The sequence below is a fragment of the Sus scrofa genome, chromosome 9 (genome assembly GCF_000003025.6).
Source record: "Sus scrofa isolate TJ Tabasco breed Duroc chromosome 9, Sscrofa11.1, whole genome shotgun sequence".
In the NCBI taxonomy this organism is placed as follows: Eukaryota; Metazoa; Chordata; class Mammalia; order Artiodactyla; family Suidae; genus Sus; species Sus scrofa.
This window is the reverse complement of record NC_010451.4, coordinates 61351251-61423339: the sequence shown is the minus strand read 5'-3', so window position 1 is coordinate 61423339 and position 72089 is coordinate 61351251.

The window sequence follows — 72089 nt, the reverse complement described above, 5'->3', positions numbered from 1 at the left end:
CACAGCAATGCCATATTCTAGCCACATCTGCGACCTACACCACAACTCGTGGCAACGCCAGATCCTCAACCCACTGAGAGAGGCCAGGGATCGAACCGGCAACCTCATGGTTCCTAGTCAGATTCGTTAACCCTGAGCCACAACGGAAACTCCAGATGGTAATTTTTTTTCAATCTCATATTTAAACTGATTTTATTTACATCAAGTATTTTTTGAAAGCATGCAAATTTATGTACTCTCTAATTTCATGACTTCCTCCTGGTCCCCTGCCTCTTCCTGCTGTCTCCTCATTTTGTCCTTATCTCTTTCTTCACTCTCTCATCATTTCTGAGTTCTCAGTTTCTTATCCTCTTCCTCCTTCTCCCTCTTGTCCTTCCCTCTTGTACTTACTATCTAGTTGTTCCATTTTTTTCTCTATTGTTTTCTCATTTTTTTTCTCTCAAGAAAAGATACTTATGATGCTCAAAATTTCCAGACTGCACTTCTGAGCAAGAGAGTTGAAAAGGTATTACATTCTTCAAGGGTAAGAGAAAGTCAGAGAAAGAAAAGCCAAGATATTGAGTCTATCAAGAAGACCTTTTGGAATTTCCTAGATTGGCAGATTCATTACACTGTGAAATGATAACTCATTGTACCTGAAGGAGCAAAAGAGAAAGTGATTTAGATGATGCCTATTTCTTGTCAGAAAACAATTTCTCAGACAGCATTAGGGAAGAAACCAAAGTGGCTATTGTTTCCTAGTTTGCCATTTAACCCCTGACATTATAGCATGTCTTAATTTGGGGGAGCAGCAGGAATACAAAAGCTACCATTTACTTTTTCCCTCTATCATATTAAATCTCTTTGACCCTCCATATGTGCTTCCTCTGATCAAACTCATAGCCCCGCCTTGGAGAAACAGCACCTTCCTTAACAGAGAACCTTGTCTGCACCTCTTCAGTAAGGAAGCCTGGAGTCTTGTGCCTTGGGCCAGATCCCTCTGGATCTGGAGTCAGTACATGACACTCAGAGGTGAAAGTGATTATCATCAGCACTTCCACAGGCCGTTGATCCATACATATGATGTTTAGTCCCTGAATTCATTGGTACACCCCTTCTACAAAACTCAGTAATTAACAATATTTCTGATCATTTGCATATCAAAGAGGCATATTCACATTTAGACAGGTTTAGGTAGAGAAATGTATCTATGAATATATCATAAGGTTCCAATTTGAATCTGAGGAAGCTTTCAATCTGATTAAGATATGGGTGCTACAGATTAGGAGAGTCAGTAAATGGGCTGCTTTGAATATATCTTGTTTCCAAACTAAATGCTAAGGCACCATATTTCCTCTGACGCGTCAGTGCCGAGACACTAATAAAAGATTAAAGCCAAAGGAGAAGATGAGCACAGCAAGAATGCACCCAAGGGGTCCCTGCACAGAATAGGGGCCAGCAGAACTTGTCAGGAAGTAGGGATTTTTTCCTTTTTTATAACCCTCTCATTCAGAGTTATACATGTACACAGTACAAGCCTTCTATGTGTTCAGATGGACTCAGAGATACCCAGACATTTCAAAGTCTTTTGGTAAGATAGAGGCAGAGCCATGGCTGGAACCCAAATACTGTAACACTTGATCCAAGTTTCTTATCACACACCTTGCTGGTTGTTTTCCTGTATTGGATTCTTTATTTATAATGCATTCTAATACTCACTAAGTACCTATCATGAACCAGTAACTAGGGAGCTCCCTGATGGCTTAGTAGGTTAAGGATCCAGCATTGTCACTGCTATGGCTTAGGTTGCTTCTGTGGCTCAGGTTAAATCCCCAGCCAGAATGTCCACATGTTGGAAGGAAAAAAAAACAAAAAACAGTCACTAGATGAAGAACTGGGATGTTAGTGGGGAGGTGAGCAGAAACTTCCCTGCTCTGTGAAATAAGGTCAAGAAGAGGATGCACACTATTGAAAAGGTGAAGAACAACTTCACATCCACATCCCAAGAAGTGCCAGAAAGAGCAGAACTGTGATTCTGGAAGACAGCCTAGTGGAGGAGGCCTGAATAGATATTTTAGTTTTCTTGATTATAGTACCTTTGCTTCTTTGCATTTCCTGTCATTTTTTTGTTGTTTGCTGTTCTTTTTTTTTTTTTCCTGGAAAAGAGATTAACCTGGCAATATTTAATTATTTACCCAGAGAAGGTACCTCCTCCTCTCTGTCAAGCAATGGAGAGATGATCTTTTAGTCTCCACCCCTAGCTGAGCTATCATGAGGTGGTTGTATCAAAATGAGTTTACTTCTGTAGTTCCTGTTATGGCTCAGTGGGTTAAGAACTTAATGTTGTCTCTCTGAGGATGCATCTGAGGATGCAGGCTCAATTCCTAGCCTGGCTCAGTGGGTTAAGGTCCAGTGTTGCTGTGGCTGTGGTGTAAGCTGGCAGCTGCAGATCTCTTTTGAACCCTGGCCCAGGAATTTCCCTTTGCTGCAGGTGCAGCCCTAAAAAAAAAAAAAAAAAAAAAAAAAGTGGTTTATTTCTGGCTTCAGATCCTATTAGGTAGGTCTTGCTTTTGCCCATTAGCACAACCCCAAATTTTATGCTTCTCATGTCTTCAATGCCGATTTTTAAAAAATCAATATCTGAGTGAGATGGAGTTAGATTTCGGTTTGTATTTAACTTCAGGAAGGACTTCCAACTGGGAGAGGTGGAGATACCCCTTGCTGGAGTTTACTCAGCAGGCTTCCTAGAGATAGAAGTGTCAGATTATAAGATTTATGCATTTGTTCAAACTTTTCCTGATTCTAATTTTTTATATCAATGCCTACAGCCCTTGAGAGTCTGGTCATTATCTCTCCACCCCAGCAGTCTTCCTGCCTGGGAGACTTGCTCTTCTTCCGCTTATGTAACACTCAGACTTGGTCTTTGACTCTATCTATGAAAACAGCCAATGCTCTGCACTCATTGAAATTTTGTTTTATTTAGATTTTTATTTTTATTTATTTATTTAATAATTTTTTTATTTTCCCACTGTACAGCAAGGGGGTCAGGTTATCCTTACATATATACATTACAATTACATTTTTCCCCCACCCTTTCTTCTGTTGCAACATGAGTATCTAGACATAGTTCTCAATGCTATTCAGCAGGATCTCCTTGTAAATCTATTCTAAGTTGTGTCTGATAAACCCAAGCTCCCGATCCCTCCCACTCCCTCCCCCTCCCATCAGGCAGCCACAAGTCTCTTCTCCAAGTCCATGATTTTCTTTTCTGAGGAGATATTCATTTGTGCTGGTTATTAGATTCCAGTTATAAGTGATATCATATGGTATTTGTCTTTGTCTTTCTGGCTCATTTCACTCAGGATGAGATTCTCTAGTTCCATCCATGTTGCTGCAAATGGCATTATGTCATTCTTTTTTATGGCTGAGTAGTATTCCATTGTGTATATATACCACATCTTCCGAATCCAATCCTCTGTCGATGGACATTTGGGTTGTTTCCATGTCCTGGCTATTGTGAAGAGTGCTGCAATGAACATGCGGGTGCACGTGAAATGTCAACTGGCCTTAGGTGGTTTTGAATACAAACATGGTCAATATATCTCGTATTTTATAATAATAGTAATTATTATTATTATTAGAACAAAAGAGAAGACCACCAGCAACCTTCTCCAATCAAACTGGAAACCAAATATAGGTTTTCAAAAATCACCTCATTTGATGCAGGTAATGGATTAGATTATAGATGAGAAAGAGCAGAATTGGAAAGCAGTTAGGAGGCCGTAGGAATATCTATGGTAGAAGTGGTTCTGGGTTGGATTAGGGTGATGAAAGTGAAAATAGAGAGATACTAAGAAACTTAGGACGTATTTTGAAGATCGGATTGACAGGATTTGAGGATGGAATCAAGGTGAAGGATAAAAAGAAAAGGAAGGTGCGAAAAATGAGTCAGCAGCCAGAGTTCCCTTTGTGGCTCAGAAGAAACGAATCTGGCTAGCCTCCATGAGGATGAAGGTTCAATGCCTGGCCTTGCTCAGTTGATTAAGGATCCGGCGTTTGTGGTGGAACTCTAAAGAAACAAGCTACTTTCAGAGTTCCTGTTGTGGCTCAGTGGGTTTAAGAACCTGTCTACTATCCATACGAATGCAGGTTCGATCCCTCGCCCTGCTCAGTGGGTTAAAGGACTCCTGTTGCTGTGAGCTGCAGTATAGTTCACAGACAAGGCTTGGATCTCGTGTTGCTGTAGCTGTGGTATAGGCTGGCAGCTGCAAGTTTGACTCAGGAACTTCCATATGCCACAGGTGTGGCCCTAGAAAGAAGAAAAAAAAAGGAAACAACCTACTTTCATTATTTGCATAAATAAAGCCTGAAGCTTCAAAGATGAAAAAAGACACAATATTTATTATTTCTTTAAAAAATTTTTTTATTAACATATAATTGATTTTCAATGTTGTGCCAATTTCTCCTGTACAGCAAAGTGACCCAGGCAATTGTCATTATTTCTAACTGAACAGACTCTTTCATTTTCTTTCTTAATTTGAGGAAGGGAGAGAGTTGCTATTTGTACTTCAACTAGACCCACTCTGACTCTCAAGAGGTTTCCCACACTGGGGAGACAGGGTTTCAGGGGGCTTTACTTACAATTCCTGAAATCAGGCAGGATTACTTCCTCTCTGTCTTCAAATTGGTCTTCTTTTACCCAGTAGGAGACATGCTGTGGAAGTTCCCAGGCTAGGGGTCAAATCAGAGTTGTAGCCACCTGCATATCAGAGCAACACTTGGGATCTGAGCCAGGTCTGCTACCTATACCACAGCTTATGGCAACACTGGATCCTTAACCCACTGAGTACAGCCAGGGATCGAACCCGAGTCCTCATAGATACTAGTTGGGTTCATTACTGCTGAGCCATGATGGGAACTCCCTGGGAGACCTGGTTCGATTTGGGGAAGGCACGCTAGGTTCGCAGGCAGCAGCCTTGGTCCTCACCAGATGGGGAGCCTCTGTTGTTGGGGTGGGCTCCCCTAAGCCTGTGGCTCTGAGGACAAAAAAGACACATCTGCACACAAGTAGCCTCCTGGGCCAGACAGCACCCAGGTGGCTCCTTGAACAGCTGCAGACACTGCAGAGAAGGCTTCTCTGCCTGGAGTGACACCTTCCCAGGGAAATTGTGGAGAATGTGGTCTCTGATGCATGCATAGCACTTATACAGATGGGTGGGCCAGCAGAAAGGGCTCAAACCAAACCCTGAGGTGGGTTTCCTGGGATGGGGCAGGATCTAGGCAAGGACTATGGAAGTCAATAAGCACCACTTTACTTTTGTTTTTTAGGACCACACCCACGGCATATGGAGGTTCCCAGGCTAGGGGTTGAATCGGAACTACAGCTGCTGGCCTACACCACAGCCACAGCAACGCAGGATCCTAGGTGCATCTGCGACCTCCACCGCAGCTCATGGAAATTCCAGATCCTTAACCCAGTGAGTGAGGCCTGGGATCGAACCTGCAACCTCATGGTTGCTAGTTGGATTCGTTTCTGCTGTGCTACGGTGGGAACCCCAAGCACCATGTTAATTAGCAGCTAAAGACAATTTGCTATTTGGCTAAAAGATGTTAGAATATAGATAATTTAGGGTTACTGAGAATGATTATTATTTCTGGGTGATGGCATTATGAATGATTTCTTGTTTCTTTTGTTTTCTCTCTAATTTAATATATTTTCAATAACGAATATATGCCATGTTTGTAATGAAAAAAAAAATACTTTAACATGCAAATCCCTCCTGTCTCAGATCAGGCCTGACCTTGGGAAAGGTGGAAAGACTTGAGCCTAGAGGATTGAGCCTGGGGGCAGGAGTCGGTCCTCCCTGGGGAAGAAGAAAGATGTGGCGGCTGGGCCCAGCTGGTGTTGGGGTGCAGTCACAGTAGGGGCTGCCTTCTCTTTCTACCTCTCTCTCTCTGTCTCTCTCTGTTTCTGTGTTTCCGTCTCTTTCTCTGTCTCTCTGTCTCTATCTGCCTCTGTCTCTATGTTTCTATGTCTCTATCTCTGTCTCTCTGTTTCTCTCTCTCCCTCCATCTCTCTATCTCTCTCCTATAGGTCTCTGAGTCTCTGCTTCTTCTTGCCCAGGTTTTAGCAATAAGGACATGGGGAGGAGGCAGGTGGTACTTCCTATGAAGTTAGCATTGGATGGCAAGTGGCTGTGATGAGGTTACAGGCAGAAACAGTGCTGCGGAAGGGCCATCAGCAAAGGTAGACAGCAGATATTTATTTCCCTGTGTGGCAAATGGAGGCACTGGGCCTTAGGTTGAAGGTGAGGACATATCTTTGTCAGAGAGAAGGGATCATGGGAGAGCCCTTCAAAGTCAGGGGCCCTCATCTCAAGCCCGGCAGGAAGGCAGCGCTGACCACCGCCCCCCACCCCCAGGATCCAGAGGCTCCCCTCAGGTTTCTTGTCCCCCACTGACCAGGGAGTCACTGCTAAAGAATAGAGGGAGGGGTTAAGACTAACCACTTTTGTTTTTAACTGTTAGCATTTGAACTCCTAGGTAGTTCTGTTCCCAAATGAAGGCTTCATTGTTGACTGACATCCTCTCTCCAAACTCCCCAGCCTCCCCAACTCCTCTGCTGAAATGGGGCTCCTAGCTCCTGCTGGCTGGCTTGGCTCTGCCTCCAGTTCTCTTTCTAGGCCTCTCCTCTGCATTCTGTCCCAACCCTTCCATCAGAGACACAGTGGCTTCCTGCTTAGGGGATGTTAGGGTGTCACACAGGATCGGACATGGGCCCCAGGAGAGGAGGGTGGGTGAGAGAATCACTGGGCTGTTCAGGTTTCCACAGCCTCCCTCCATCCTGTATGAAATGGTCAGACCAGCTTCTGCACCATTGTAGTTCCTCCTCTTTCCAGGGAGTTTATGTGTGTTTCTATGGGGTTCCCTGAAGTATTAGGGGGCTGTTCGGCTAGCAGATCTATACGTCATTAGGGCTTTTGGTAATTACTTGCATGAGGCTCTAACAGGCAGGATGGAGAAAGACAGGTGAGGATGTTCTCACAGGAGGTGTGTCCCTTGTTGCTTGAAGGGTGCAAATTAACAGACTCAAGTCCAATCTGGAGGGGATGGCAGCTCCTGGATGTCCTGTCCTGCACTCTGCTGGACTTACTCACACCATGACACAAAGGGAGGTTAGATGTCATCTGTTTAGTGCCAGCCCCCTGCAGTGCTGCCCATGCACCTAGCTCTGACCACACTATGACAACATGTGCACACACATGCTCACACATGGACACACACACACATACACATTAACACATGCATGTATGCACACATACATACACACATATATACAATACAGAGACACATACACACATGTAGATAATGCATGCATATATACACATAGAGACACATATACACACATGCATACACACATATGGACATGCATATACACACATATATCACATACACACATATGTACACACACGTATATATACATACACATATACACATGCACACAAATATATATACATACACAGAGTTCCCGTTGTGGCTCAGTGAATAACGAGCCCAACTAGCATCCATGAGGACGTGGGTTCGATCCCTGGCCTCACTCAGTGGGTTAAGGATCTGGCATTGCCATGAGCTGTGGTGTAGACTGCAGACACAGCTCAGATCCTGAGTTGCTGTGGCTCTGGCATAGGCCAGCCGCTACAGCTCTGATTAGACGCCTAGCCTGGGAACCTCCATATGCTGCCGGTGTGACCCTAAAAGACAAAAAGACAAAAAACAAACCCAAACCAATTTTAAAAAGTATTGTGTTTTTGTATTTCTTTTCTAATATTTCATTGTTAGTATACAGAAATCAAAAACTGATTTCTGAATGTTAATCTGATATCCTGCTACTTTGCTGAATTTGTTGAACAGTTCAAGCAGTTGTTGGGTTCAGTCCTTGGGTTTTCTATGTACAGTATCATGTCATTTGCATACAGTGACAGTTTTATGTCTTCTCTTCCTATTTGGATGCCTTATATTTCTTTTGATTGTCTGATTGCTGTGGCCAGAACTTCCAGTGCTATGTTGAATAACAGTGGTGAGAGTGGGCATCCTTGTCTTGTTCCAGATTTTAGTGGGAAGGCTTTCAGCTTTTCTCCATTGAGTATTATATTCGCTGTGTGTTTGTTGTAAATGGCTTTAATTATGTTAAGGTATGTTCCCTCTATACCCACTTTAGTAAGAGTTTTGATCATAAGTGGATGTTGAACTTTGTCAAATGCTTTTTCTGCTTCTATTGAGATGATGATGTGGATTTTGACTTTTCCTTTGTTAATATGGTGTATGACATTGATTGATTTGCGTATGTTGAACCATCCTTGTGTACCTGGGATGAATCCCACCTGGTCGTGGTGTATGATCTTTTTAATATGTTGCTGGATTCATTTGGCTAAAATTTTGTTGAGAATTTTTACGTCTATATTCATCAAAAATATTGGCCTATAGTTTTCTTTTTTGGTGGTATCTTTGTCTGGTTTTGGAATTAGAGTGATGGTGGCACCATAGAATGTCTTTGGGAGTGTTCCTTCTTCTTCAACATTTTGGAAAAGTTTAAGGAGGATGGGTATAAGTTCCTCTTTGTATGTTTGGTAGAATTCACCTGTGAAGCCATCTGGTCCTGGACTTTTATTTGTAGGGAGTGTTTTTATTCCACATTCAGTTTCATTTCTAGTGATCAGTCCGTTCAGTGGATCTATTTCTTCTTGATTCAGTTTTGGCAGGCTGTAATACTCTAGAAAGTTGTCCATTCCTTCTAGATTGTCAAATTTGTTGGCATACAATTGTTCATAGTATTTTCTCATGGTTTTTTTGTATTTCTGTAGTATCAGTTTTGACTTTTCCTTTTTCATTTCTGATTTTGTTTATTTGGGTTTTTTCCACTCCTCTTCTTGGTAAGTCTAGCCAGAGGTTTGTCAATTTTGTTTACCTTTTCAAGAACCAGCTCTTGGTTTGATTGATTTCTTCTATTGTTTTTTTAATCTCTCCTTTATTGATTTCCTCTTTGATCTTTATGATTTCCTTCCTCCTGCTGATTTTATGTTTTGTTTGTTCTTTTTTTCCTAATTCATATAGGTGGTGGGTTAAGTTTTCAATTTGAGATTTTTCTTCTTTTTTGAGGAAGGATGATATTGCTATGAATATCCCTCTGAGCACTGCTCTTGTGGCATCCCATAGATTCTGAGTGGCTGTATCTTCATTGTCATTCGTCTCAAGGTATTTTTTAATTTCCTTCTTGATTTCCTCATTGACCCATTGGTTTTTTAGTAGCATGTTGTTTAGTCTCCACATAGTTAGTTTTTTCTCATTTCTTTTCCTGTGGTTGATTTCTAGTTTCATGCCATTGTGGTCAGAGAAGATACTTGAAATAATGTCTACACTCTCAAATTTGTCAAGGTTATCTTTGTGCCCCGGTATGTGATCAATCCTTGAGAATGTTCCATGTGCACTTCAGAAGAATGTATACTCTAATTTTTTTTAATGTAATGTCCTGAAAATGTCGATTAAGTCTAACTTTTCTATCATGTCCTTTAGGATCTCTGTCGCCTTGTTGATTTTCTGTCTAGAGGATCTGTCCATTGATGTGAGTGGGGTGTTAATGTCTCCTACTATGATTGTATTCCCATCAATTTCTCCTTTTATGTCTGTTAGTATTTGTTGTAGGTATCTGGGTGCTCCTATATTAGGGACACATATATTGACGATTGTAATAGCCTCTTCTTGAATGGATCCTTTAACCATTAAATAGTGTCCTTCTTTGTCTTTCTGTATGGCCTTCGTTTTAAAGTCTATTTTGTCTAACATGAGTACTGCAACTCCTGCTTTCCTGTCTTGTCCATTGGCATGAAATATCTTTTCCCATCACCTCACTTTCAATCTATATGTGCCCTTAGCTCTAAGGTGAGTTTCTTGTAGACAGCAGATTGAAGGTTTTTGCTTTTTTATCCAATCTGCCACTTTGTGTCTTTTGATTGGAGCATTCAGTCCATTGATATTTAAGGTGATTATTGATAGATATGTATTTATTGCCATTTTAAACCTTGTTTTCCAGTTGATTGTATGTTTCTCTTTTCTTCCTTTCTTTTTTGGGTTGGATGGTTTCCATTTATTTTATGTTTCAGTACTTTTCTTTTCAGTTTTTGTGAATGTAATGTTCAGTTTTGATTTGTGGTTACCCTGTTTTTTAAGGACATTAAACCCTTCCTACATCTGCTTGCTTTAGCCTGATAGTCATATAGGCTGAAACACATCATTAAAAAAAAAAAGAATCTATATTTTCTTATTTTCCTTCCCCACATTATATGATTTTGATGTCTTTTTTTTTTTTAAGCATCTTCATATTTAGATCTGTATGCTGGCCTATTTAAATGACTGCTTTCCAATTGTGGTTTGCTCCATCCTAATTCTTCTTTTTCTCTTTTTTTTTCTCTCTCTATTTTTAATTTAGAGAAGCCCTTTCAGTATTTCTTTTAGAATGGGTTTAGTATTGCTATACTCTTTTAGCTTTTGTTTATTGGAGAAATTCTTTATTTCCCCTTCTATTTTAAATGATATTCTTGCTGGATAGAGTATTCTAGGTTGCAGATATTTTCCTTTCAGCACTTTAAATATATTTTGCATCTCCCTTCTGGCCTGTAGTGTTTCTGTAGAGAAATCAATTGACAGCCTTATGGGGTTTCCTTTATGATTAATGCCTTGCTTTTCTCTTGCTACCTTTAGAGTCCTCTCTTTATCTTTAACTTTTGCCATTTTTATTATAATATGTCTTGGTGTGGGCCTTTTTGGGTTCAACTTGTTTGGAGACCTCTGTTCTTCCTGTATCGTGATATGAGTATCCTTTAGATTTAGAATGTTTTCACATGTAATCTCTTCAAATATATTTTCAATCCCCTTTTCTTTTTCTTCTCTTTCTGGGGTTCCTATTATGTGTAGATTGGCCCACTTTATATTATCCCATAGGTCTTTTATATTGCTTCCATGTTTTATCCTTTGGTTTTCTGTCTGCTGTCCTGATTGGGTGATTTCCATTAAAAATCAAATACCTGGGAATATACCTGACCAAGGAGGTAAAGGACTTATATGGTGAGAACTATAAAACATTAATCAAGTTACTTAAAGAAGATGTAAAAAAGATGGAAAGATATTCCATGCTCCTGGGTTGGAAAAATTAATATTGTGAAAATGGCCGTACTACCCAAAGCAATCTACAGATTCAATGCAATCCCTATCAAATTACCCAGGACATTTTTTCACAGAACTAGAACAAACAATCCAGAAATTTATATGGAACCACAAAAGACCCAGAATTGCCAGAGCAAACAAAAATCAAGCAGGAAGCATAACTCTTCCAGACCTCAAGCAATCTTACAAAGCCACAGTGATCAAGACAGTGTGGTACTGGTACCATACAAACATACAGACCAATGGAACAGAATAGAGACCCCGGAAATAAACCCTGACACCTGTGGTCAATTAATCTTTCACAAAGGAGGCAAGAACATAAAAAAGGAAAAAGAAAGTCTATTCAGCAAGAATTGCTGGGAAGCCTGGATAGCTGCATGCAAATCAATGAAACTAGAACACACCCTCACATCATGCACAAAAATAAACTCAAAATGGCTGAAAGACTTAAATATAAGACAAGACACCATGAAACTCCTGGACGAGAACATAGGCAAAACATTCTCTGACATCAACCTCATGAATATTTTTTGTCTCACAAAGCAACAGAAATAAAAACAAAAATAAACCATTGGCACTTAATCAAACTGACAAGCTTTTGCACAGCAAAGGAAACCAAAAAGAAAACAGAAAGACAACTTTCAGAATGGGAGGAAATAGTTTCAAACAATGCAACGGGCAAGGGCTTAATCTCTAGAATATACAAACAACTTATACAACTCAACAGCAAAAAAGCCAACCACCCAATGGAAAAATGGGCAAAAGACCTGAATAGACTGTTCTCCAAGGAAGATATACAGATGGCCAACAAGCACATGAAAAAATGCTCAACATCGCTGATTATAAGAGAGACACAAATCAAAACTACCATGGGATACCACCTCACACCAGTCAGAATGGCCATCATTAATAAGTCCACAAATAACAAATGCTGGAGGGGGTGTGGAGAAAAGGGAACCCTCCTGCACTGTTGGTGGGAATGTAAGCTGGTACAGCCACTATGGAGAACAGTATGGAGGTACCTTAGAAATCGATACATTGAACTACCATATTACCCCATAATCCCACTCTTGGGCATATATCCAGACAAAACTTTCCTTAAAAAATACACATTCACCTGCATGTTCATTGAAGCACTATTCACAATAGCCAGGACATGGAAACAACCCAAATGTCCATCGACTGATGATTGGATTCGGAAGCTGTGGTATATATACACAATGGAATACTAGTCAGCCATAAAAAAGAATGACATAATGCCATTTGCAGCAACTTGAATGAAACTAGAGACCTCTCATACTGAGGAAGTAAGTCAGAAAGATAAAGACAAATACCATATGATATCACTTATATCTGGAATCTAATATATGGCACAAATGAACATCTCCTTAGAAAAGAAATTCATGGACTTGGAGAATAGACTTGTGGTTGCAAAGGGGGAGGGGAAGGGAGTGGGGTGGATTGGAAGCTTGGGGTTAATAGATGCAAACTATTGCCTTCGGAATAGATTAGCAATAAGATCCTACTGTGTAGCACTGGGAACTATGTCTGGTAACTTATGATGGAGCATGATAATATGAGAAAGTAGAATGTGTACATGTATGTGTAACTGGGTCACCATGCTGTATAGCAGGAAAAAAAAATTGTATTGGGGAAATAATAAAAAAATAATAAAAAGACAAATAATCTAACCTAAAATGGGTAAAAAAAAATTAACTGTTTTGCCAAAGAAAATATACAAATGGCTAATAAACATGTGAAAATATGCACGCACACAAAAAAAACCCAAGCCAAATATATACATACACACAAATATACTCAGGACCTTCTCCTTTGGAGCAGGAAGACAAGAAAAGGAGATGATTTTCTAGGCAGGATTCATGCATTTGCAGAAAAGTTTTGAGAGCATGCAGTTTCTATGTAGCCTTTACCCAGTTTCCTTGGTGTTAACATGTTAAACTACTGTGCTGTATTTGTCAAAACTAAGACATTGAGATTATTGCTTTCTGCTGGTGTTTCTACTCCTGTTGTCTTTAGCTGCTGTTTTTTTAGCATTTCCTTACTTAAAATGTTTTTAGCATTCCATGATGCTCTAGAGTCATTCTGTGTTTTCTATGTCCCATTCGTAGAATTAGCTATTTCTCTATAGGTTCTTGAAAATGGTACTTAGAAACCTAGCTCTGGGAGTGCTCACTATTACTGGGGTGTCCTTTCCCCTAGACCCCCTTGGTGGACAGAGATACAAAGTACATATATGTACTCTAACACTTGCATACTTACATATTAATGTCATGCTAAGACATTCCTGTCACCTAAAACCCCCTGTGTGATGTTGTCAGCCACTCCCCTCTTCCTCAATCCCTGGCAACCACTGATCTGCTTTCTATTCAAAAATTTCCACCTTTTTTGGAATGTCATATAAATAAATCATACAACATGTATGCTTTGGGGTTTGAGGCATTTCACAGCTGAGTGTCCCAAGTCTTTGCTTACGTCAGCTGCTTGCTCCTTACTGCTGACTGGTACCTGCACTGCGGGTAGACCAGGATCACTTATCTCATCACCCTTGAAGGTCATCACTTTCAGTTGGGCATTTGTAAATAACATTGCTGTAGATCCCAAACACATCTTTTTGTGTGGATGCAGCTTACAAAGCACTTGGACAAATAGCCAGTCATGAGATTTCTGGGAAGTTTAATATTACAAGAAACTGTAAAGTAGCTATAATATTTTGAAAAATATTACAAAAAGTGGCTGTACTATTTCAAAGTCCCACCAGTGACAATTGAGGCAGTGCCAGTTTATTCTAATAGGTGCCAATGTTAAGACATTTCATTTATCTTGTAATAAGTGGTGTTGAACATCCTTTTTTATGTCTGTTTCTGACCAGCACATCTTCTTTGGTAAGTTTTTTATTTAGTTCTTTTGCTCATTTAAAAAAGTGGGCTGGAGTTCCCTTCGTGGTGCAGTGGTTAACGAATCCGACTAGGAATCATGAGGTTGCGGGTTTGATCCCTGCCCTTGCTCAGTGGGTTAAGGATCTGGCATTGCTGTGAGCTGTGGTGTAGGTCACAGACGCAGCTCAGATCTGGCGTTGCTGTGGCTCTGGTGTAGGCCAGTGGCTACAGCTCCGATTAGACCCCTAGCCTGGGAACCTCCGTATGCCACTGGAGTGGCTCAAGAAAAGGCAAAAAGACAAAAAAATAAAATAAATAAATTAAAAAAATTAAAAAATGGGCTTTTGAGATGGGATTAAGATGGCAGACTAGAAGGACTGGAGCTCAACTTCTCTCCTAAAAACAGCAAAATTCACAACTAAATGCTGAGCAATCTCCACCCAAATGGACCTGAAACCTTAAAAAAGATACCCTACTCCAGAAGAAAAAGAGGAGGAAACATCAAGAGGTAGGAGGGGTGATTTCACGGTATAAACAACCCCATACCTCCTGGGTGGGAAGCCCCACAGACTGGAAACTAACTGGTTCACAGAGACTCACCTACAGGAGTGAGAGTTCTGAGCCCCACATCAAACCTTCATGTGCAGGGATCTGGCACTGGGAGAAAGAGGCCCTGGAACATCTGGTATTGAAGGCCAGTGGGGCTTGTTCATAGGAGCTCCAAGGGACTAGGGGAAATGGAGACCTCATTCTTAAAAGGCACACACAGACTTTCATGTGCACTGGGTCCCAGGGCAAAGCAAAGTCTCCATAGGAATCTGGGTCAAGCCTGACTGCAGTTCTTGGAGGACATCTTGGGAAAATGGGTGAATGTGGCTTGTTGTGAGGGAGACATTGAAGGCAAAGCTCTAGGGAATATTCAGCAGCATGCCTTTCTCTGGAGTGGCCATTTTGGGAAAATCTGGCCCCACCCATCAGTCAAATGCTAAGAAGCCCCAGGGCAAACAACAATCCAGGTGGGTTCACAGCCCTTCCCCTCTGTAAACAGGCTGCCTAAAGACCCCTCAGGCACACAGCTGCCTCTAATCTCATCCAGAGACTAAGCCACACCCACCAGAGGGATTAGAATCAGCTCCACCTACCAGTGGGCCGACACCAGCCCCTCCCATCAGAGAGCCTATAGCAAGCCCCCATACTGACTTCAGCCACAAGGGAGGCAGACACCAGAAGTAAGAGAGGCTACAACTCTAGTATCTGTAAAAAGGCCACCACACCAAAAACCTATAAAAATGAAAAGGCAGAGAACTATAACTCAGATGAGGGAGAAAGGAAAAACCCCAGAAAATCAGCTAAGTGATCAGGAGATTCTCAGCCTCCAGGAAAAAGACTGTAGACTGTGGATGCTGAAGATGATGCAAGACATTGGAAATAAACTGGAGGCAAAGATGGATAACTTACAGGAAACACTGACCAAAGAGATACAAGAAATAAAACTTAAAAAGAAGAGATGCAAAATACAATAACTGAAATAAAAAATTCACTAGAGGCAACCAAAAGCAGAATACAGGAGGCAGAAGAACGAATAGGTGAGGTGGAGGACAGATTAGTGGAAATTATGGATGCAGAATAGAAAAGAGAAAAAAGAATGAAAACAAATGAAGAGAGTCTTAGAGAACTCTGGAACAATGTTAAACGCACCAACATCCATATTATAGGCATGCCAGAAGAGAAGAGAGAGAGAAGGGAACAGAAAAAATATTCCAAGAGATAATAGCTGAAAAATTCCCTAATGTGGGAAAGGAACCACTCACTTGAATCCAGGAAGCACATCAAGTACCATATAAAATAAACCCAAGGAGGAGTACACTGAGACACATATTAATCAAACTAACCAAAATTAAAGGCAAAGAGAAAATCTTGAAAGCAGCTAGGGAAAAGAAACAAGTAACATACAAGGGAACCCCAATAAGGTTATCAGCAGATTTTTCAACAGAAACTCTTGCAGGCCAGAAGGGAGTGGCATGATATACTTAATGTGATGACAGGAAAAAACCTCCAACCAAGATTACTTTACCCAGCAAGGCTCTCATTCACGTTTGAAGAAGAAAGTAAAACCTTCACAGATAAGCAAAAGTTGAGAGAATTCAGCAACACTAAACCAGCCTTACAACAAATCCTTGAGGAAGTTCTCTAAGCAGAAAAGAAAAGACAGCAACAGGAAACAAACATTCCACAAATGACAAGGCTCACCAGGAAAGGTATATATACAGTAAAGATACGAAATCATCCATGTACAATTATACCACCAAAATCAGAAATCATGAGAAGAGGTGGGTACAAATGCAGGACACTGGAGATGAACTTGCAATTTAGAGAACAACAACTTAAAACAATCTCATACACGTATAGACTCTTATATCAAAACTTCAGAATAACTGCAAACCAAAAATCTACAATTGATACACAAACAAGGAATCTCTGGAGAAGAAATATATCTCATAGTAAATAAGCTCATAATCCACCATGAAGGGGGTCATTTGACATCATTCTTGGAATGCTGGTCTTCTTACATCTCATTCTGACTTCCTCTCAAAGAATTTATGGTAATTATAATTAAATAATGCAACTGTACAATTAAATAATACAGTTCTACAATTGCATTATTAATAACCATTTCTCTCCATGGTACAATGTAAGGTCCATAATGTCTTGTTTATCACATTCCCAGAATGGTGTAATGCCTATATTGAAGAATCAATAAGATGTAACAAATTGTGAGGACATATGTATATAGTTACACTGTTTTTTAACCAACTTATGCATTTTATATTTTACTTATTTTCAGAGGGTGTATTATTTTTGTTATTCTTACCAGTTAAGTTATTCTTTTTATTATGCTATATAAAATATTTAATGGTATATAAGGCTTTCTTCTTTATAAATTTTAGTTGCATAGTATACACAATTTTAATTAATGTTAATTTTTATAGAAAAATTGAAATGTAATAGATGATACTAAATAGTAAAGATGAAAGCCATACAAAATGGGATAAAGTATAGAATAAATTTCCTATTTGTCTCAGCATATTTTCCATTCCACTTCTTCAGAGGGAGTCACTTAATCTGTTTCTTAAGATCAATGATATAATAATCTGTGTGAATGTAATTGTGTTTAAATATATGTATTTTATTCTGTATATGTAAAATAAATAAAAATGTTAAAAAAAGAAAAAAATGGGCTTTTAAAATCATTGAACCATTAAGTATTATTTATATATTCTAAATGAAAGTACTTTACCAAATAGATGATTTGTAAAGGTCCAACCTGCCCCTGCCTCCCTGCCTCCAGTGGGTTACTTTTTATTCTCTTAACAGTATCTTTCACAGAGAAAGAATTTTTAATTTTGAAAAAAAATCTAATATTTATTTATTTTGTGGACAGTGCTTTTGGCGTCATTGCATTTGTTTTTTGTTTGTTTGTTTTTGTCTTTATGCCTTTTTTAGGGCCATACCCATGACACATGGAGGTTCCCAGGCTAGAGGTCTAATCAGAGCTGTAGTGCTGGCCTACGCCAGAACCACAGCAACACCAGATCAGAGCCGCATCTGCGACCTACACCACAGCTCACTGCAACACCACATCCTTAACCCACTGAGCGAGGCCAGGGATTGAACCCCCAACCTCATGGTTCCTAGCTGGATTTGTTCCTGCTGTGCCACGATGGGAACTCTGCATTTGTTTTTAAACAATGAAAATCACATTATTAGCCTTCATCATTTTATAAATTGTTACTTGAGCACCAAGAATAAGCCCAGCAAGCGTTTGCTGCATCAGACATTTGATGAATAAACAAGTGAATAAAGAAATAAATGGTTAATGCTTGGTGATGATACATTTTCAGACAAAAAGCCCACCTCTGAGTCTCCTCCCAGGCATACTGCCCTCCAGGTGCAGCTTTAGTCCATTATGCCTGACCTGCCACCTTGTCTTAGGGAAGAAAGTCCTCAGAATGGGAAAGAAGATGCCTGGCTGTTAGTCAGCCTCAAGCAAGGAGTTGGAACAGAAAGAGCCTATTTCATAGTAACCTGCAAATCCTGGCCCAAAAGAACCATGGGGGCTTTTTCCTTGAAGAAAAGTAATTTGAGTTCAGTAATAACAGTGATGGTGGGATCTACCAAGGCATTGAATAAAGTTGAAGTTCCTATGTGTGCTGGACTATAAATCAGTGCCAGACAATGGATCATAGAACATCTATCACTGTTCCTGGAGTGAAAGGAAAAATGGCAATCCACCTCAAAGCTTCCCTTCATCACTCAGCCATGCAGAAAACATTTCAACTATTGCTACTGTGATTAGTTCACATTGAAACACAGAGTAATTTTTATCGGGTGCTGTTAAAATGTATAAATAAACTTTCTCATTTGTTAGTGTTCTTTCAGAAGGTAGAGCAATTCATTCAGGCCACACTTGAATAAAATCATAAACAGAAACATGATAAATTGGTCAGAAAATGCAGACTTTCCTCCAGTTGCTCAGCTCTGTTCTCTTTCAAAATAGCAACCATCCTTCTTCCTTGGAGGAATCTGGACCAGTCAGCCACATCCTTCATCTTACTGTCCTTGTTGTCACTATTAGTTAATGCTTGCTGTTTCTCAGACACGGTTCTGTCTTAGGTGCATGAAAGGCCAGGTGACAGACCATGGCAAGTTTACAATGTCCATAGACAAAGCAGGAGCAGCAAGAACAGCTGAGCATTCACCCTACCTGCACAAGCAGCATCAGACTCAGCATAGACACAAACCACTTTCAACGGGCTTAGAACTTTAGTGTTTTTCTATTTATTTATGTATTTTGCTTTTGGGGGCCACACCTGCAGCATATGGAGATTCCTAGACTAGGTGTCAAATGAGAGCTACAGCTGCTGACCTACACCACAGCCACAGCAACTTGGGATCCGAGTGGCATCTTCGACCTGCACCACAGCTCATGGCAACACTGGATCCCTGACCCAATGACCAAGGCCAGGGATCAAACCCTCAACTTCATGGTTACTAGTCGGATTCGTTTTTTCTGAACCACAATGGGAACTCCAAATTCAGTGTTTTTCTACATGTGGGGAGGAGTTGGGGAGTCTGTCTATGAGACTTGAAGAATTAGGGAGCTTGTGAAGGGGTTGGGGAGGGCAGAAGTGATGCTGGCGAGCACAGAGCAGGTGGAAAAGAAGTTCTCCATATTTCTGCAGGCCTTTACTCTCCTCCCCCCTGTTCCTCCTCTTTCTTGCTTCTGGGTGAGAAAGTGGTTAATGCGGACAAGTTTAGTTTTTGTTTTCTGTCTCCCAAGAACATTTTACATGGAGATAAGAGTAGCCTTTCTTCAGGGATCACACCTCCCATTGGAGATTGCTAAAACAAAAACAAAAACAGAAAGAAAGAAAGAAAGAAAGAAAGAAAGAAAGAAAGAAAGAAAGAAAGAAAGAAAGAAAGAAAGAAAGAAGGAAGGAAGGAAGGAAGGAAGGAAGGAAGGAAGGAAGGAAGGAAGGAAGGAAGGAAAGGAAGGAAGGAAGGAAGGAAGGAAGGAAGGAAGGAAGGAAGAAAGAAAGAAAGGAAGAAAGAAAGGAAGAAAGAAAGAGAAAGGAGGGAGGGAGGGAAGGAAGGGAGGGAGGGAGGGAAAGAAAGAAAGAAAGAAAGAAAGAAAGAAAGAAAGAAAGAAAGAAAGAAAGAAAGAAAGAAAGAAAGAAAGAAAGAAAGAAAGAAAGAAACTACCAGATGATCCAGAACTCTACTTATGGGTATTTACCCAAAGGAACCAGCATTACTATCTTGAGAGATATCTGTGTTGTCCTATTTATTGCAGTGTAATTTACAACAGCCAAGATGTGTTGGCAAACTGTGTCTGTCAGTGGATGAATGGATAAAGAAAATGTGGTATGTAGAAAATGGAATATCATTCAGCTATAAAAAAAAAGGAAATATTGCCATTTGTGACAACATGTATGGACCTTGAGGTCAGAATGCTAAGTGAGGTTAAGTCAGGCAGAAAAAGACAAATGCCATGTAATCTCATTTTTTACATGGAATCTTAAAAAAAAGAGAAGAACTCATGGACACAGAACAGATTGGTGGTTATCAGAGGCAGGGGACCTCATTTGGTATCCCGGGATTTTGCAGGAGCTGTGAGGGCCCCCAGGGTCTTTGTGGGGAGGGGGGCAGGATGGGGCTGCTCTTAGTTGTGATTTCCTGAAGACAACATTAGCACGGAAGCAGCTGACAGGCTTGGAGAGTCCTGCTGAGGAAACGTCTGAGCTCTGTAGTTGTCTGTGCCTGTTCTCAGTTTCTTCAGCCAACAAACCCCCTCTAGCCTATTAGGCTAAATTGTGATTTGCCACTTAAAGGAGTCCTGCCATTCGTCTCCTTCATTACTGTGTCATCCAAATTCACCACCTCCCTGTCTTTGCATCACAGTCCAGTGCACACTTTCTGGGTGTACTGTGGCCATGGTAGAGATAATGGCAGATGACAGGTGATATGAATCTTTCACTTATTTTTTCCCATTTTTATTGATATAAGGGACATAGAACATAGTATTAGTTTCAGGTATATAACATGATTTAATGTTCATGTATACTGTGAAAGGACCACAATATATCCATTAGTTCACATAGTTACAAATTATCTTTCTTATGATAAGAATTTAAAAAATTTCCTCTCTTAACAACTTTCAAATACACAGTCCAGTACCATTAACTAGAGTCACCTTACTGTACATCACATCCTCAGGACTTATTAATCTTATAACTGGAAATCTGTACCTTTTAATCCCTTTCGCCCATTTCACTCATACCCCACCACTTCACCTCTGGCAGCGACCAATCTGTTCTCTGTGTCTGTAAGTTTTTATTTTATTTTATTTGTTAATTCTAATTCTGATCTTCCCTCAATTTAAAAAAAAATGAAAAAATCTTTCATTAAGGTTGACTTACAATGTTCTGTCAGTTTCTGCTATACAGCAAAGTGACCCAGTTATACATTCCTCTTTTTCACATTATCCTCCATCAGGTGATTAGACATAGTTCCCTGTGCTATATAGAAGAATCTCATTGCTTATCCATACCAAATGCAATAGTTTGCATCTACTAACCCTAAACTCCCAGTCCATCCCCCTCCTTCCCTGTCCCCCTTAGCAACAACAAGTCTGTTCTCCATGCCCATGAGTTTGTTTCTTTTCTGTGGAAAGGTTTATTTGTGCTATATATTAGATTCCAGATATAAGTGAAATCATATGGTATTTGTCCTCTTCTGACTTACGTCACTTAGTATGAGAATCTCTAGTTCCATTCGTGTTGCTGCAAATGGCATTATTTTGTTCTTTTTTAAGGCTTGGTAGTATTCCATTGTATATATGTACTACATTATCTTAATCCCTTCATCTGTGGATAGACATTTAGGTTGCTTCTGTGTTTTGGCTATGTGAATAGTGCTGTAATGAACATAAGGGTGCATGTATCTTTTTCAATGAAAGCTTTGTCTGGATATATGCACAGGAGTGGGTTTCTGGACCATACGGTAGTTCTAAATTTAGTTTTCTGAGGTACCTCCATACCGTTTTCCATAGTGATTGTACCAATTTACATTCCCGCCAAAAGTGTAGGAGGGTACCCTTTTCTCCATACTTTCTCCAGCATTTGTTATTTGTAGACTTACTAATGATGGCCATTCTGACTAGTGTGAGGTGGTACCTCACTGTAGTTTTGATTTTGCATTTCTCTAATAAATAGTGATGTTGAGCATTTTTTCATGTGCTTGTTGGCCATTCATATGTCTTCTTTGGAGAAACGTTTATTTAGGTCTTCTGCCCATTTTTCAATGGGTTGTTGGTTTTCTTGCCATTAAGTTGTATGAATTGTTTTTATATTTTGGAGATTAAGCTCTTGTCAGTTGCATTGTTTGAAACTATTTCTCCTATTCAGTAGGTTGTCTTTTTATTTTTTTTTTAAATGGCTTCCTTTGCTGTCCAAAAGATTTTAAGTTTGATTGGGTCCCATTGGTTTATTTTTGTTTTTATTTCTGTTGCTTTGAGAGACTCACCTAAGAAAACATTTGTATGGTTGATGTTAGAGAGTGTTTTGCCTGTGTTCTCTTCTAGAAATTTTATGGTGTCTTATGTTTACATCTAAAACCGTCCCTTAAGTTTATTTTTGTGCCGGTGTGAGGGTGTGTTCTAGTTTCACTGATTTACAGGCAGCTGTCCAGTTTTCCCAGCACCACTTGCTGAAGAGATTGTCTTTTTCCCATGTTATAGTCCAGTCTCTTTTAAGATTAATTGACCATGTGTGTCTGGGTTTATTTCTGGGTTCTCTATTCTGTTCCATTGGTATGTATGTATGTTTTTGTACCAGTACCACACTATCTTGGTTACTGTAGCTTTGTAATATTGTCTGAAGTCTGGGAGAGTTTTTATTTTTAAGAGTCCACAAAAAAGTGAGATTATAGTGTATTTGTCTTTGTCAGATTCATTTCATTAAAGCATAATGACTTCAAGGTCCATCCATGTTGTCATGTGATTTTATCCTCTTTTATGGCTGAATAATATTCACACACACACACACACACACACACACACACACACACACACACATTCTTTATCCATTCATCCATTGATGGACACTTAGGTTTTTTCCATATCTTGGCTACTGTACACAATGTTGCAATGAATATAGAGGTACATGTATCTTTTTAATTAGTCTTTTCATTTTCTGTGGATAAATACCCAGATGTGGAAGTACTTGATAATCTGGTAGATCTATTTCTAATTTTTTGAGGAACCTCTATGCTGTTTTCCACAGTGGCTGCATCAATTTACATTTCCAGCATTAGTGCACAAGAGTTCCCTTTATCCATATCCTTGCCAACACTTATTTCTTGTCTTTTTGATGATATGGCCATTCTAACAGGTGTGAGGTGGTATTTCATTATGGTTTTGATTTTAACTTCCCTGATGCTTTTATTAGTGATATTGAGTACATTTTCATGTATCTGTTGTCCATCTGCATGTGTTCTTTGGAAAAAAATCTATTCAAATCCACTTTTTAATCAAACTGTTCATGGTTATTTTTTGCTAGTGAGTTGTATAAATTCTTTTGAATCTTTTATTTTTAATGGCACAGTATTCTACATTTCATTTTTCTATTACTTGTTAAGAATACTGTCATTGCTTTCTTTCCTTGTCAGTATATGCAGATCAGGTGCTGCTGCAAATCTTCCTGCAGGAAAGCCTTCCCTCTGGTCATCTCACAAAACTCACCCTGAAGCTCAAGTTGACGTTTTGGTGAATCCAAGGAATCCAAGATCTTTTAATTTTAAATTTTTTTTGGGGGGGGGATTTTTGCTATTTCTTTGGGCTGCTCCCACGGCATATGGAGTTTCCCAGGCTAGGGGTCGAATCGGAACTGTAGCCACCGGCCTACGCCAGAGCCACAGCAACACAGGATCTGAGCCGTGTCTGCAACCTACACCACAGCTCATGGCAACACTGGATCCTTAACCCACTGAGCAAGGGCAGGGACCGAACCCGCAACCTCATGGTTCCTAGTCGGATTCGTTAACCACTGCACCACGACAGGAACTCCCAAGATCTTTTAAAAGGCACACTTATGTCCTGCTGCTCTGGAAGAGATTTGAGCTAGGGAGATTCTCTGGTAATTAGAAGTTTGTTTCCAGACTGTCAAGTTTCCATAAAGCATAAAGCCAAAATTATCTGAAAATTAATGGCAAATATATAGGAAAAAACCAATGACGAATGTTTGAAATAGTGCTTTCTTAGCTTTGTATGAATATTAAGACAAAGATGATTTTAATGGGAAAATTATGTTTGTAAACCAGGCAGCAAATGGAATATGTTTGCATTTTATGAAAAAACTACTAGGACAGGTGGAGCCCTGGTATTCTTCCTGGGCCAGGAACTGACCAGGGTGATGGGATATAAGGTGAATGTGGAGAAAGCTGTCCTCATATTCTGTTTGTTTGGACCCCAGTCCCAGTCAGGCACCAGCAAGTCATTTGGGAGAGTCATTTAGCATCTTTTTTTGTCTGAGGTTTCATGTTCCTAAAACATAGTCACAGAGATACTAGAACCTAAATCTCAGTTGTGCCAACGATTAGTGACAATGTAGGAAGTACCTGTTCCAGGGTTTCACACACATCAGTCTCCAGTAGCTGCTATGAGAAATCAGCTGTGGGCTAACACCATCAAAACAATAGAAATGTAGGACTCAGTCTGGAAGCCAGGGTGCCAAACCATTTCCCTGGGCTGGATCCAGTGTGCAAGGGCCGCACCACTCAGGGCTCTAAGAACAAGGCCTTCCTGTCTCAGGCTTCTGGGGACACTGTTCCACCCAGCCTCCACCAGGACCTCATGCCGTCTTCCCTCCTTCCTCTGCTTCCCTCCTGTAAGGACCCTTACAGTTGGTTGCATTTAGGGCCCAGATAACCTAGATAACTGCTCCACCTTAATTCCTTAATTTAATCTCATCTGCAAAGGACCTTTTTCTCCATAAAGTAACAATTATAGACTCTGGGGCTTAGGATCCCACATCTTTGGGGGTTACAGTGGCCAGTGCACACTTGAACCTGGTCCAGAGAGTGCTGTTGGGAAGTTGAATGGGAAGGACCTGGGGATGAGTTTGCTCAGGCGCTTTATTGTCAAACACACTTTCCTGCCAGAGGCAGTGCTGACTCCCTTCAGCTGTTGAGTCTGCTCCACTAGGGAGCTGCTGCACCAAACCCCCACAGCCTCCCATCCCCTCCCTCTGGCCTTCCCCCAACCCCAGCCTCTCCCTCTTCCCAGCAACCCCCCCCCCACCTCCTGACCTCTGGCCCCTCCCTCACTCTGTGAGGTTTCTCCCTCCCTCCCTGAGCACTTGGGCTTCTACTGGCTTCCCCTCCTCCCCTGCATCTCTCTATGTAATTCTCTCCTCTCTCCTTCTCTCCTCTAACACCTCTGACGGGACTCAAGTCAACAAATTTTCAGCGTGAACTGAGAGCCAGCAGAGTGCCAGTTGAACTGGTCCTCCTTCCCCACCTCTTCACCAGAACTGGGCTCTCCTCTTCATCCCTCCTCTATTGCCTCGGCCCTCCATTGCCCTCTGTCCTGCTTTCTTATCCTCTCCACCTCTGTCATCTTCCAGGTCTCTCTCTGCTCTTTTTTTTTTCCTGAATGGCATCAGAATTCTATAATAGAAACCCATGTCTCATATTGCATGGATGATTCTCTGCTAATCTCATTATATTTGTTCTAGATTAATGTAAGTGATTTTTGAAATGTTATTTAATTAAATACATTATGAAAAGTACACAGCAGAGCCTAGGATTGCTGTAATCATTCATAACCACTATTGAATTTCTGGGCAACACAGAACATTACCTATGAAACTACATGGATGTTTCCAGGCTTTGTGCATTTAAACAAAGTACCTTTCAAATTAAAGAATTTTTTTTTGTCTTTTTAAGGCTGCACCCCAAGGCATATGGAGGTTCCCAGGCTAGGGGTTGCATTGGAACTACAGCTGCTGGCCTACGTCACAGCCACAGCAACACGGGATCCAAGCCTCGTCTTCGACCTATACCACAGCTCATGGCAATGCCGGATCCTTAACCCACTGAGCCAGGCCTGTGTCCTCACAGATACTAGTCAGGTTCTTTAACCACTGAGCCACAACAGGAATTCCTCAAATTAAGGAATTTTGAATCACCCATGCACTTGGCCACCCTGATCCTTACTGGTCCTGCCCATACCTCCCCCCACAACCCCACCCCATTCTCACCTTATTCTTTTGCTCCTGTTTTTCCTGATAGTCTATCAGGTGTTGGAGGAAGGGACCCAGGCCTGTTAATGACCCCTTGGCACCGAGTCCTGACCTTTATAGCCAAGGGAGCAAAGGGGTGAAGGTAGATGAGGGGTGGATTCTGGGCCCAGAGCACAGCTCCAGGCCTCGCAGAGGGCTCTCCCTACTTCCACAGTGTTGCTGGAGGTGGGAGATTACCCAGTCCCAATGGCTCCTCCCCTGGGAGTGCCCCCACTGCCCACTTTGCTGTGGACAGGGTCCTGCCCCCAACTCCCTTGGCACCTGCAGACAATAATGGTGCGTCTCTGGAAGGATGCTGTGTCTCCATGAGCACAGGCACAGCCCTCTGTTACCAGATGGAGCTGGAGGAATGGCATGACCCAGTGGCCCTCTCACTGCCAGAGCTGGGTTCCTGCTCCAGGGAGGAGGACAGAGCCTAGAGAGAAGCTTCAGGAAGGACGACTGTGCAGTATTTACATGTGCCAGACATAGCTGAGCAGCTGAGATCCTTTAATCCTCACAACAATCTAGCGAAGTGGGTGTTTGTTTGTTTGTTTGTTTTCTTTTTAGGGCTACCCTTGCGGCACATGGAGGTTCCCAGGCTAGGGGTCTAATCGGATCTACAGCTGACAGCCTATACCACAGCCACAGCAACACAGGGTCTGAGCCATGTCTGCGATCCACACCACAGCTCATGGCAGCACTGGATACTTAACCCACTGAGCAAGGCCAGGGATCAAACTGGCAACCTCATGGTTACTAGTCGGATTCATTTCCACTGCGCCACAATGGGAACTCTGATTTTTAATCCCATTATACAGGTGAGTTCACTGAATTTTGCAGAAGCAATGTATCTTATTTAAAGTTCTGTTTCTAGAAAGTGGTGGCTGCCTAAGATTTGTATTTCAGGCCAAATTGCACAGAGGCTGCTAATCTCTGCTTTGTGCTGCCACAGAGGAGACGAGTACCAGGAACACCTGGGTTCCCTGGTTCCTCTAACTCCAGGGTGGTAGAGGGGGCACCAGCTGTGGAGCTACTCTATTCTGTGGCAGGAAACCTGTGGTTGATGAAAGCTGACAGATGCTGTCAAGAATATATCTAATTGACATGAAAATCCCTTTACCTGCAATGCAGCTGGAGCAGGTGCTGAGCAATGTGCTCATATTTATCCTCTAACTCTTGTCCAGATATTGGAGTCATGAAAAATTCCAGATCCAACCTTCTGAGCGCCCAGCCTCCTGTCTGTCAGAGCCCTAGGTGCAGCCAGACCCATGTAGTTACTGTATTTTCTGGGACACATCCCCGACTTGCCAGGTCAAATTTTCTGCCACATCCATGGGGAGCTTTTAATGAACTGTTTAGAATATGTACCAATTACAGAGTCCGGCAGGCTTAGTGCTGGCAGCCTCCAGCCTGTTGATTACCCAGGGTGAGCTATTAAATGAAGGATGACGGCTGCTGAAATGCAGGCTCAGGGCACTCACAGTGGCTGGCAATCCTTGTCCTGCTGGGCCATCTGTGCACCAAAGGGCCAGAGGACAGGGACAAGCCACCCAGAAAGAGGCTAGTCCAGAGGAGAAGGAATTTGACGGGTTTCTAAGACTGAGCTGCAAATTCAGGGAATTATTTCCCTTGGTACCCAACTATATTAATCAGGATATTTTACTATAATTTTATACTACTAAATGCAGACTATCCATTTTACAGTGTACTCTTCTTGGGGGCAGGTTCATAGCCTTCAGGAAAAGTAATTGGAATCTGTTCTGGGCTCGCCATATGCCAAGCACATACAATAGATTAAAAAAAAAAAATAGGAGTTCCCATCGTGGCGCAGTGGTTAACGAATCCCACTAGGAACCATGAGGTTGCGGGTTCGGTCCCTGCCCTTGCTCAGTGGGTTAAGGATCCGGCGTTGCCGTGAGCTGTGGTGTAGGTTGCAGACACGGCTCGGATCCCGTGTTGCTGTGGCTCTGGCATAGGCCAGTGGCTGCAGCTCTGATTAGACCCCTAGCCTGGGAAACTCCATATGCCGTGGGAGCAGCCCAAAGAAATAGCAAAAAGACAAAATAAATAAATAAATAAAATAAATATATTTACCTCCTCCAAACCCCAAAACTAATCATACCCACACTTTATTGTTTTTAACAATGACTCACAAGTAATATTCCAATTTCTCCACACCCTCAACACCACTTGTCTTTAAAATATATATGTGTATATATATATATGGGGTGTGTGTGTGTGGACATACGTGCATAAATGTGTGTGTGGATATATGTGTGTATGTATATATAAGCATACATATATATGTGTGTGTATATATATATACATAGTGTGTGTGTATATATATGTATAAAACAGCCATCCTAAGAGATATCAAGTGACGTTTCAAAGTGGTTTTGATTTGCGCATCTCTAATGACTAATGCTTTTGACCTGTTCATATCTTTTTTGGCCATTTATATACCCTTTTTTTTTTTTTTTTTGAGAAATGTCTATTCCTACTTTTTTTTTTATTTTTAGGGCTGCACCTGTTGCATATAGAAGTTCCCAGGCTAGGGGTGGACTTGGAGCTGCAGCTGCCAGCCTATGCCACAGCCACAGCAATACCAGATCCTTAACCCACTAAGGGGCCAGTGTGATCTTTTCAGTCTCTAAAGCTCTCCAAGTCTCAGTTTTCTGGGATGTGAAATGTGAATAATAATGCTAAATCAAAGTGGTTGTTGTAAAAATAAATGAGATATTCTTTGTTAGAAAACGCTGGAAAGATACATGGAAAAGAATGAAATTAGAATACTCTTTAACACTATACACAAAAATAAACTCAAAATGGATTAAAGACCTAAATAGGGAGTTCCTGTCATGGCTCAGTGGTTAATGAATCCGACTAAGAATCATGAGGTTGTGGCTTCGATCCCTGACCTTGCTCAGTGGGTTAAGGATCCGGCATTGCCATGAGCTATGGTGTAGGTTGCAGATGCGGCTCATATCCTGTGTTGCTGTGGCTCTGGTGTAGGCCGGTGGCTACAGCTCCAATTCAACCCCTAGCCTGGGAACCTCCATATGTCGTGGGAGCAGCCCAAGAAATCACAAAAAGAAAAAAAAAGAGAGAGAAAAAAAGACCTAAATAGAAAGAAAGCCATATACTAAAAAACTTCTAGAGGAAAGCATATGCAGAAGCCTCTTTGACATAATCATAGCGACATCTTTTTTGATTCACCTCCTAGAATAAGGTCAATAAAAACAAAAGCAAACTAATGGGACCTAAATAAACTCAAAAGCTTTTTCACAGCAAAGAAAATCATTAAAAAAAAAAAATGAAAAGACAACCCACACACAGAATGGGAGAAAATCTTTGCAAGCAATGCAACAGGCAAAGGCCTAATCTCCAAAATATATAAACAACTCATACAATGCAACCCCCAAAAAACAAACAATCCAATTTAAAAATGGGCAGAGGCCTAAATAGACATTTCTCCAAAGAAGACATATGGATGGCCAACAGACACAAGAAAAAATGCTCAACATCACTAATTATTAGAGAAATTCAAATCAAAACTATAATGCGGTACCACATCTCATTGGTCAGAATAGCCATTGGCAACAATACCAAATGCTGGAGAGGGTATGGAGAAAAGCATACCCTCCTATACTTTTGGTGGGAATGTAACTTGGTACAACCACTTTGGAAAACAGTATGGAGGTACCTCAGAAAACTAAATATAGAACTATCATATTATCCAGCAATCCCACTCCTGAGCATATATCTGGACAAAACATTCATTGAAAAAGATACATGCACCCCTATGTTCATTGCAGCACTATTCACAAGAGCCAAGACATGGAAACAACTTAAATGTCCACCAACAGATGAATGGATTAAGATGAATGGATTAAGATATACAATGGAATACCACTCAGCCATTAAAAAGGAAAAAACAATGTCTTTGCAGCAACATGGATGGGACTAGAGATTCTCACACTAAGTGAAGTAAGTCAGAAAGAGAAAGACAAACACCATAAAATATCTCTTAAATGTAGAATCTAAAATATGGCGCAGATGATCCCATCTACAAAACAGAAATAGATCATGGATGTAGAGAGCAGACTTGTGGTTGCTGGAGGTGGGGGAGAGTGGTATGGACAGGGAGTTTGGGGTTGATGGATGCAAACTGTAACATTTGGAATGGATGGGCCGTGGGCTCCTACTGCACAGCAGAGGGAACTGGGTGTGATTATGTCACTTTGCTGTACAACAGAAATTGAGGAAACATTGTTTTAATAACAAAAAGAGGAAATAAAAGAAAATAAAACCAATTTTTACTATTAAAAGAAAACTGAAAAATTTTAAAGATTTATTTTACTTGAGGAGTTCCTGTCGTGGCGCAGTGGTTAACGAATCCGACTAGGAACCATGAGGTTTCGGGTTCGGTCCCTGCCCTTGCTCAGTGGGTTAAGGATCCGGCGTTGCCGTGAGCTGTGGTGTAGGTTGCAGACGCGGCTCGGATCCAGTGTTGCTGTGGCTCTGGCATAGGCCGGTGGCTGCAGTTCCGATTGGACCCCTAGCTTGGGAACCTCCATATTCTGCGGGAGCGGCCCAAAAAATAGCAAAAAAGACCAAAAAAAAAAAAAAAAGATTTATTTTACTTGATTTTCTGCCTTGAGTATCTCTGAGTGCTCCCACCTAGCCTCCTATCCAATGGAACTCTAGTTCTATCTTCTCTTGGACAATCCTGTCACATTTTCTCCCCTGCCCTTCATAACAAACCCCTCCCGTTGGGGGAGCTTTGTATCAACCTGATGATGGCTCTTTATGGGTTGCTCACCCTCACAGAGTGAAGAAATAAGCAACTTCTAAGCACCAGGCACACTCTGCTGTGGCAAATGCACTGAAGGGAGTTAGTGAGTTTCTGGGAGTCAGGCCACGGCAATGGCAATGGAGTTCTGCACCACTGAGCGAAGCCCAGCCTTGATTCCATGAGTGGTATTCCAGCTGCCAGGCACAGGCAGTTTGCAGGCTCCACTATTGTGATGAGAAGACTTGACCTCCACCTTCCTGGGCTGGAGGCAGAATGCAAGGTTTGCACTAGCTCTGTGCCAGGGCTCAGCCCGAAGAGTGGGTTGCCTTGGCTGTGGCCAGTCCTCACCCAGTACCCAGGACCCACGACCATGAATCTTACGTTGTTGCTGAACCCACCCTAGGTCCCCTGATCCTCATGATTACATTTCTACCCTTGTCTATGCTTAGTGTACCTCCTGATATCCCAGATACTCCTGGGCCCGAGGACTGGCCCAGGTCCTGCTGCTTTCCTCCCACCCATTGGAGCTGTTTTCCAGGAAGGCAGTTAGGATCTTGCTCCACTGAGCCCTGTGGTTAGGCTTCTGGTAGGTCTTCTCAGGACTTTTGAACCTCACCTGTGTGTGAGGACACTCTTTTCCCCTCTTCCCCTGGCGCCCCACATGGCCTATTTACCTTTCCTACATCGCATACCCACCTGAGTCAGTCTTGCCCAGCCAGCTGGAATCCTCTGTCCACATTAACAGTTGGGTCACTTTCCCTCAGTCCTGTCCCACCTACTTGGGAGTGTCTAGGTGAAATATGTGACCTCAACATAACCTCTACTTGACCAGTTCTCATGGCTGCTCACTAAGAACTATCCAGTTAAGGAAACTGCTGTGTCTGCCTGCCTTATTTAGTGTAGAACAACTTGAAATTTCATCACCACACATGGCTTTGCCTTTCAAGAACACCTGCCCTTTTCTACAGAGGGTGGCTGAAACAGAGCCATGCCTGGAGAGTGGTGGTGGCCTCAGCATGTTCTGACCTGGCATTTTCCCTCTGCTCCAGTTTTGAAAGCCACACAGTTAATCTCAGTGATACTTATTCCCATAGAAAAGGGTTCTTGCTCATTCTCATAGGAAAGCAGCCCTGAAAACATATAAAGGTCAATGGTCTCAATCTTGTGTCAGAAATAGTGTTTGACACACTGTGATGACACCTCTGGTAACAGGCAAGCCCATCTTCTCTGCAAACACTACAATTACCCAGCAAGAGAATAGCCTTGGCAGAATAAATCAACTCCAGGAAAACAATTTCACACTAGAATAAACAGAGAGATAAAAGAATAAATTCATTGTATTGTCCAGCTTTTAACCCAGAACTTGATACAATAAAAGGTAACAAATTAATTTCAGAAATGACTGAAACACATCCTATTTAGCAAAATCAGAAAAAGGTCTAAGAATGAAAGACATTCTAAGATGATAAATATCTAGCATCAAGCTTTCCCTCAGCTATAGGCTTCTGACAGCTACCAGCTTCTGATATTGCAAACTCCCATTACATCTGAGTGAGCAGTGGCAAAAGGAACATTAGAAGAAGGAAATAAATAGCTATGGTAGGTGGTTAAAAAACAAAGAAGCAAACACACGAGTATACCGATATTTCTCCTCAATATCTGTGGAGCATCTGGTATGACATCTTGAAAAAGGCGTCTGATTTTCAGCAAGGAACCAAATAAAAAGACAGGAAATCACTTTTATTTGACAGGACAAAGCTGGGTTGTTTTTCTCATGATCTGCTGGAGAGGGAGGTGAATTTACTGAACAACACAGATGCTAATGGACTCGCTGGTAATCTGCAGGGAAAATTCTCCAGCCTTAGGGAAACTGGGGTTATACTTTTACACTCATGTCAAGGGGGAAAACAAAGCTCTTTGACTTTAGAATTGAGACCAAATCTGTATTTGCTGGATCTGTCTGTGGGCCCTGGAAGCTGTGACAACAGAGAAAGTGATATGGGAAGTGCCAAACCATGCAAAGTGGAGGCTTCATCATAAAGAAGGTGGCTTTCCTCTCTATTGGAGATAGTAGATAAAAGGTTGACTGGTGTAGACATAATACCTGATTTAGGCTTTCCACATTTTTACTTTTGATGTATTTTTAATTTTTTGGTTTTTTAGGGCCTCACACACAGTATATGGAAGTTCCCAGGCTATGGAAGTTCTAATTGGAGCAGTAGCTGCCAGCTTATGCCACAGCAACAGCAACGCCAGGTGCAAGCTGTGTCTGCAATCTACATCATAGCTCATGGCAACGCCGGATCCTTTAACACACTGAGCAAGGCCAGGGATTGACCCCACGTCCTCATGGATACTAGTTGAGTTCATTTACTGCTGAACCACAATGGGAACTCCTAGGCTTTCCCTGTTTTTTTGTTTTGTTTTGTTTTGGTTTTATTTTTGTTTTTTTTAGGGCCATATCCGTGGCACATGGAAATTATCAAGCTAGGGGTCTCATCGGAGCTGTAGCTGCTGGCCTACGCCAGAGCCACAGCAACGCAGGATCCGAGCCATGTCTGCAACCTACACCACAGCTCATGGCAACGCTGGATCATTAACACACTGGGCAAGGCCAGGGATCGAACCCGCAACCTCGTGGTTCCTAGTCAGATTTGTTTCCGCTGTGCCTCAGTGGGAACTCCCAGGTTTCCTTATTTTTAAATGCACTCAACTCTCTACGTTTCTGTGGAGAAAGTGGAGAACCACATTCCAGTTACCTCTGGCATCAGACGTCTTACTGCTCATATTTTTCCTCAGGATCTGGGGTGACAGGTGGAAGGGTTGGAACAGCTGGCAAAGGAGGGGGCAAACTGAACTGACACCATCTTTCTGGGCTTTGATCCCAGCTGTTGGCAGGGCTCCGTGTTTCTTCTGGATGGCAAGTCCATGGGGGCTGGAATGTCCCAGTGGGCTCCCCATCATGCATCCCAGCCTCGCTGCTCACTGGCATCCACTGTACAGACATATCACAACCAGCCCATCGGTTCTTCTCTGACAGACACTGAGCTTGTCTCTACTTTGGGGTTCTAATGCCTAGAATGGCTGGGAACTTTTCACAAGTCCCTTTGCAGACATATGTTTTTATTTATCTTAAATAAATGAGAAAAACCTAAAATGGATTTGCTGAGTCATTGGGTGGCTATAATTTTGTCCCTAAACTGATTTCAACCAACAGTTTATGAAAGTTCCAACTGGTTTCCTTCCTTGCCAATATTTGGCAAGTCTTTTAAAAACTGTAGCCATGCAAATAGGTATATAGCCTTTTACAATAATTTGAATTTATATTTCTTCGATGACAAATTACATTGATCCTTTTTTAATATGCTAATAGGCCATTTACATATCTTCTTTGGTCTGTTTAAATATCATGCCCAGTTTATAATTAGGCTTTTTGTAATTTTTTTATTGAATTTATAGGAGTTCTTTATGTTTGGCTACCAGATATATGAATTGAAATTTTTTTCTCATTCTGTGGTTTGCCTATTCAGTTTCTTAAGACAACATTTTTTTAAAAAATTTTTATTGAACTGTAGTTGATTTACAATATTGTGTTAGTTTCGGGTAACACAAAAATTGTTCAGTTTTATATATATGTATATATATATATACACATATGTATTTATGTAAGTATATATATTCTTTTTTAGATTCTTTTCCTTTATAAGTTACTACTAGATATTAAAAAGCCAACATTTTAAATTTTGATGAAATCTAATTTATGGGTATTTCCTTTTTTGATTATGATTTTTTTCAGTGTCCTAAGAAAAATATTTTTCTTTTTTTTTTAATTTTTTTTTAATTTTCCCACTGTACAGCAAGGGGGTCAGGTTATCCTTACATGTATACATTACAATTACATTTTTTCCCCCACCCTTTCTTCTGTTGCAACATGAGTATCTAGACATAGTTCTCAATGCTATTCAGCAGGATTTCCTTGTAAATCTATTCTAAGTTGTGTCTGATAAGCCCAAGCTCCCGATCCCTCCCACTCCCTCCCCCTCCCATCAGGCAGCCACAAGTCTCTTCTCCAAGTCCATGATTTTCTTTTCTAAGGAGATGTTCATTTGTGCCATATATTAGATTCCAGTTATAAGTGATATCATATGGTATTTGTATTTCTGGCTCATTTCACTCAGGATGAGATTCTCTAGTTCCATCCATGTTGCTGCAAATGGCAATATGTCATTCTTTTTTATGGCTGAGTAGTATTCCATTGTGTATATAGACCACATCTTCCGAATCCAATCATCTGTCGATGGACATTTAGGTTGTTTCCATGTCCTGGCTATTGGGAATAGTGCTGCAATGAACATGTGGGTGCATGTGTCTCTTTTAAGTAGAGTTTTGTCCAGATAGATGCCCGAAAAATATTTTTCTACCTCAGTCCACAAAGATAGGTTTCTATGCTTATTTCTGAATGATATATATGGGAATTCCCCTAGTGGCTCAGTGGTTAATGGACCCGTCTAGCAACCATGAGGTTGCGGGTTCAATCCTCACTCAGTGGGTTAAGGATCTGGCGTTGCTGTGGCTGTGGCGTAGTAGGCTGGCAGCTATAGCTCCAATTGGACCCCTAGCCTGGGAACCTTCATATGCCGTGGGTGTGGCCCTAAAAAGGACAAAAAAGACAAAAATAAATAAATGATATATAGTTTTAGTCTTTATGTCTATGCTCATAATCTATTTTAAATTATATTTTCTATATGTTTTAATAGAGGGCTTGAAGTTACTTTTGTCTGTGTGGGTATCCAATAGCACCATTTGTTGAAAAGGCTTCTTTTCCACATTAGATTGTCTTTAAATCCTTGGCAAAATCACACAGCTTTATTAGTCTGCATCCATTTCCAGGCTTTCTATTCTATTCCCTTTATCTGAGTTGATCCTTATACCAATAACACACTTTCATGATTGCGATAGCTTTATGCTTGGTCTAAAAAGCAGGTAGTATGTGTCTTCTGACTTTGTTCTTTTTTTCAAGATTGTTTTGGATATTCTAGATTCTTTGAATTTCCATTTAAAATTAACTTGTTAATTGCTACAAATAAGACTGTTGGGGTTTTGACTGAAATTGTATTTATACATTTCTTTGGAAAAGAATAATTGACATTGTAAGAATACTGGGTCTTCCATCCACGAATTTGGTTCATCTTTTCATTTACTTAGTTCAGTTTTATTTTCTTGTTCAATTTCTCTCTGGGCTATTTTGTAGTTTTTGTCACATCACCATGGGGTGTTACTTATCCTTTCCAGGAAGCGAAGCTGTGGGTGTTTGCTGGGTGCTAAGGTTCACCATCTTCCATTCTTAAGGAAATCCATCCCAATTTCTTTTTTTAAAATTTAATCTTATTGGAGTAAAATTGATTTACAATGCTCTATTAGTTTCAGGTGTACAGCAAAGTGAATCAGTCATACATATAAATATATTCATTTTTCCCCATATAAGTTATTACAAACTATTGAGTAGATTTTCTTTTTTCTTTCTTTTTTCTTTTCTTTTTTTTTTTTTTTTTTTGCTTTTTAAGTCTGCACCCACAGTATATGGAAGTTCCCAGGCTAGGGGTCAAAAAGGAGCTGCACACAGCCACAGCAACAAGGGATCCAAGCCATATCTTTGACCTACACTGAAGCTCACAGTAACGCCGGATCCTTAACCACTGAGCTAGGCCAGGGATCAAACCTAAGTCCTCATGGATACTAGTTGGATTTATTTCCACTGCACAACAAGGGGAACTCACAACAAGGGGAACTCCTGAGTATATTTTCTTATCTAAACAATATCCTCTGGTGCCTCCTAAACTCATGAATTTAAAACACAGCTCCCCTCAGCCCTCAGGGTCCAGTGGACTCAGGAAGGTATGTGAGGGAGGCCTCAGATGCTCCAGAGCTCCAGCACTAGAACTATAGATGGGCCAGCCTCAGCTGAGTCAGACTCTGCACAGTTTGTGTGTGTGTGGGTGGGGGTGGGGGTTATGTGGGTGTGGGTGTGGGTGTGAGAGAGAGAGAGAGAATATGACACTTCTCTCCTTTGTTCTGACCAGGGATGAAGGAAGGTGCAGTTCTCACTAAATCCAGCAGCCCCACTGAAAACCTGATGCTTGTGTTGCCTGCATCCCCTACAGTCCCTACCTGTCGTCTTCCTCTGGGATTTTCTTGTCAGCTTTTGAGTGTATTTTAACTTTTTTTAAATGAGATTATAAAATGTTAAGGCTGCTCTTTCTCTCTTCATCTCTGCACAACCAACATATTGTCTCATCCTCCTTCTGCTTCCCATGTGCATTTGCGACATTTCCTTCTGCCCATTTTTACCCTTTGACCCTTCAGGTGGTATGGGCACAGCTCAGCATCTCCATGTGGAAACGGCATGACATGAGTACAGAGTCAGGGTTAGGAGGTACAGGGTCTGTGCCCAGCACAGCCCTCCTTCTTGACAATAAGCCAAGGCCTCAAGTGTCACTTGTCTTGCCCAAGACTTCACATCTCAGTGGATGTGGTATAATAAGAAATATGCATTTGGTCTTTGTTCCTATTCCTGGCACTGACTACCCCAAACCCTTGGAATCTCCTAAGTGATAATAATGTGGGTTTTATGCTAATGATATGAATCCTGGCCGGGGGGGTGTGGGTGGGTACGGGGATGAGGGGGTGAAAGGGAGGAGCAGGCAGCTTTAGGATGGGGTCTGGTTGCCAGAGGGGAGAAGGCACGGGGATTGAGTCAGCCATCAAGTGGCCCATGATTTAATCAACCCCCTAAACACCAGGGTTTGTAGAGCTTCTGGGCTGGTGAACACATGGAGGTGCTGGGGGTAGTGTGCCTAGATGTTTCCTGCCCTCCCACCCCATACCTTGTCTTACGCATTTCTTCCATTTGACTGTTCCTGAGTCGTGTCCTTTGTAACAAACTGACAAATGTAAGTAAAATGTTTCCCTGAACTCTCTGAAACATTCTAGAAAATATCAAACCTGAGAGGGGTGGTAGGAAGCCCCAAATTGTTAGCCAAGCTGAACAAAAGTTTGGGTGGCCTGCCGCCCCTTAGTGGTTGTCATCTGAAGTGGGGGCAGTCTTGTGGGACTGAGCCCTAGACCCATGGGGTCTGTGCCAGCGTGGGTGGTCATTGTTAGGATGAACTGCAGCACACCCAGATGGTTTCAGAGCTTGACAGTTGGTGTGAAAAAAACTGCACATTTGGTGTCAGAATGGAGTCATAACAAAGACATTGCAATGGGACAGAGGTAGTACTGGAATCAGGTCCCTGGGGGCCTCTCTCCACCCACCCCCTGCAGAGGTTCTCCCTCTCAGGGACCTTCAGCTGGTGGCATCCTAGGAAAGAGAAGGAAGAACAACTGTCTGCTGGTCCAGGACAGGAGTACAGGATAGACAGAGGTGAACGGGCATCCCCTTGACTAAGCTGCTCAAAGGAGAGAAAAGGAGCTCACAGGGACTCACAGGGCTGTGCTCCTTGCTTGCACCTCCTCCCACACACAGATCTTTATGGCTCTGAGTGATGAAATAAAGTCATCTGCTCTGACTGTATCTTGGAAATAACAGAAAGATCATTAATCAATAAATAGTCAGCAGATTAGTGATTTTTGAATCACTTGGAGCACTCAGATTTGAAATGCTAAGAATTTTATCTTACCTGAGGGAAGCTTTTAATAAATCCTCCTGAGCGATCTTACATTGAGTGAGCTGAGAGGTCAATAGCTAAGCTCCCCAAACCCTAGAGGTCAAGAACACACATTTCACAGATCCTCTGAATTCAGGGCTCCTGGTCCAACTTCCCAGAACTTTCCTTACTCTTCCCAAACGCAGAGCCCTTGCCTGACCTTTCTTTACCCAGCTCCACCATCTGGGTTGCACCAGACATGGTATACCATCAATGCTCCCCACCTAGATGACTCATGGGTCTGACCACACCCTTGCTCTCAAGGGATACAACTTTCTCCACTCAAAGTGATGGTGACAGCCACAGTGTCCCCCTCACGACTTCATAAATTATCTAAAAGGCATCAGAATGCAATCAGAAATTTTATAAAGAGTCCTGTTAACTTTTTTTTTTTTTTTTTTTTTTTTTTTTTGTCTTTTTAGCTATTTCTTGGGCTGCTCCCGCGGCATATGGAGGTTCCCAGGCTAGGGGTCGAATCGGAGCTGTAGCCACCGGCCCACGCCAGAGCCACAACAACACGGGATCCGAGCCGCGTCTGCAACCTACACCACAGCTCACGGCAGCGCCGGACCGTTAACCCACTGAGCAAGGGCAGGGACCGAACCCGCAACCTCATGGTTCCTAGTTGGATTCAGTAACCACTGCGCCACCACGGGAACTCCCCTGTTAACTTTGAATAAGGAACAAAAGACAGCTTTCTTCTTGCCCCTCATCCAGAAAGACAAAGAAAGAAGGGTGAAGGCTGCCATGGATGGAATGGGTTGGATGCCAATGACTTCCTTCTCTCTGGGCAGGAAAGCAGTCATTGCCAAAGGAAAAACGCTCCAAATCTCTCTCAGGTTAAAATAAAACTATAATAAGTAATTAGGGGAAAGAAAAAAAGGTCAAGACTTGGCTTCAGCAGAGCCTAGTGGCTTGGATCTTCAGGATCACACTCAGAGTCACTGAAACTCTACTCTTGGTTACTCCCCAAATGGATTTTTCAGAAGACCTTGGTTTTATCTAGTCTCTGTCACCAACTTGCCAGAAAATCTGAGTGAGTGCTTGTTGAGATGGAGTGAGCATCACAGGGAAGTTTTCATATGTCACCATGTCCAGGGAGAGAGTTGCCAGTGTCTCCTGCATTTGTATATGGGCAAATTTGGCTGCCTAGAGCAAAAGAGTAGGGTGGAAGTGATGCTGTCTGACTTCTGAGTCAAGGCAGAAACAATCAGAATGTGCCTTCCTGATTCTTCCGGGTTGCCAGTTACCACATAAAAATTTACATGCCAAATACAATGTTGAATGGGACACATGCATGTGCCCCAGGAATCAGCTCAGGCTGAGCTGCCACATGAGGGAGCCACCAGCTTGTCCTGTAGCACAGTGGAGTCTTCAGACAACTGCAGCACCACATTTAACAATAGCTACATGAGAAACCTAAAGCAGTAACAACTCAGTTGAACTTTCTCCAAATTCCTGAGCCACAAAACTGTGAGCAAAGTAAAATGGCTGTTTTAAGCTAGTAAAAAATTAATGAACAGAAGTCTCAATTAAATAGAATTTAGAGACCAGAAGGTGGAGCTCTTATGCTCTGTGATGACAAAAGAGTCCAAAGGAAGAAGAAAGACACCTCTTCTCAAGGACTCAGCCAGAGGAGAACAATGGACTCTGTTTTCTTAGCCCTCTCAGCTTCCTTTTCCCCTCTGTAAAAGAATTCTCCTTCCTTTGCCCTGTAGGAACTTACATGTGGCTAGCCATGGTTGCAGACCCCAAATTTCAAATCTCTGCTGATCCCAAATAAACCCATCTTTGCTAGAGAAATATCTGTCTATTTGTTTCAGGTCAACAAGCTGATAAATCATGGGGTGATTTGTAATGCAGCAAAAGTAACTGAAACAACAGTGTGTATATAGAGTTGGATGGCTGCCATGTCAGAAAGCTAAGCCTTGTGGCCCTGGACTCAGGCCAGGCCATGGATGGAAGCTAGAGGGATTTAAGGACACTGTTGGCAGAAGCTTATGGACTTTGAGGAAAATTCCGGTGAGGGTTTTAGGAAAAATAAGAACAACATTATTCGAAGATAGAGGAAAGGGGAATCTTGTTATGTAGTAGACACTTTAACAAAAAGTTTTCCTGTGGTACTATGGAAAGTGAAAATGTACTTGATAAAATGATGGATCTAGACAACAAAATTTCCAGAAAGAATGCTAAATTTGTAAACTGATTTATTCTAACTGCACATGATAAAGTGCAGATAGAAAGAGATGAGCTATGGGATAAAATATGAAGGAATAATTCATTTTAAACAGAATTTGAAAAATATAGGAACTAGGAATTGTCATGTTTGAAATTAAAAATATATATTATTCTCAGCCATTCCCCACAAAATATTTCAAAGTAAGAAAGGCCCTTAAGGGCAAAGATCTAATCAAAAACAGAAATATAGACCAATGGAACAGGATAAAAAGTCCAGATATAAAGCCAGTACCTATGGGCAACTAATCTCTGACAAAGGTGGACAGAAGATACAGTGGAAGAGAGATAGCTTCTTCGATAAATGGTGCTGGGAAAACTGGAAAGCTACATGTAAAAGAATGAAAGTAGAACACTATCTAATACCATATACAAAAATAAACACAAAATGGATTAAAGACCTAAATATAAGGCTAGACACTATAAAACTCCTAGAGCAAAACATAGGCAGAACACTCTTGACATAAATCACAGCAACATCTTGTTTGTTCTACCTCCTGGAATAATGACAATAAAGACACAAATAAACCAATGGGACCTAATTAAACTCAAAAGCTTTTGCACAGCAAAGGAAACCATTTAAAAAAAAATGAAAAGACAATTCACAGAATGGGAGAAAATCTTTGCCAATGATGCAACAGACAAGGGCCTAATCTCCAAAATATACAAACAAAACATGCAACTCAACAGCAAAAAAACCAACAACCCAACCAAAAAATGAGCAGAAGACCTAAATAGACATTTCTCTAAAGAAGACATACAGATGGCCAAAAGGCACATAAAAAATGTTCAATATCACTAATTATTAGAGAAATGCAAATCAAAACTACAATGATGTACCACCTCACACCAGTCAGAACAAGTCTGCAAATAACTAATGTTGGAGAGGGTGTGGAGAAAAACGTACCCTCCAACACTATTGGTGGGAATGTAAATTGGTATAACCACCATGGAAAACAGTATGGAGGTACCTCAGAAAACTAAATATAGAGCTATCATATGATCCAGCAATTCCACTGCTGGGCATATATCGGGACAAAACTTTCATTGAAAAAATGCATGCACCCCTATGTTCATTGCAGCACTATTCACAATAGCCAAAACACAGAAACAACTTAAATGTCTATCAACAGATGAAGGGATTAAGAAAATGTAGTACGTATATACGATGGAATACTACTCAGCCATAAAAAAGAACAAAATAATGTCATTTGTAGCAACTTGGATGGAACTAGAGACTCTCATACTAAGTGAAGTAAGCCAGAAAGAAAAAGACAAATACCATATGATATCACTTATTTGAGAAATCTAAAATAGATGATCCTATCTAAAAATAACAAACAAGAAAACAAAAAACGGAAACAGATCATGGCCAAGAAGAGCAGACTTGGGGTTCCGGGTGGGGGGTGGGGGCATAAAGCAGAGGGAGTGAGATGGATGGGCATGCAAACTGTTATATTTGGAATGGATGGGCAATGGGATCCTACTGTACAGCACAGAGAAATGTATGTGATTGGGTCATTTTGTAGTACAACAAAACTTGATGAAACATTGTAAACCAACTACACTTTAATTTAAAAAAATATAATCCAGATTTCCCTAGTGAAATATTTTTGAGTAAGGATGAAGCTGGGTATGTGACTGTAACTTGACTAGCTTTGAAGTGTGGCTTACAAACCCTTTCAGACAGATGACAGACCTTCTGAGATTAAAGAGTATTATCTTGGTGGAGGACAAGATGGCAGAGGAGTAGGGGGACACGCTCGCCCTCTCCCACAAACACAACAAAAAAAGCACATCTACAGAATAAATGACTCGCACAGAACAGCAACCAATCGCTGGCAGAGGAACCTAAACTCTAATAACGGCAAGAAGTTCGTGACATTACTGGGAAGAACAGGAGAAAAGAGGAGAGTGAGAGAAGGTGAATCCGAGCAGGACGGGCACTCCTGAAAGGGAACTGAGGAGGAGAAAGGGATCCCGCACCCTGGAAAGTCACCTACTCGGGGGAAAGATCAAATGAACCAGAGCAATCTCCAGATGCAGAGAAGAGTATAGCAGTAAGTTGGAGTACAGAAAAGCCGATCAAGAACCGAACGGACCGTCTGAACTATGGACACAGTCACCAAAAATTGAGACGCCTGGGTGGGGGCTGAGCACCGAATCCTCGGCTCCAGAGGTTAGTCCCCAGGAAAGGGCCGGGGGACGCCTGGGTGGGGGCTGGGCACCGAGACCTCGGCTCCAGAGGCTAGTCCCCGGGCTGGGGGGCGGGGCGGAGCGGAAACTGCTTGGGAGGTCTAGAAACCATTTGACAGGCAGAGACTGCCTGGGAGACTAGCAAACAAAGCTGTCGCAGAGGAAGGGAGCAATACTCAGGGGTGGGGAAGTGGAAAGCCGCATCAGAGGGAACCTAGGAGAAGAGCCTGGTCTGCGCCCGTGCTGGGGAGGGGAGAGAAGAAGGGGTGGGTCGCCATAGAATACCCCCCACACCACAGCAAGCTTACAGGCCCGCTAGCTAGCTGAAAGCTGTGCTTCCCAGTGCATCCCTTCCCCCCACCCCTGCCACCCCCTATGCTCTCCCGAACCTGGGGCTGCCTGCCATCCAGGAGGGCTGGCCTCAACAATTGCCTGAAGCCTACCACCACAGGGGCTGTCCCTGCACAGGCCTGCTTGCCCTTTGGAGGGGCTACACTTCCGCAGAGTAGCACCAAACACCACCAGCCCCCGAGAAAAGGCCTGCAGCCCAGAAAAGCTAGAACAAGCCTAGCCAGGCAGTGAATAGATCTGCCTAATTCTCGGACGGTTTTTCTGAGTCGGGCTGTCCTGGGGAGGAGCCTCTTCGGTTTCCAACGGCCCTGCTACCCGCCCAAGCCCCCAGGGGGTGCCCTAGTGGATCAGCTGCATAGGACTGCCAGCTCCAGGCAGGACCCCCTGCAGCCCAGAAAAGCTGCAACAAGCTCGGCCGAGCAGGGAAAAGATCTCAGACGGTCTTTCTGAGTCGGGCTGCCCTGGGGAGGAGCCTCTTGAGTTTCCAGAGGCCCTGCTACCCGTCCAAGCCCCCAGGGGGTGCCCCATTCCCGCGGAATAGCTGCTCAGCACCACCAGCCCCCTGGAAGAGCCCCTGCAGCCCAGAAAAGCTGCAACAAGCTTGGCCAGACTGTGAAAAGATCCGCCTACATTCGCAGGCCATCCTTCTGAGTTGGGCTGCCCTAGGGAAGAGCCTCTTAGGTTCTCAGTGACCCAGATAGCTGCTCAAGCCCCCAGGGGGTGCTGCACTCCTGAGGAACAGCTGCCCAATACTGCCAACCCCTGCAAGAACCCCACAGCCTAAAAACACCAGAGCAAGCTCTGCATGACCAAGTGAAATCTGCTACCATCATGGTGTGGACCTCCCAGTCCTGTCTGCCCTCAGGAAGTCCTCCTTTGCTTCAAAGAAACACTTTTAGCCCCATCAACACTCCAGAAAAGCCACACTGCCTCAAAAAAGATTGACCAACAATGCCAGCCCTCAGGAAATATTCCACGGCAGTGACAAGGCAAACACTGCCTGGTCACGGAGAGTACAACTCCCTCAGGAGAAAGAAAACAACAAGCAAGATGAAGAAGCTGAGAAACCACCCCCAGTCAAACCAACAGGAGAACTCACCTAAAACAGTCAACAATGAAACAGATCTCTGCAGTCTGACAGACCTGGAGTTCAAAAGAGAAATAGTGAAAATACTGAAGGAATTAAGAGAAGATATGAACAGTAATGCAGATACCCTCAGAAAGGAACTAGAAAATAGAAGGAGGAGCCAAGAAAAACTAGAACATTCATTTGCAGAGATGCAAACTGAACTAAGGGCAGTAAAAACCAGAATGAATAATGCAGAAGAACGAATCAGTGATATGGAAGATAGAATAATGGAACTCACTCAATCTGGTCAACAGACCGAAAACCGAATCAAAAAACTGGAAAGCAATATAAGAGACCTATGGGATAATATAAAGTGGGCCAATCTATGCATAATAGGAATTCCAGAAGGAGTAGAAAAAGATAAGGGGATGGAAAATATATTTGAAGAAATTATCGCTGGAAACTTCCCAAATCTAAAGGATACTGGGTTCAAGATACAAGAAGCACAGAGGGCCCCAAACAAACTGAACCCAAACAGACCCACACCAAGACACATCATAATAAAAATGGCAAAAGTTAGCGATAAAGAGAGGATCCTAAAGGCAGCAAGAGAAAAACAGAATGTTACCTACAAGGGAACCCCCATAAGAATATCAGCTGATTTCTCTACAGAAACACTACAGGCTAGGAGGGAATGGCAAGAGATATTTAAAGTGCTAAAAGGAAAAAATATGCAACCTAGAATACTCTATCCAGCAAGAATATCATTTAAAATAGAAGGGGAAATAAAAATTTTTTCCAACAAACAAAAACTTAAAGAATACAGCAACACAAAACCCAGGTTAAAGGAAATATTGAAGGGGTTTCTCTAAACCAAAAAGAAAGGAAGGAAAGGGAAGAAAAAAGAAAAGAAAAAGAAAAAAAAGAAGAAGAAGAGGAAGAACTAGGACTGAGGAAACTGCAATCAGAGAGCAGTCACTCAAATAAGCCAGCATACAGATTTAATCATGAACATGCTTCAAACAAAATAAAATTAAAAAGAAAAAAATAAAAAAGAGTCATCAAAACCATAAAATGTGGGCAAGGGATGTTAGGAAGTAAATAACCCTTTTTGTTTGTTTGTATGTTTCTCTTCTTAATTTTAATATAGTAATGAAGCGTTTGAACTTACAGAACCATCAGGCTAAAACACACAATTATGGGAAGGGGTTAGCATACTTAAAATCAGGGCAACCACAAGCCAAAACCAAATATTGCATTTCCAAAAAATGAAAAAAAAAAACACTCAAGCAGATAATAACAGGAGACCATCCAACCAAAAAAAAAAAAAAAAGAAAAGAAAGGAAGAATGGAGAACCATAGAATCAACTGGAACACAAGATTCAAAATGGCAATAAATAATCATCTATCAATTATCACCTTAAATGTCAATGGACTGAATGCCCTGTGTCAAAAGACACAGAGTGGCTGAGTGGATAAAAAGGCAAAAACCTTCAATATGCTGCCTACAAGAAACTCACCTTAGGACAAAAGATACACATAGATTAAAAGTGAAAGGGTGGGGAAAAATATTTCATGCCAATAGACATGACAGAAAAGCAGGAGTCACAACGCTCATATCAGACAAAATAGACTTTAAAACAAAAGACATAAAGAAAGACAAAGAAGGACACTACTTAATGATTAAGGGATCCATCCAAGGAGAGGATGTTACTATCGTCAACATATATGCCCCAAATACAGGAGCACCCAGATACATACATCAAATATTAACAGACATAAAGGGAGATATTGATGAGAATACAATCATAGTAGGAGACCTTAATACCCCCCTCACATCAATGGACAGATCCTCTAGACAGAAAACCAATAAAGCAACAGAGATCCTAAAGGAAACAATAGAAAAGTTAGACTTAATTGATATCTTCAGGACACTACATCCAAAAAAATCAGAATACACATTCTTCTCAAATCCTCATGGAACATTCTCAAGAATCGACCACATATTGGGACACAAAGCTAACCTCAATAAATTTAGGAGCATAGAAATTATCTCAAGTATCTTCTCTGACCACAATGCCATAAAATTAGAAATCAACCATGGGAAAAGCAAAGAGAAAAAAACCTACTCCATGGAGACTCAACAACATGCTACTAAAAAACCAATGGGTCAATGAGGAAATCAAGAAGGAAATAAAAAACTACCTTGAAACAAATGATAATGAAGACACAACCTCTCAAAATCTATGGGATGCTGCAAAAGCAGTGCTCAGAGGGAAATTTATAGCGATACAGGCCTTTCTCAAAAAAGAAGAAAGATCCCAAATTGACAACTTAACCCTCCACCTAAATGAATTAGAAAAAGAAGAACAAAGAAGTCCTAAAGTCAGCAGAAGGAAGGAAATTATAAAGATCAAAGAAGAAATCAATAAAATAGAGACTCAAAAAACAATAGAGAAAATTAATAAAACCAAGAGCTGGTTCTTTGAAAAGGTGAACAAAATTGACAAACCCCTGGCCAGACTCACTCAAAAGAGGAGAGAAAGAACCCAAATAACCAAAATTATAAATGGAAAAGGAGAAATCACAACGGATACAGCAGAAAGACAAAAAACCATAAGAGAATACTATGAACAACTATACGGCAACAAGTTTGACAATCTGGAAGAAATGGACAATTTTCTAGAATCTTACAGCCTGCCAAAACTGAATCAAGTAGAAACAGACCAGCTGAACAGACCGATCACTAGAAATGAAATTGAAGAGGTCATAAAATCACTCCCTACAAATAAAAGTCCAGGACCAGATGGCTTCACAGGTGAATTTTATCAAACATATAAAGAGGAATTGGTGCCCATCCTCCTTAAACTCTTTCAAAAGGTTGAAGAAGAAGGAATACTCCCAAAGACATTCTGTGATGCCACCATCACCCAAAAGGGTGAAGAAGAAGGAATACTCCCAAAGACATTCTATGAGGCCACCATCACCCTCATTCCAAAACCAGGCAGAGATACCACCAAAAAAGAAAACTATCGCCCAATATCATTGATGAATATAGATGCAAAAATTCTCAACAAAATCTTATCCAACCAAATCCAACAACATACCAAAAAAATTATACACCATGACCAGGTTGGGTTCATCCCAGGTTCACAAGGATGGTTCAACATACACAAATCAATCAGCATCATACACCACATTAACAAAAAAAAAGTCAAAAATCATATAATCTTCTCAATAGATGCAGAAAAAGCATTTGACAAAGTCCAACATCCATTCATGATCAAGACTCTCGCCAAAGTGGGTATAGAGGGAACATTCCTGAATATAATCAAAGCCATTTATGATAAACCCACAGCAAATATAATCCTCAATGGGGAAAAACTGAAAGCCTTCTCACTCAAATCTGGAACAAGACAGGGATGCCCACTCTCACCACTGCTCTTCAACATAGTTTTGGAAGTCCTAGCCACAGCAATTAGACAAACAAAAGAAATAAAAGGCATCCATATAGGAAGAGAAGAGATCAAACTGTCACTGTATGCAGATGACATGATACTATACATAGAAAACTCTAAGGACAACCCCAAAACTCCTTGAACTATTAATAAATTCAGCAAAGTAGCAGGATATAATATTAACATTCAGAAGTCAGTTGCATTTCTGTATACCAGCAATGAAATATTAGAAAAGGAATACAAAAATACGATACCTTTTAAAATTGTACCTCACAAAATCAAATACCTCGGAATACACCTGACCAAGGAGGTAAAGGACCTATATGCCGAGAACTATAAAACTTTAATCAAAGAAATCAAAGAAGATGTAAAGAAATGTTCCTGGATTGAAAAAAGGCCATACTACCCAAAGCAATCTACAGATTCAATGCAATCCCTATCAAATTACCCATGACATTTTTCACAGAACTAGAGTAAACATTCCAAACATTTATATGGAACAACAAAAGACCCAGAATTGCCAAAGCAATCCTGAGAAACAAAAACCAAGCAGGAGGCATAACCCTCCCAGACTTCAAGAAATACTACAAAGCCACAGTCATCAAAACAGTGTGGTACTGGTATCAAAACAGACAGAGAGACCAATGGAACAGAATAGAGAACCTGGAAATAAACCCTGACTCCTATGGTCAATCAATCTTTGACAAGGGAGGCAAGAACATAAAAAGGGAAAAAGAAAGTTTAGTCAGCAAGCATTGCTGGGAAACCTGGACAGCTGCATGCAAAGCAATGAAACTAGAACACACCCTCACACCACGCACAAAAATAAACTCAAAATGGCTGAAAGACTTAAATATACGACAGCACACCATCAAACTCCTAGAAGAAAACAAAGGCAAAACACTCTCTCACATCAACATCATGAATATTTTCTCAGGTCAGTCTCCCAAAACAATAGAAATTAGAGCAAAAATAAACCCATGGGACCTCATCAAACTGAAAAGCTTTTGCACAGCAAAGGATACCCAAAAGAAAACAAAAAGACAACTTTCAGAATGGGAGAAAGTAGTTTCAAGTGATGCAACGGACAAGGGCTTAATCTCTAGAATATATAAGCAACTTATACAACCCAACAGCAAAAAAGCCAGTCAAGCAATGGAAAAATGGGCAAAAGACCTGAATAGACATTTCTCCAAGGAAGATATACAGATGGCCAACAAACACATGAAAAAATGCTCAACATCGCTGATTATAAGAGAAATGCAAATCAAAACTACCATGAGATACCACCTCACACCAGTCAGAATGGCCATCATCAATAAATCCACAAATAACAAGCGCTGGAGGGGCTGTGGAGAAAAGGGAACCCTCCTGCACTGTTGGTGGGAATGTAAGCTGGTACAGCCACTATGGAGAACAGTTTGGAGATACCTTAGAAATCTATACATAGAACTTCCATATGACCCCACAATCCCACTCTTGGGCATCTATCCGGACAAAACTCTACTTAAAAGAGACACATGCACCCGCATGTTCATTGCAGCACTCTTCACAATAGCCAGGACATGGAAACAACCTAAATGTCCATCGAGAGATGATTGGATTCGGAAGAAGTGGTATATATACACAATGGAATACTACTCAGCCATAAAAAAGAATGACATAATGCCATTTGCAGCAACATGGATGGAGCTAGAGAACCTCATACTGAGTGAAATGAGCCAGAAAGACAAAGACAAATACCATATGATATCACTTAATAACTGGAATCTAATATCCAGCACAAATGAACATCTCCTTAGAAAAGAAAATCATGGACTTGGAGAAGAGACTTGTGGCTGCCTGATGGGAGGGAGAGGGAGTGGGAGGGATCGGGAGCTTGGGCTTATCAGACACAACTTAGAATAGATTTACAAGGAAATCCTGCTGAGTAGCATTGAGAACTATGTCTAGATACTCATGTTGCAAGAGAAGAAAGGCTGGGGGAAAAATGTAATGTATACATGTAAGGATAACCTGACCCCCTTGCTGTACAGTGGGAAAAAGAAAAAAAAAAAAGAGTATTTTCTCACAGAAGCCTTCCAAGAAACCCAAGTTAGATAAAGTTGAATGTGGATTTTCTTTAATGGTATGTAATATAAGTTGATACTTCTACAATTCATTTAAGAACATTGTATTAGCAGAAAGGGACAGAGAGAGGAAGCTTTATGCTCAGCTAATATCCAGGCATGATAAGGATGTGATGAAAGGAAAACTCTAGATAGTGAGATTGTGGAGAGTTTGCACCAGCTAAATGAACTTGAGGTCACTGTCTCATGAGACTGAGTGAGGAGGGGAGAGCTGTGGCTCTGAAGTCCAGGAGAAGACATCATGGTTTTAGAGGTCACTCCCTGGATCTACCTGGGAGGCCTCTTTTCTGCAATTACAACTTGTGATCCTGTTAACAGGCTCTTTCTTTTCTAATCCCAGAGGTATGTTAACTAAGATTGGCCAGTTTTTTATTTTTTCATCTCATGTTCTGTCAGTCCTGGAGACACGAATGTTCAAATTTTCAACTTGGATTTGACTCTGGATTTTTTTTTTCCCACTGTACAGCAAGGGGATCAAGTTATCCTTATATGTATACATTTTTTCCCCACCCTTTGTTCTGTTGCAACATGAGTATCTAAACATAGTTCTCAATGCTACTCAGCAGGATCTCCTTGTAAATCTATTCTAAGTTGTGTCTGATAACGCCAAACTCCCTCCCTCTCCCATCAGGCAGCCACAAGTCTATTTTTGACTCTGGATTTTTTTAATTGCTACTTATTATTTCCTGAATTTTGTCTTTTTTTTTTTTTTTTTTTTTTTTTAGGGCCACACCTGTGGCATATGGAGGTTCCCAGGCTAGGGGTGGAATTGGAGCTGTAGCTGCTGCCCACAGCCACAGCAACACGGGGTCTGAGCCATGTCTGTGACCTACGCCACAGCTCATGACAATGCTGGATCCATAACCCACGGAGTGAAGCCAGAGGTCAAACCTGTGTCCTCAAGTATACTAGTCAGATTTGTTTCCACTGAACTTCTATGTCCTCAACTTTTAAAATCTGTGTTACTGGTTTCTACATATTTATGTTTACTAATTCTTCCTGATAAATTATTCCTTCTGTCCTTCTGAAATATCCCTCTGTATCTCTGGTGAAACTTCTCCTCTTGAAATGTACCTTGTTTGATATCAATAAAGTCACAATACTTTACTTATTATGATGAGTGCCTTATGTTATATATTTATGCTTTTCTTTCAATCTATTTGTATGCTTATATTTAAAGTGTAACTAGTATGCTGTGTTTGTGGTGTTAGCTCGGTCTAACAATCTCTGTCTTTTTAACAGCTTGTTTAGCTCATTTATATTTACTATGATGACAGAAAGTGTTGTGGTTTATTCTAATATTTGTTTCATATTTGGACCATCTGTTTATTTCTTTTTCATACTTCTCTATCATCTTTTGGATCCATAAATATATTTGTTCCCTTTATTTACACTTTAACTATAACCCTTGGCTATTTTTTTAGGATTTATTAAAGATATTTCAATATATATCATTAATTAGTCACATTTTTCCTTGAATCAGAGTCCTAGTGTCATCAAGGGGTCTAATCGGCGCTATAGCTGCCAGCCTACACCACAGCCACAGCAATGCTGGATCCTTTACCCACTGAGAGAGGACAGGGATCAAACCTGCAACCTCATGGTTCCTGGTCAGATTAATTTCTGCTGCACCACAACAGGAACTCCTGAACAGATATTTTAATTAATTTATAAAATTTATTTTACATTTATTCACACCTTTGCTCATTGGCACTCTCTAAAGTTTGGGCTTCCATTGGGAAGATCACTTGTGCAGCCAGTTTATCTGAATTTTAGACTAGATTACCCCTTGCCCTGTCATTACATTGTCATCCTTGATCATTGCCCAGACTTGCACTGGACTTTGTTAGCTCCACAAGGGCAGAGCCCTGGTAGTCTGTACTCAGTAGAGTCCCTGTACTGACCTCAATGTCTGCCTCCAGGGCCTCAGCGGGCCATGAGGGGGAAGGAGTGATCAACCAAAGGGCACGTGCTCAGGGGCCAGTCTTCATGGGAAGGTGGGCCAGAAGTGGGAAGAGTCCTAGTGTCATCCAGGGGTGCTGGTCAGAGGGAGGTGGCTCTTGTCACTCTAGCAGGAGGGCAGCCCACTGACAGGGCTGCTTTGCTCCTGGCCTTAATTCTTGCCCAGCTCAGCTGAGGCTTTGCCCAATTATGCTCCATCCATCTCACTTTATATTTCATGCTTCAAGGTAAATCTGGTCATTGAAATGGAGCCTGCCATAAAAGGCACAGTGATACATTTTTATTTTACATGCATATTGTCTCTCTGAGCCATTATGTGTGGGGTGGGGGGATTTCCATGAGACCTTGTGTGTCTCCTGGAAGCCATCCCACTGAATCTAGGCAGTCACTGTCCAGAATTTTCCTCAGAGGAGCCAGAGTCAAGGCTTCCCTGGCCCTGTAACCATGCATCCCTTTTCTCTAGTGGGGCCTGGCATGGGCCTGGCTCTTTCCTTGTTCCCTTCCTGACACCTGGCAAATCTGGCCCTCAGTGGTCAGTGGGAGTCAGGGAGGGGTATTTCGTGCCTTCTTGAGCTGCAAGAGACTTTTTTTTTGGCCATTTCTTGGGCCGCTCCCGCAGAATATGGAGGTTCCCAGGCTAGGGATCTAATCGGAGCTGTAGCCTCCGGCCTACGCCAGAGCCACAACAACTCGGGATCCGAGCCGCATCTGCAACCTACACCACAGCTCACAGCAACGCCGGATCCTTAACCCAATGAGCAAGGCCAGGGACCAAACCTGCAACCTCATGGTTCCTAGTCAGATTCGTTAACCACTGCGCCACGATGGGAACCCCTGCAAGAAAGTTTTTAAGATTTTGAAATTTAATTTTCAGGTTTGAGTGATTTGGGGGGGTTCTGGAGAAGACATTGCCTATTTCTCTGAGTTTTCCAAAAGTGCCTTTCTCATTATCCTCTAGGCACTTTTGGATAAAATTTGGATGTTGTCCAACAGGTAGAGACCCTCAAGTATGAATGTGTCAGAACAGGAAAGAGGTGAGGGCAGCACCACGGCAGGATGCTGACGGACATGTGGCATGGGGGACAATTTGAGGCAGGAGGGTTATGAAAGTTCCCTAAAATCAGCTTTCTCTTGCTTCTTTATGTTTAGCACAAGCCCAAGGCACATAATAGGTGCCTAATATATGTACACTGCTCGTTCATTAAGCAATCAACATGGAAGGAGAGCTGGGCCCTCAGAGATGCCGCCAGCACAGAGAGGCACAGGAGGCATGAGTCTTTCTGGACTCAGGCTGTGCTGGTCACACCAGGAACAGGATTAGAGAAGGACATTGTCCTGCTACTGGTGAGAACAAACAAGCGTTCTCTCTGCTTTTGAGGCACTTTCTGGCACTTTCAGTCACAGCCAGCCTATGTTTGCTGCCAGGGCACTTTCTTTTGAGTCCACATTCTGGTTTTCTCCTCTGTGTTTAGTGAAAATGGAAAACCTCTGGTCATTGTTCTTATCAGCATCATAAAATCTCTCATATTCATTCCGTCAACACTAGTTCTCTAGGGCTTGCTGGGCTCTGAGGATACAGAGCTCACGACCAGTGTCTCTGCCTTCCAAGAGGTTCATTGGGAGAAGAGATGTGGAGACACATAGTGGTTGCAAGACAACAGTAACCTGTGTACACGTGAAGAGTAATAATGAAGGTGTGGGCTCTTTGGCTTTTATTCAGAAATAGACCAGCAGAGCCATTATCAAGGGGAAATACAGATAATTTTAGATGCAACTTGGGAAAATTAAAGACAAAGAAAGAGGCTAAAGCTAAATCAGAGAGGACTGGGGACAGAACTCAGATTGGATGAGCCTGACACTGGGACAGGGTGGAGACCACTGCCAAGGAGGAGGGGCTGGGGGCTACCCAGATCCAACAGAACCACTTGGATGCCTCTGTCCACCCTTTCTCCTGAGTGCTCTTTTCCTCCTGGTGTCAACAGGAAGGCTCTGGTGGGGAGGGATCTGCCTTGGATCTGTGTATCAGATCATCCCCACAAGCCTCATCTTCCCTCCCTTCTGCCCCTGCCTGGATTATAGATGCTCAGAACAGGGCCAGGACTGAGATATCTGCTTGCTGCCAGAGAAGAGAGGAGCAAGAAAACTGTAGTTGCGCTTTCACACAATGGATCCAATGGTCACCTTCCCAATTTGTTAGCCACCTGTAGAGAATCATCTGAGGGTTTGTCCTCTAGATTATGGTTCATAAATGGCAAATTTGAGTATTCTTGTTATTCATATGAATAATGAGGGAAAGGCATACTTTCCTTCTGGGGGTTTCCTTTACACACACTTGATAATATGCACAGGTGTGTGTACATAACGTGTTCACTGCAGTACTGCTTGTAAAAATGAAAGTGGCAATAACAGTGCACAGCAGCATTGAGACAGGTTGAATTAAAGTTCATTCACACAGTGGGATACTGATGTTGTAATAAAGAGGGATGTATTCGATGGGAAGTTGTCTCTAAGCTGTTTTTCTGTGTATAGAAAGAAAGCACAAGACAGCACTATAATATGTTTCTATCTGGAAACACAGGGCACAGGCTTGAATATATAGACCATCTTTGAAAGGGCATATGAGAAATTGGCAGTGGTAGTTTGTCTGCTTTTTTCTTCTCTTTATTTTTCCCCACAAAGAGGGATTGCTATTATAAAACAAGCAGTTAAATACACGTATATCTATATTTATATACAGGAAGGGAATAAACATACAGAAAGGGAATTGTAGTAAGATGTTAACACTTGGGGGATCTCGTAAAGGCACAAATTACCTTATACAATTCTTGCAAGTTTTCAGGAAATTTGAAATTATTTCAAAATAAAAACATACCAATAAAAGCTCTAACTCCCTAAACAGCTCTTTGAAGTTCTGAGCTCAGGACCTGCGCAGCTCTCCATCCCCAGCTGCATCAGTGACGTCACCTCTCTGGACCTCAGGGTCCTCCTCCCAAAACCAGAATGATGGCGACATTGCATCTAGGGCTGTGCCTATACATGCTGAGCACCCAGTAAAAGTAGCTGTGCCCTCTCCCCATTTCCACGTTCAACAAATCACACAGTGTCAGGAGGAAGAGATGCCAAGGCACTTTGTGAGCCTGTAGAGGGAGCCAAGGTATGGATGAGGAATAGCTTGTCTCTTGGTAATACAACCACAGCCCAAAAGCATCAAAGTGTCCGGGCAAAGGCTGCTCTGCATGAGCTTCTCCCTGGAGGTTTGTGGAGACAGTGGGCCCAGAAGTGTGACCAGGACACCATCTGGGGCCTGTCGGTGGTAGGACTGATCCTATAGCATTGCTGGGAAGCCTTGGGGGAGGAGAGAGACTCAGGCTGGGGCCCCTGAGAAGGGGGTCTTTGGGGTCTCTGCTCTCTCACCTCTATTCTGAGGAACCTGGGCTGCATCTGGACTTGCCAAATATGGTCCATGGACAGGCGCTGAGCTGGGAGCATCAGAGTCACCTGGGAAGCAGGTACAGACTGGCCAGCCCTCTCTGGAACGTGACAACTTAGAACAGCTGCCCTGGCAGAGGACCTGCATTTATCACATTCCTGGAGATGCTGCCATCTTCTGGAGGTCAAATTTGGGGATCAAGGCACAAGGAGCCCTAAAGTGCCTTCCGGTTCTGATAACCTGATTTTGGATCGTCTTCAGTAAGGAGGGTACTAACCAGAGAGAGCACCACCCAAAAGGCAGCTCAGCACTGACCTTTGGCTGGTGGGGGGGACTTGCAGATGCTCTGGTTTTCAGGGGAGGCAACAAAGCCTTGGGTGGAAATGTCACACACCAGGCAGCAACGGTTCCAGAACTGCCCCCAGCTCCCCGGCCTCCTCACTAGGACCACTGTCCAGAGGACCCTGCCTAGGAGAGGCCCCCTGCTGTCCCGGCATCTTAGTCATCCTCCCAGCCCCCACTCTGACCCATTGAAACCCACTGGGCTTTGATTTAAGGAGACTTTATTCTGGACCCCCTTTGGCTTGTGAAGGTGCTTTACCCTGCTTTCATCATGGTGAAGCTGATGCCCTTTCCAGGTGCAGAGAGAAGGCAGGTGGCCAGTGTGGCTCCAGGTGACTTAGTAGGGGCCCAGGGCTTCTTGGGATGGGGACAGAATAAAAGGCAGGTATGGGGGGTGTGGTGTGGCTGTCCTGCCAGGAAGCAGAGCCCATTTCCATAGCTCAGAATTCCTCCTTCCTCACTGCCCTCCCCTCCAAACCCTCAACTCCTTCACAAGGACTGAATCATGTTGTCAGAGAGGACCACAGCCTGGAAACTTTGGGTGGGAGTGGAGGGCCTTGGCGGGTGGGGAGGGAGGGGAGGGTAATGGCATTAATTGAACTTGAGGACTTACAAGGGCATCCCATGTCCCAGCTCCCCCAACCCCCAGCACACACTTCTCTGGTCTCACAAGGGCCCCAAGATCATCCCCTGCGTACTTACCTCTTGGTAGAGCTCAAGGCCAGTCTGGGCACACATCTCTGTTGCCCCAGCCTCTCAAGGCTGCATGTCCCCCTCCAGACTTAGGGTGTGAGTAGGACCTCCTTTGGGCAAGTCCCCAGAGCAGCAGCTCCTCCTTGTGGCCTTGGGTGCTGGTTTTGGTCAGGGACGTGGAGAATGACACATTGCCACCCCAGCCCCTGCCTAGATAAGTCTAGCTGGAGGCCGCTGGGACGATCTTATAGTCTCTCTCTCGGAATCACCAGAGGCCGTGGGTGCTAAGCACTCTGCCCACCTCTCTCCCAACTTGTCCACTGTTTCAATTCCTCCTAGCGCTGCTCAGAGGGCATATTACTTCATAAATTCTTAAGCACATCTTGGGAACTAACAGCTCAATCTTTATAATGTATTATTCAATCAGTTAGAAGAGGTTTTGGAAACTAGAAAGAACACGAAGTATATATCTTCATTTTAAGTACATCTGTTGTTTTCTTGCAAGCAATTAGCTGCCACTGAATTATCTAGTTTTTATTTTGCTCCGTGCCTAAGACTATTCGTTCTAATTAAGGACCATGCATGCCACTAAACAAACGTGCCTTATCTGTAAAATGAGACTTACAGCCCAGCTGTGTAACAATCCCGAAAGTGCTGGATGAGCAGTCCCCCAGGACGGACAAGTCTCAGGGTGTGGGCAAGATGTGGGTGTCCTGACCTCATCCCCAGCCTCGTAGGAATGGGTCAGCCCACAAGGACCACCAAGGCATGGCAGGGGGAGTCCACCCCGAGTCCCCCACACCAATTCCCACCTGGAGCAGCTCTGATACTCAAAGGATGGTGCAGAGAGAACCCTGGCTGCTCACTGCACTGCTGCTACCGGCTCAGGCCACCCAGGGACCACTGTGATGGGACCCTAGACTCTGGGCTGAGAGGGAGGCTGGGGCTGCAGGAGGGAAGCTGGGGCTGCAGATGACCAGGGTTCCTAGAGGGGTACCCCTCCCTGAGCCCTGATCCTGAGACTCCTTCTACCTATGGGCTTCAATCCAGGGTGGTGCTGAGAGGCAGGGATGAGGGTGGGCTTGAGGGGCACTGAGGGCGGGGAAATAATGTTCATCAAGAGCAATACGTGGGGAAGGTACTGAGAGAATCAGATGAGGTGAGCTGGGAGCCAAGGTAAGTTGAAAACTGACTTTATGGCTTTGTGGCCACATCAGGCACAAATGGTGGAAAATAAAGCCAGAAATGGGTCTGACTTACAAAACTGAGTTTTTTTCATATAGATGGATCCACCTTGGCCTGTCTCCTCTCACACTCCAGCCTCCTTCTTACCTTTTACACATCCTTTTCCCTAGATTCCAGCCTACTTCTCTGGGCCCTGACCTATGACCTCTCCATGAGCCCTGAGGTCATGTTCTCCTCCTCTTGGGGATTCAATCTAGGGCTTCCCTCCTTTGATCCCAGTCTCACTTGCCATATCAAACATATATCTTTTTACTTGATAATTTCTCGCCTTTTCAGGTAGTCCGGGACACTCCCTGGCACAAGGGCCAGTAAATTAAGGAGCCTCTTAGAGCAAAAGGCAGGGCCCCCCCACCCCCCACCCCCCCCGCCCGCCTCCAAGGCTCCTGTCACCAGTCGGGTCTGCCCTCTGGGATCCTGGATATCCTGTGGCCCCCGACCCCTCAGAGGAAGCCTTTAAAGGCAGAGAATTTGTTACTAGTGCGGTTTTCCTCAGTTTTTATGAAATGCTTCTGAGCGAAACATTAGCAAAATGAACACCTTTTTTTGTTCTCTTGGCATCTTTGAGAGGGTCATTCAGTCCATTTTGGCTGCTGTCTGAAGTTATTCTGAATTTTTTTTTTTCTCTGCTTTAGGACCACACCCACAGCACATGGAGGTTCCTAGGCTAGGGGTCGAATTGGAGCTACCGCTGCCAGGCTATGCCACAGCTCACGGCAAGGCCAGATCCTTAACCCACTAAGCGAGGTCAGGGATCGAACCCTCATCCTCATGAATCCTAGTCGAGTTCATTAACTGCTGAGTCACAAAGGGAACTCCCAAAGTTATTCTGCATTTAAGTTTCCTGCCTGGAGAAATGACTCCTGTCTGGGTGAGATAGCCCCACCCAATTCGGCCTGTCCCAAGGCCTCCGTGGCCGAATTCAGCAGAGCAGGGGCTGGTGGAGGTAGGGAGGCCTGTTCCTGGTCTGGGAACAAGACCCAGGCAGGGCCTCCCAGCCCCCCTGCTAGGCCTGTGCTGCCTTTTGACCCCTGTCCTTCTGCCCTGACTGGACCCCTGTATCTGTGCTGAGAGGAGGCTTGTAAACAGCTTTGGGGAATTGAAAACACACAGCTGTGCACCTAGAACAGGAATAAGGGAGTGACTCACTTCTTCTGGTCCATCAAGGGTCTGGTATGATTTTGTGTGTGTTTGTATGTGCATGTGAGCTTGAGTGCACAGTTGTGTGTTTGTGCACACACCTATGTATGTACACACATCTGTGCATGTGTGTGTGAATGTGTATGTACTTACGTGAAACCCCTCTCCCACCCTTCTCTGAAGGTCACTGTGATTTTGCACCCCCAGCCCACTCTCCTTGCTCCCTAGCCTCATCTCAGAAGCAACATGGTGAGACAACTGCCACAGGCATGTGTCACATCCTCTTCAGTGCAGATCTGTCACACAGACCCTTCTAGGGTAAACCAAACCCCAAGCAGTGAGGGAACAGTCCCCACAGACTACCTCCGCTCTGACACCAATGCCAACCAAGTGTTGCAGGCTCTCCAAACCAGCCCTGGCTCTATCACTTGCTGGGAGGATCCTCAGAACTCACTGGGTGCTGATGGGCTCCCAGACGCAGTTCACTGCCATGAGGGTGTGTGTCAGAGCGGTGGGACTGGGCAGGTGGGCACTGCTCAGGGCTGGCGGGAGCCCAGGCCCCCAACCTCCCTGCAAGGGCCTGGATGGCGCCCCCTTCCTGACCATGATACACGACAGCACCCAGGAGCCTTGTGTTTGATCATATGCTCCTGCCTGGCCTTTTATTTGGTCTCTTGCCCTCCCAGGAGTCAGGACAATGCTTTCAGTCTCCTGGTCCTTCTCAAGGTGGCACCAGTCCATGTGCCCAAGTCATAATCGTGCTCCAGGAAGTCCCATCCCAAACCATAATGCTACCGTCAGTGGCCAGAGGTTGTAAAAAGTATGTACCACTAGGCAGGACTTTCCAGGGGTCTGGTCCTCACCTCCCAGTACTGGAAACAGAAGCCTATCCTCCTTGGGAAATTAATTCTCCTTGGACAGACCTGCCAGCAGCCCTGGCTTCAAGCCCTGGCTTGAAGTTTAAGGATGGGGTACAGACATCTCCCCAGGCCCAGTCACTGACTTCTGCCTGGACTGGTTCTCTCCATGCGCCTTGCTATGAAGAATCACCCTGGGATGAGACAGAACATGGGCAGCTCAAGACATGTTCATATGGGGACCACAGACTTGCCAAGAGAAAAGAAGCTTTCTTACCCCACTGCGAATCTTCTGCCTCCAAGAAACGGTTGTAGGGAGGAGGAGGAGGTGGAGGATGGCTGGGAGGAGGGGAAGGACACAGTCTGCTTGTGTGAGAGCCTCATCATCTGGGTACTCCTGTCAGAAGATTATGCTTCTCAGGCAGGAAGGATGGACGCCCAGCTGCTATGCAGGATGCAGACACTGACGAGGCAGTGGACTGAGCAGCATGTGCTCCCCTCCAGGTCCTGGCATGGGGATGGGGGTGGGGCAAGGGTGCCTGAGCAAAGTGGCCGGCCTTGGGGTCATGTAAGAAGAGTGGGAGAGGACAGGTGACTTTACCCTGGACATTTGTCACTGGCACTGTGTCCTCATTCCCTGCATGTCTGCGAGGGTGGAGGTATTGATCTGGGTCTGGAGGATGGTGGCAGGAACTCACAATCTCCAGTCTGTGTGGCAGGAGAGGTCATCCAGGTGGCAGTTAAGGACACCTCCCAGAGGAGGTGGAGGAGATCACACTTAGACTGTGAGGAGGATGGGTGTCTGGGAGGTCACCCCGGGGAAGTGGCTTTGTAGGGGGAGGGAGGCAGGCTCAGGAGACAGACACCTGGAGTGGCAGGGGTGGCCAGTGACCAGGGTGGCTGCCTGGAGACAAGGTATTAAGACAAGGCCTTTACACTCCCTCCTTCAGGGGAAAGTCTTCTAGGAGAACAATGTGCTAAAGGCCAGGAGATAGAGAGGCTTTCCTGCAAAGCTAAGGAACATGATTTCAGGGTAAATTTCCTCTCATGATTGTATTTTATTTCAGAGCCATTAGGATAATGTCGTTATTCTTTCCATGTCACTGGCATCTCTGCCTTTTTTGCATATCCTGCTGTCTCCCTTGCTCTCATGCTGAGAGTGGTTGTCTGGCAGGCAGAGATTAAAAAGACCACACAAACCATGTGCCAAGGTCAGCCTAACACCTGGTGCTGGCCTTTGCTCCCTGTTCATTTGGACCCTCCTTTGAGGCAACTGACTCCTGGGTAGGCAGACACATCCAATCTACTCTCACACACCCCTGGGACTGACATACACCACTGTGTGGTAGGAACACACCTGCACCCACCTGTCTTGGGGCTAAAAGACTTGGCAGGTGTCAAGGGTCCGCTGGGTCAGTCAGCAGGTCCAACAGTGGTGCCCTCAAAAGGGGCCAATGCGGGTGTGTGGCTTCTTCTCTAGGAGAAGTCTGGCTCTCCTGACAGGGTTAGAACATCACAGCCCATCTCTGCCACTCACCAGAGAAGCCGGAGAAGCGACTTTAAGTTCCCTGGTCCTCAGTTTCCCATCTATAAAGTAGTGTGGATACTATTTAGGAAAGACCGAGTGGTGCTTGGGCAAGAGCACAGGCTTTGTCAGACTGAGCTGGTTCAGGTCCTGATGACCTTACCCGGGAGGGACAGATCTTGTGTAAAAGGGTATGACTTGGCATTCCTCGATTCTTATTGATTCTTATTTATATCTTAGAAGCTGATACAACTTTTTTTTTTTTTTTTTAGGGCCGCCCCTGCGGCATATGGAAGTTCCCAGACTAGGGAACTACAGCCGCTGGTCTATACCACAGCCACAGCAACGAGGGATCCAAGCTACATCTGCAACCTGCACCACAGCTCACAGCAACACCAAATCCTTAACCCACTGAGCGAGGCCAGGGATTGAACCCGCATCCTCACAGATCCTAATCAGGTTTGTTAACCACTGAACCATGACGGAAACTCCAAGAAGCTGATATAATTTCATATATTCAAGAAACTTAACACTTACAGTAACTCTCTGAAGCTGTTATTTTTGTGCCTACTGCTTTTTCTGCTCTTAGGATTGCTGTAAGGATTAAATGAGATATTATAGGTGAATATAGGTTAAATTCATCACAGATATTGGTGACATATTCATGAAACAAACATAATAACTCTCTGAAGTAGGTATACCTTAAAAATGTTATCTTTATATTGAATTATAATTGATTTACAATGTTTTGGGTGTACAGTAATTCAATTATACACACACACACAAATATATTCTTTTTCAGATTCTTTTCCATTATAGGTTATTACAAGATATTGAATATAGTTTCTTGTGCTATAAGTAGGTTCTTGTTGTTTATTTTATATAGTGGTGTGCATATGTCAATTCCAAATCCCAAATGTATCCCTTTCCAGCTTTGCCCTATGGTAATCGTAAGTTATGTGTCTGCGAGTCTATTTCTGTTTTGTGAATAAGTTCATTTTGTGTCATAGTTTAGATTACACATACAAATGATATCACATGATATTTGTCCCTTTCCCTGTGTGGCTTTCTTAATTTTGTGTGATAATCTCTATGTCCACCCATGTTGCTGTGAATGGCATTATTTCATTCTTTTTTATGGTTGAGTAATATTCCATTGCATATGTGTACCACATCTTCTTTATCCATTGCTCTTTCTATGGGCATTTAGGTTGCCTCCATGCCTTGGCTATTGTGAATAGCACTGCAATGAACATAGGGGTGCATGTAACTTTTTAAATTAGTGTTTCCTCCAGATATATGCTGAAGTAGGTGTATTTATATGTACTGCTTTGTCTATTTTTAAGGTTGTTGCAAGGATAAAGTGAGGTGTTATAGGTGATAGTCCCATAAAGATTCTAAAGCACAGTATGGTGTCCCTTGTGAAGTACAGTGGCTAAGAGAGCAGATTTTGGAGTCTGTCTGGGATTGAATCTCAGCTCTGCCCCTCGTTAGCTGTGTGATCGTGGGTGTTACATTAACACTATGACTCAGTGTCCCCAACTGTAAACTTCAGGTAAACAGTAATATCTCAAAAATTTCTTATAAAGTTTAAGTAAGTTAATACATGTAATATGGTTGTCCTAGAGTCTGGAACAGAGTAAATAATATGTAAGTGTTTGTTGCAATTGTTATTTTACTACTGTTGCTGTTACTATTGTTACTATTACATTATTTTTATCACTATAGATTTGAACAGAGCAATTTACAGATGACCTCTCTGGTAACTTACAACTCCAAGCACCCATCTTAGTGTAGGATTTTACTTTGATCCCCCCTGTTTATTAAAATCATAACATGCTGGAACTGGGTGGAATCCATTATGGCAAGCTCTGCATTAAGTGTCAGGCCACACCATTTACATTCCAACCAACTTCTCAACATCCTTGCCAAGATGTAGTTTCAGTTTTTAAATAGCGTTCTGGTGGATATAATGTGGTAAGTCATTGTGGTCTTGATTTGCATTTCCTTAATGAAAACTGATGTGGAATATCTTTTCAAATACTTATTGGCCATTAGCATGCTTCTAGGATAAATGTATATTCAAAGCTTTTATTCATATTTTAATTGGATTATATTCTTATTGTTGAAAGACTGATTTGTATATTCTGAACAATAGACCCCTATCAGATATATAATTTGCAAATATTTTTCCTGTTCTGTGAGTCAACTTTTTACTTTCTTAATGGTATCTCAGCCCCATTTGTTGAAAAAAATCCCAAAACTCTTCTTTTCTTATTTAAAGGACTTGGCAACCTTGTTGAACTTCAGCTGACCATTGATTACTCAGAAGTTTAATTTAATTTTCACATATTTGTGAACCAACCAAATTTAATTATATTATTTATTTGTCTCATTCCATTGAGGTTGGAGAACATACTTTGTATTATTTAAATTCTTTTAAATTTATTGAGACTTGTTTTATGAACTAACGCATGGTCTATCACAGAAATTTTTTATCTGCACTTGAGAAGAATGTGTATTCTTTTGTGTGTGTGCAGTGTTCTGTGTAAGTCTGCTAGTTGTAACTGATTTAAAGTATCGTCCAAGGCTTCTATTTCCTTTGTGATGTGCTGTCTAGTTTTTTTTTAATCCATTATTGAAAGTGAGGTATTGAGACCTTCAACTATTTTGCCAAAGTGTGGTTTCTTATTCCAATTCTCTGAGTTATTGCTTCATGTACTTTGGGACTTTGTTGCAAAGTTCATATATATACACATGATATATATATGTGTGTGTATGTATATATACATATCATATATATATACACATGATATATATATGTATATATATATCATATACATATGAGATAAGGTTTATTTTCTTGATGAACTGAATCACAATTATAAAAACGGTGCTTTTTTTTTTTTGGTCTTTTTGTCTTTTCTAGGGCTGCACCTGCGGCATATGGACGTTCCCAGGCTAGGGGTCTATTTGGAGCTGTAGCCACTGGCCTACACCAGACCCACAGCAACACCAGGTTCGAGCTGTGTCTGTGACCTACACCACAGCTCACAGCAACCCCAGATCCTTAATCCACTGAATGAGACCAGGGATCGAACCTGCAACCTTATGGTTCTAAGTCAGATTCGTTAACCACTGAACCATGACGGGAACTCCTGAATCACAATTATAAATCATCCTCATCTAATTACAGTTTTGTCTATTTTGTCTTACACTTGCCATTCCTTGTCTCTTTTGATTACTTCTCACATGTTATATCTGCCTAGTATACTCTGCCTTTTAGCTACAGAGTTTAACTCATTTATATTTAGTGTACTTATTTGTAGGGAGGATTTATGTCTCCAGTATTGCTGTTTGTTTTCCATGTCTTTTTTTTGGGGGGCATGTTGTACCTCAGTTCCTCTACTACTACCTTTTGTGTGTGTTAAATAAGTATTTTCTGGTGACACATTTTAGCTCCCTCATCATTTCTTTTACTATACAATTTTTTTCTTTTTTTTTTATAGCCATATTTGCGGCATATGGAAGTTCCCAGGCTAGGGGTCGAATCAGAGCTGCAGGTGCTGGTCTACACCACAGCTACAGCAATACAGAATCTGAACCATATCAGTGGCCTGTGTCACAGCTTGCGACAATGCCAGATCCTTAAACCACTGAGCAAGGCCAGGGATAAAACCTGCATCCTCATGTACACTAGGTTGGATTTTTACTCATTGAGCTGCAGTGGAAACTTCTCTTTTACCATACAATTTTGAGTTATTTTCTTAGTGGTTACCTTGGGATTGCCCTTAACATCTTCATTTATAACAATCATGTTCAGATTGATAACAGTTTAATTCCAATAATACACAAACACTTTGCTTTATATATGTCCATCCCCTGAATTATGGTGTTACTGTCACAAATTGTATATTTAATATGTCTTTTGTCCTTCAATATGTATTTATAATTATTCTGTCATGTAATTGTCTTTCTTGTATCATGAAGAAATATATTTATTCTGTCTTTTACATTTACCTGTATATTTATCTCTACCAGTGCTGTTTATGTAGTTATATGAATTTGAGTTATTGTCTATAGTCCTTTTATTTCAGCCTGAAGGTTTCCCTGTCATATTTTCTTCAGTGATACATTTTAAACTTTTTGTATTCTTGATCTTTTTCTGCTATATTGGAGTCAGCTGTAACCAGGCTTTCTTTTTTTTATTGCCAATTGGACAGTGGGGAAAGGGGACAAGTTCCCGTGTAGGAAGGCGTTCTCTTCTCAAGATCAGCACAATGAATGGAGTCTTGTCCTCAGTTCATGTTTTCAGCTTGGAGGCATAGTTGAAGCTCAGTCACGAGAATCATGTCAGCCCCAGTTGTAGTGTATTTTTTTTTTTTTTTGCTTTTTAGGGCCACACCCACAGCAAATGGAATTTCCCAGGCTGGGGGCAAATTGGAGGCACAGCAATGCAGGATTCGAGCTGCATCTGTGACCTACACCACAGCTCATGGCAACACTGGATCCTTAACCCACTGATCGTGGCCAGGAGGGATCGAACCCGAATCCTCATAGATGCTAATCAGATTTGTTTCCCCTCAGCCACGACAGGAACTCCCCCCAATTATAGCCTTAATTGATATTTCTCTTTTTGTCAATGTTGATTTTATTACTTATTTTATTGAATTTGTCTTATAAATGTTTTTGTTATTGTTTTAAGACAAATATTTTTTTGAAAGTGGGGAAAGTGGGACATTAAGATACATGATAAACCTCATACAATATTTAATAATGTCATCAATCCAGAGTCAGCCTCAATTCCAACTCCTTTGAATGCTATAGCATCAATGTACACTGCCCTGGATATTCATTAGCATGAATCCAGCCCCACCTTTTGCAAAGTGGAGACAGACAATGCACATTGTAAAACAGTTACAGTAGCATCAACTGTAAAAGAGTTACAGTACCATTGGTGGGAAAGCAATTTTACAGCAGATTAAATACATGCAAAGGAAAGAGCCTAGTGGAAAAAAAAACAATCCCAGCACTAAATCTGAGTCCAGTCTAGATCTCACAGAGAAGCCTGGAGATGCAGCCCTCCCCCGACTCCCCTGCCCTAGGGGGTCAGTGTCTTCAGGAAAGTGGGAGCCCCTCTCCACTTTGCTATGAGTCTCTGCCTGAGATCAGTGCTCAAACTACAAGGATGGAGGAGGCAGGAGGAAAATGTTTGTTCTGACTTCCTAAGATATGAACTACAGAAAAGGTGGACATGAAATTTCCACACACCTTGGGAAAGTTAATGTCAACTAAACATAAAAAGGCAAAATTGAAGAGAACAGCAAGGGAGTGTTCTTGTTATGCAGAACTGAAAATAATGTTACAACAGAACTGAAAGTTATACATTAATGAGATGAGAAATATTCTGTAGACTTAGAGAAGAAGATGAGCAAGAGGTAGGAAAAGAAAAAGAGGAGGGTAATTCCGTATTGGAAATAATCATTCTTGGCTGGGTATGGATTAACTTTTCTTCCCATGAAGATCATTAATTTGCATCAATTCTGCCAGGGTTAACTCAGCCCTCCCCCTTTTACCTCCTCAGTTCCTTCCTTGCCACAGGCCCTGGAACTCAGCCCTTGGTGAACATCATACAGCTCAGGTCTCATACACGAGCCCTACTTTCCTGATTAGCTTTGGAAAATCAGTAGAATCCTAGCACTTAGGATTGTGTGTGTGTTTAATTATACAAAGAGGTGAGGAAATTTGAAAACTTAAAAATAGTAATTTAAAAATATTGGAAAGAGACAAGGCATATACTCTACTCAAAACAATTTTGTGCTAAATAGTTGAGTGGAAACAGACTAAAGAGTCTTGGGAAAGGGGTGACTATTTTCAGTCCGATTTTGATCCAAGCAGGTCCTTGGAAAATGCAGAATAGTTGCCTCTCTTTACTCTTTTCACCTCCAATTATTGTCATACAAAATATCTCATACTCTAATTATCTGAGTTTTAATATATATACATTAAACTTATTCATTTGCTTCCTAAATATTTTTCTATAAAATAAAATGAAGTGATCAGGTTCTAAGGACAAATGTTACCAGTTTGTCTCAAGGTCTAAAAAGGCTTTGTTGTTTCTATCCTTCATCCCATGTCCAAGTCTCCAGTTTGAATCTTTCCATGTGAAAGTTGATGCTGAACTCAGAAGGTCAGAGGTAGTGTTGACTGTGCTGGTGTGATGGCCCGTGGAGGGAAGGGGAGGGCAGTGTTTGCAAGGTGGAGGTGTGGAATGCGGCAGGTGGGAGACAAGGTTTCTCCCCCTACACCACCATCTCATCAGTCCTAACTCCCACCCACACCCCTCCCATCCACACCACCTGTCTCAAACCTCCTCCCAGGCACAATGTCAGATGCCAAGTTAGAGTCCTGCCTCCTTCCCTCCACACCTTTATCACACCAACACTGAAGGCCGCCTTCCCCTTAGATGACCTTCATCACACAGACTCCACAACCCGCCTCTCACCACTCCAACCCTGACTTCCACCTCCTCCACCCACCATATCAATGCCCATCTACTCCTGGGCCGACCTCCATCGCACCCACTCTGGTTTACACCTCCTGAGCCAGGTGTAGAGTTGAAACAGCCATGTCTGTGTGATGGAGGACAGAGGGGAGGAAACAAAGAACAGTGTCGAGGTAACAGACTTGGTGGAGGGGACAGGGTGGGAGGTTGAAGAGAATAGACAGAGTCAGTGCTGGTGTGACAAGAGTGGTGCGGGTGGAAGGTGGGGTCAGGGTGAGCATGATGGGTGTGGTGGGAGGAAGGAGGAGGGTGTGGCTTGTGTGATAGAGGTGGTGGAGGTAGGAGGTGGGTTGCGGTACTGGCATGATAAAGGTCTTAAGGGGAGGAGGGTGAAGTCACTACTGGTATGATAATGGCTGTGGAGGAAAGGAGGTAGGTATTGGCTGTGATGGTGTCCATGTTAGAGGGGAGGAAGGAGGAGCAGGTTGGCATGATGGGGCTTGGGTAGGGGAGGTCATGAGAGGCAGGCTTTGTGTGGTGGCAGGGAGGAGAGAAAGCGTGTTCTGAGCCCCCATGGAGACGTGTTTTCTCCACTATGGTTCCAAGATGATTGAAGAGAGGTTGTCTCCAGGGGTTTGGTTGGTTGTGGATAGAAATTCAGGGAAGGGGAGTAACAGAAGTTCCTGGAGCCATTTCACCCCCTGTAGTTAGCAGATGGGGAGTGATTATGGACTTTACCTCCTGCTCCTGCCCTCAGAGGCCCCTCCATGAAGCTAGTGGTATTTTATGTGGAGAGTGCCTTGGCCAACTAACAGCACTGCAGGCAGAATGGGGCGGGGGGGTCACCCTTCCGACTGCTCTCCTCCCCCTGTGCCCCTCACTCACTCCATACCAGGGGCCTCTGCCTCTGGTCCTCAGGCTGCTGGAGTCCTCAGCTGCCGAAATTCATGGGGAGGTGAATAATACTGAGACCTGGGATAAAGAGGTTTTCCCAGGGGCTCTGGGAAGACCCCACCCAGGGATGAGATCTCTGGTGTTACCTGAGTTCCTGTGGCTGAGTGCATCTTCTTAGCACTTGTGGATGTGGGTATTACCCCTAATAGGCTTGGGGGAGAGCACATGGCCTCATTGAACATCTGGATAAACTTGTCACAAAGCCATTGAAAATATCCTCTGAGTCACAGTTTCTCATGAAACGGCTGCATAATGCTCACCTGAGCATGATGAAGGGCCGCCTGTTTTTAGAATGACACCTCCAGGGATGAATCTCCAGACACAGCAGGACGGTAAGATCCCCTAAGGGAGGACGATGTCCCATTGTGAGGAGTCCTTTGTTCCCGTCCCAAGGACCTGAGTGATACAGCATCTTTGCCTCCTGCCAGGGTGCTGGTGAGGCGATGGGGGTGCCATCGGGTGCCTGGGCTGGACATGGGGTCTGTCCACGTGCTTTAAGGGCTCCAACGACTTCAAAGGCTCGCAAGTCAGAATGTGGGGACGTGGCTGAACAGAGAAATGGATCTTGTTCAGGTCAAGAGCCTAAGAAGAAAGTCTTTCATCAGAGGAAGCAGCTTGGTGGCTGCAGACCTATGGGGACTTTTCTCTACTCTGTGTCCTGACTCTCCCCAAGGGTTTGTAGATCTTTTATGCAGTCACCCAACCATTTCTGAGGTTGCAGCTTGTGGCTGCTTTAACCTCAAACCTCCCTAGAGTCAACCTTCTCTGTATCTGTCTATCCAGTGCCAAGGGTCTGCCACTCCCCCTACTCCACCTGTCCCCTCCCTCCTTCTCTCCCATCATTGTCCTTCCTGCCTGCCTGCCTCCACACCCCAGGTCTCTCCCACCCTCTGTCTCCTGCCTCCTTGTGTTCTTGCCAAACCACATCACCTCCCTGGGTCATGGAGCTTTGGGTTCCTAGATGCATCTTGTGTTTGAGCTGTGAAATACTTCAAGGGTAAGAGAAGGTGAGGGAAGCATGTCAATAGGTTTATTCTGTCCGAGACCACTGGGGATGCTCTGTGCCAGCAGATTTAATTCTCTGTGAAACAATAACTGATCGTATCTGAAGGGGCTGGGGTAAGAGCTTTAGATCATGTTCATCGCTGTCAGCAAGCAGGGTCTTGGGCAGCATCAGGGAAGAGCCACATGGCTGGACCACTGACATTTTCCAGGCCATTGTTTCAACCTTGTCACTTTTATGCTTATTTGGGGACCAGAGAGGAATATAAAGGCCAATATAAATTATTTTTCTTCATGCTTTATAACAACAGCAGCTACATCAGCAGCTACTTTGATCTTCCGTGCCCTCTGCTCTGGCCTGATTTATGGAAATGTCTTTCATCTCTGGCAGCTGGCTCTCTAGCCACTTCCAAGTCATCTGGAGATGTGGGTGCACCCCAGGACTGATCCGTGAGACCCAGAGGACTCAGCCAGTAAGCTTGGTCACTCAGGCAGAATTTCACATCCACATGGGGTCATGTTCAGGGGGTCCATGGTCCATTGAAGGGGGAGGCAGGCACAGAGTGGCCACAGGGATTTCAACCCACAGAGCCCCAAGCTGACGAGGGTGAGGATAGCGTGGAGTACATAGGTTATTACTAAATTTGAGAAATGCACCTTTATACCCACCAAGGATCTCCACCAAGTAAGCCCCCAAACTCTCCAAGTTTTCAGGCAAAGAGAGAAAACAAGTCGACAGACACATCAAGAACTCACCATGAGGTTCTCCTGCAGATTCAGAGGGTCCGCCCAGAGCCCCCAGGCAGTGGACCTCTGCTTGCCTATAGAATGATGTCCTGTTACATACAGGCAACTATGTAACAGCATTTAGTGATGAACAAGCCTTATCGTTCAGGGAATGCTTAGTGGAGTGGAGGGGAGTGAGCAGATAACTAACTGAACTGGGATGGGCTGTACCAGGGACAGCAGAAAGCTCTTTGCAGCAGTGGTCTGCAGTGAGAAGGAGGCAGCCAGGTGGGGGGACAGGGTTGGACAGCATTCTTTGCAGAGGGAACACAACTGTGTTCAAGAAACTGAAAGAAGTCACTAGCTGGACGGACGGTGGAGAGAGTGGATGGAAGAGGATAGAGAGACAGGGGGTGGGGGGGTGGGGCCTTGGACCGGGGGGCTCAGAACAGGAGAGGAAGTTTGGATTAAATACAAAATGACACAAGATACTGCTGCCAGGTGTTAAGCAGAAATCACATTATCCAAATATGTTCTGAAGTTCACTTGTATGTTTTTGTGTGTGTATGTAGAAAAGACAGTGGAAAGCAGAAGCCTTATGGGGGCAGTTGTCAGTCGACTGACTGACCAGCTGTTGGAAGGTCTGGGAGAGGTGGTTGTGGCTTAGCTCAGACGGTGGCAGTAAGGAGAAACGGGAGAGGAGAAACTCAGGCTATATTTTTTTGTTTGTTTGTTTTGTGCTTTTTTTTTAGGGCCACGCCCACAGCATATGGAGATTCCCAGGCTAGGGGAGGAATCAGAGCCGTAGCTGCCGGTCTACACCACAGCCACAGCAACGCAGGATCTGAGCTATGTCTGCGACCTACACCACAGCTCATGGCAATGCCAGATCCTTAACCCACTGAGCGAGGCCAGGGATCCAGAACCTGCATCCTCACGGATGCTAGTCAGATGTGTTAAGGGCTGAGCCATGATAGGAAGTCTTTCAGGCTATGTTTTAAACTGACATGGGGTCACTGTGGAGGTGCACATTCAATCCCCGACCTGGCAGAGGGCGTTAAAGATCTAGCATTGCTGCAGCTGTGATGTAGGTCGCAGCTGCAGCTCAGATTTCATCCCTGGCCCAGGAACTTCCATATGCCACATGGGTGGCCATAAAAAAATAAAACAATAAGAAAAGAAAATGACATGGATGAGGTTTTGGAGACAGATAAAGTGAGTGATGAGACAAGGGAGGTATGAACAACAAAGCCTTCACTTCTGGCTCCACGGCTGGACTGGTTTTCCAAGGACCACCCAGGAGCAGGTGGGGGAGGAGGTAGGCACTGCATGTCACAGAATAAATGCCCTCAGGGAGACCCTGCGCTGCTCAGAGTCTGGGCTAAGGCGAGGTCTGGGGTGCTGGCCCAGGGAAGATCTAGACGTCCAGGCCGGGGGTGGGGGGGAGCGATTCGTGGGCAGAGCACTGTGCTGTCCTGTGTCCCATGGATCAAACCCACATCCTCATGGATGCTAGTCAGATTCATTAGTGCTGAGCCACAATGGGAACTCCCTGAATAATTAAAAAAAATTTTTTTTAGAGCCACACCCATGGCACATGGAGGTTCCCAGGGTAGGGGTTGAATTTGAACTGCAGCTGCCGGCCAATGCCACAGCCACGGCAACATCAGATCCGATCCTCGTCTGCGACTTACACCACAGTTCGTGGCAACACCAAATCCTTAACCCACTGAGTGAGGCCAGGGATTGAACCCGCATCCTCATGGTTCCTAGTTGGATTCGTTTCCATTGCACCACAGCTGGAACTCCTGAATAATTAAAAATGTAAATAAAACT